At 48.0% G+C, this 71,874-nt stretch overlaps 1 protein-coding gene and 3 long non-coding RNA genes across 6 annotated transcripts; 1 reads left to right on the top strand and 3 right to left on the bottom strand.

Annotated features, from left to right (window-relative positions):
* Positions 1–11,711: 11,711 nt before the first annotated feature.
* Positions 11,712–35,854, bottom strand: LOC140421584 (uncharacterized). The gene is made up of 3 exons (XR_011946920.1): positions 35,806–35,854; positions 27,176–27,831; positions 11,712–13,932 (listed from the first exon to the last, which is right to left on the bottom strand). It is a non-coding gene; the product is annotated as an uncharacterized lncRNA (long non-coding RNA).
* Positions 35,855–42,148: 6,294 nt separating this feature from the next.
* LOC140421581 (uncharacterized) lies at positions 42,149–44,243 on the bottom strand. The gene is made up of 2 exons (XR_011946918.1): positions 43,889–44,243; positions 42,149–43,587 (listed from the first exon to the last, which is right to left on the bottom strand). It is a non-coding gene; the product is annotated as an uncharacterized lncRNA (long non-coding RNA).
* Positions 44,244–44,303: 60 nt separating this feature from the next.
* LOC140421585 (uncharacterized) lies at positions 44,304–60,579 on the top strand. The gene is made up of 3 exons (XR_011946921.1): positions 44,304–44,462; positions 46,503–53,418; positions 58,455–60,579. It is a non-coding gene; the product is annotated as an uncharacterized lncRNA (long non-coding RNA).
* A 1,430-nt stretch (positions 60,580–62,009) lies between these two features.
* LOC140421567 (uncharacterized) lies at positions 62,010–67,530 on the bottom strand. 3 transcript variants are annotated; one of them, XM_072506359.1, is made up of 3 exons: positions 67,243–67,530; positions 66,681–66,795; positions 62,010–64,858 (listed from the first exon to the last, which is right to left on the bottom strand). In XM_072506359.1, the coding sequence occupies exon 3, from the start codon at positions 64,748–64,750 to the stop codon at positions 63,881–63,883; it is 870 nt and encodes a 289-aa protein (XP_072362460.1). In that variant the 5' UTR covers positions 64,751–64,858; positions 66,681–66,795; positions 67,243–67,530; the 3' UTR covers positions 62,010–63,880. The 3 variants fall into 3 exon arrangements, with proteins under 3 accessions (XP_072362460.1, XP_072362461.1, XP_072362459.1); XM_072506360.1 differs by having other exon boundaries at positions 66,674–66,795; positions 67,333–67,530; XM_072506358.1 differs by having other exon boundaries at positions 67,333–67,530.
* Between the last annotated feature and the right edge of the window lie 4,344 nt (positions 67,531–71,874).

Raw genomic sequence — 71,874 nt, 5'->3', positions numbered from 1 at the left:
CCCCCAACACCATGAGCTCCTATCTTATGCAGTAACCTTCTTTGAGATACATTACTGAAAGCCTTTGGAAATCCAAACACACATCTACTGGTTCCCTTTATCCACCCTGCTTATTATATCCTCAAAGAACTCAAGGCTCCTCTGTCTTTTTGGAGGGGAGGATAGGGAATAGAGGGGAGAGGGAGATCCCTTCAAAAGGAACTAACTTGTGTTGAAGATATTAAAAAGACCTAACACACTGTGTGCTCAGCACAAAACTGATTTGACTTTTAACCGGATTATTCATTCCTAGAACAGGGCTGGACTTTCTTAAACTCCGAAACAAACCCTGAAGGACAAATGGATAAACAGCAAAATTCAATCAAAACAGTTATTTGTGAGCTCGCTGGTGTCTCAGCGGGGTGGATGAGTGAGCAAATCCCTTCTGACATATGGAGCAGGTGAATGGCTTCTCCCCAGTGTGAACTCGCTGGTGTGTCAGCAGGGTTGATGACTGAGTGAATCTCTTCCCACACATGGAGCAGCCAAATGGTCTCTCCCCGCTGTGAATACGCTGGTGTTCCAGCAGGTCGGTGGACCCAGTAAATCCCTTCCCACAGACAGAACAGGTGAATGGCCTTTCCCCAGTGTGAACTCGCTGGTGTTTCAGCAGGGCTGAGGAATTAGTAAATCCCTTCCCACAAACAGAGCAGGAGAATGGTCTCTCTCCAGTGTGAATTCGCTGGTGTGTCATCAGGCGTGACGACCAACTGAATCCCTTCCCACACTCGTTGCAGGTAATCGGGCTCTCTCCAGTGTGAATTCGCTGGTGTACAGTGAGGTCAGATAATTACCTGAACCCAGTCCCACAGTCAGAGCACCTGAATGGTCTCTCGCCACTGTGAATACGTTGATGGCGCATCACTTCCCCAGAACTTTTGTGCCAATTGCCGCAGTCTGGGCATTTAAAAGGTGTCTCATCAGAGTGAACACGCTGGTGAGCCAACAGGTTGCAAGACAGACTGAATCCCTTCCCACACATGGAGCAGGTGGACGGTCTCTCCCCAGTGTGACTGCGCCGATGAGTTTCCAGCTCAACTGGATATTTGAATCCCTTCCCACAGTCTCCACATGTCCATGCTTTCTCCCCGTTGTGTCTGCACTTGTGGTTCAAGAGGTCAGACAATTGGCTGATGTCTCGTTCACACGCAGAGCATGTGTTCAGTTTCTCCCAACTGCAAATGGTGCTTTCTCCTTCCATATTCAAAATCCAAAGATATTCAGGTTACAATAAATTGGGCGACTCAATCAGATCCTGTTGTGATATTGGATTCGAGTTTCCAAACTGCAAATTGTCTCTTTCTAACACCCTGTGAAATTGATTAAAACCAGAAAAAGGTGTCAGTGGAAACCTACAAAGAGACAGAGACAGGTTGTAAAATTGAGCTGATGAATCTGGTCATTTGTGGGGCAGACACTAGGAAAAAGTGACCATAAAAACTGCTGTATTGTTGTAAAAACCAAACTGGTTCAGTGATGTTGTTTAGGGTAGGAAACCTGCCAAACTTGAGTTCATCCAAATCTCTGCGGCCATGCCCCCTGAACTGAGTCCCACTCACTCACTCATCACCCCTGTTCTCACTGATCTACACTGGGCCCCAGTAAAGCAACATCCTTGTTTGCAAATCTTGCTCCACCCGATTTCCAGCTACACAGATGTTTAAATCTTGAACCACAAATAAAACAGAAACACTTACATTCAGGTACTAATAAACTGAGTTACTCTCAGGTTTTGAAGTGAATCTTCGGTAAGTTTTTCAGCTTAAAATTCTGCTTTCCTAATGTCCTGTAAAAAGTCATCACTGTCAGTCCAGGATTAAAAATTCAGAAGAGAAAAACATTTCTCTTGGTTTGAGTTTGCTGTGTGTAAATCCTCCCCTTCTAACCTCCAGTAAAAGGAGTTTCCAGAATCCATCACTGTCAGTCTAGAAGAGAAATTCACAACATTTTCTTCTCCTGCTGACAGTACGCATGCGCACTCCTGCCCCCCCCCCCAAAATGTCAGTCACCCAGATGTTGCCCCCCCCCCATTAAACATTAGATTCTTAATTTTGTTCTGCCATCTCCACAGGGTGTTTATGGAGCCCCCACGTCCATTCTGCCACCTCAATTACCCTCCTATAATCAGCCGTTATTTACTCGTTGAGGCATTTCCCATCCATTAGCAGATTGAGATCAACGAGTCAGAAATTCTCTCTCCTGGGGCATCATTCTCCGACCCCCCGCCGGGTCGGAGAATCGCCTGGGGCTGGCGTGAATCCCGCCCCCGCCGATTGCTGAAGTCTCCGGCACCGGATATTCGGCGGGGGCGGGAATCGCGTCACGCCGGTTGGCGGGCCCCCCGCTGGATTCTCCGGCCCGGATGGGCCGAAGTCCCGCCGATAAATTGCCTGTCCCGCCGGCGTGGATTAAACCACCTTTTGAACGGCGGGACAAGGCGGCGCGGGCGGGCTCCGGGGTCCTGGGGGGGGCGCGGGGCGATCTGGCCCCGGGGGGTGCCCCCACGGTGGCCTGGCCCACGATCGGGGCCCACCGATCCGCGGGCCGTGGGGACACTCTTTCCCTTCCGCCTCCGCCACGGTCTCCACCATGGCGGAGGCGGAAGAGACTCTCCCCACTGCGCATGCGCGGGAAACTGTCAGCGGCCGCTGATGCTCCCGCGCATGCGCCGCCCGGAGATGTCATTTCTGCGCCAGCTGGCGGGGCAACAAAGGCCGTTTCCACCAGCTGGCGGGGCGGAAATTCCTCCGGCGCCGGCCTAGCCCCTCAATGTTGGGGCTCGGCCCCCAAAGATTTGGGGCGGCGCGATGCCCGTCTGATTGGCGCCGTTTTGGGCGCCAGTTGGCGGACACCGCGCCGTTTCGGGAGAATTTCGCCCCAGGTCACTGGGACCCTGAAGCCCCGCCCACTGCACTACGTGAACAAATAGTCCCGCATGCGCACTGCTCCTGCTGAAACAAGATGCTTTTTAAACCTGGGCCTATTCTCAGGAAAAAGCCTCCGATATACAAACTCCGGACCTGCTGGGTCATATTTGGGTTTGGGGCCTACACCCGGTGTTTATGAAGCCTCCGCTCCCTCCCCTCCCGGCTCCATTCCTCCCTCCGCCCCGCCCGCTCTCTCCCATTAACAAAAACCTCTCCCGCACTAACCGGCCTCTGAGCAAGGTGACACTGCGCATGTTTCGGAGAGTTCAGCACTGCGCCTGCGTATTGGCCTCCCTCAGTGAATAGGGCACATTCACACCCGCAGGGAATGTTGGGTAACAGCAGCGCCATTGAAGTATCCAAACAGAAGGAAACAAATTTTGTTACGCCATTCAAAGAAATTAATAAATACAACACCTACATTCTTGTGAATATCTGCGCTGTTGTATTCCATTCCTAAAAGACCTTTATTTTCTTGTCGGTACATGATTCGTTTTTTGAACTTTTTCCAACTTTTCCCTGACTCCTTCTCTCAGGGTGCTAAGTCTGTCTGCGTCAATCCGACAGTCACTGGTTCCTCTCCTCTATTTACTGATGCTGAACTCAATGGCTGAATTCAATGAGGGAAAATGTGAGTTGTTCATTTTGGAAGAATGAATGAGAAGTCGGATTCTTGTTTAAATGGTGAGACTGCAGAAAGCTGTAGCCCAAAGGGACTTGGGGTTCTTGAAGCTCAGAAATCTAGCATACAGGAGCAGAAGGAAATAGGGAAGGCAAATGTGATGCGGGTGCTTATTCAAGGGAGATTTGGTCCCCTCATTTAAGGAAAGATATATCATTGGAGGCAGTATAGAGGAGATTTACACCAATGATCCCGGGTATGGAGACATTTCCATATGAGGAAAGATTAAACAAGTTGAGTCTGTACTCCCTGGAGTGCAGAAGTGTGAGAAATGATATGACTGAAACATATAAGATTTTTAGAGGGTTAGACAGGGTAAAAATTGGGTGGATGTCCTTGAACATTTTCAGGGCTGAGATCAATAGGTTTTTCATAATTTAGGGAAATCAGGGTTATGGAGAGAAGGCAGGAAAATTGACTTCGTGTTGGATCAGTCATTTTTTTATTAAATGGAGGAGCAGGCTTGAAAGGCTGAATGGCTTACTGCTGTTCCCATTGAATATTAATTATTCTATGGAACGATACAGCACAGATGAAAACTATTTAGCCCATTATACCAGTGCTGGCTCTTTGGAAGATTCATCCAATTAATTCCACAGTCATAATAATGATAATCTTTATTATTGTCACAAGTAGGCTTACATTAACATTGCAATGAAGTTATTGTGGAAAGCCCCGTGTTGTCACATTCCGGCGCCTGTTTGGGTACACTGAGGGAGAATTCAGTATGTCCAATTCACCTAACAAGCACGTCTTTCGGGACTTGTGGGAGGAAACCGGAGCACCTGGAGCAAACCCACAAAGGCACGGGTAGATCGTGCAGACGCCGCACAGTGACCCAAGCCAGGAATTAAACCCGAATCCCTGGCGCTGTGAAGCCACAGTGCTAACTCTGTGTTAATGTGCCGCCCATTGATTAACTATGATTAACACAAACTGATTTGACTTGATTTTTATTCAGAATTTAATTTCTTACAACAGGGTTGGAGTTTATGAACATCATAATAATAATAATCTTTATTATTGTCACAAGTTGGCTTATAGTAATATTGCAATGAAGTTACTGTGAAAATCGCCTAGTCGCCACATTCCGGCCCCTGTTCGGGTATACAGAGGGAGAATTCAGAATGTCCAATTCACCTAATAAGCACATCTTTCGGGGCTTGTGGGAGAAACAGACCCCAATGAATATGGTTCAGTCCAGGCTGTGATTCGCAAAACAATCCAATCACTGAAGTTACTTGTGAACTTGCTGGTGCATCAGTAGGTTGGAATCTGAGTGAATCCCCTCCCATACTGGGAGCAGGTGAATGGCCTCTCCCCTGTGTGAAGACGCTGCTGTACAGTGAGGTGAGACGATTGTCTGAACCCAGACCTTTGAGTGGTAAGCTGCTGATTGGGCAGCACAGTAGCACAGTGGTTAGCACTGTTGCTTCACAGCTCCAGGGTCCCAGGTTCGATTTCTGGCTTGGGTCACTGTCTGTACGGAGTCTGCACATTCTCCCCGTATTTCTGTGTGTTTCCTCCAGGTGCTCCGGTTTCCTCCCATAGTCCAAAGATGTGCAGGTTAGATGGATTGGCCATTTTGAATTGCCCTTATTGTCCAAAAGGTTTAGGTGGGGTTACTGGTTTACGGGGTTAGGGTGGAGGTATAGGCTTAAGTCAGGTGCACCTTCCAAGGGCCAGTGCAGACTCGATGGGCCAAATGACCTCTTTCTGAACTGTAAATTCTATGATACAGTGAGAGCATCTGAATGGTCTCTCTTAAGTGTGAACATGATAATGGGACATCAGTTCCCCAGAATCTTTATAACACTCTTCACAGTCTGGGCATTTAAATGGTCTCTCCCAGTGTGAACTCACTGGTCTCTCAACAGATTGGAGGAATGAGCAAATCCCTTGCTACATTGGGAGAAGGTGAACAGCCTCTCCCCAGCGTGAATATGTTGGTGTGTCTGCAAGTGGTATGAGTGTGTGAATCCCTTTCCATAATCAGAGCACATGAAAAGCGTCTGCCCAGTGTGAGTGCACTGATGAACTACTGGCTGGGATGGCTAATCAAATCCCTTCCCATAGTCCCCACATTCCCACAGTTTCTCCCTGGAGGCTCCCCCCCCCCCAGGGTCAGAGCCCCCTACCCCTCCCCCACAGGCCGCACCCCTGATCCTGAGCGCAGAGTTCCCGTCGACTGCGAGCAGGTGTGGACGGCGCCAGCGGGACTACCTTTTCAGAGCGGCCACTTGGCCCATGCGGGCCAGAGAATCATTGGCCCGGCCGCATGCAGCGGCCTTAGCCGGCGCCATGCCAAACGCGCCGGCGTCAATTCTCCGCAGAGTGGAGAATCTCATGCCGGCGTCGGGGCGCGATTGCGGAGATTCTCCGGCCCGGGGCTGGGAGAATCCCACCCAAAGTATAATTTGGGGAAAAAGTGAAGTTGTCCTATAATAAAGTTAAGTTGGGAATAATAATAATTTAAATAGAGAGACTGCAGAATAAATACCACAGTAGAGAAGGATCTGTGTGTCCTTGTACACGAACCACAAGTGTATTTATAACCTCACACTCCTCCAGATTGATCTCCATTTGCTTCTTTGCTGTCCAGCTGATCAGTCTACCGATAGCTTCCTGTAGTCTACAACTTTATTCCTCACTGTCAACCACAGCACTGCAAATGTCTCAACCATGACCCTTTGTTGAAGTCTAAATCATTCCTATATAACACACAAAGTTTGGAATCTTGTCCTGAACAATCCAGAACTCCGCTGGAAACAGTCTTCTGGTCACAAAAATACCCCTGAACCAATCCCCTTTGCTTCCTGCTGCTCCACCTGATGACATTTCCAGCGTAATGGAAGTGCCCTGGTTTTCCCACATGGAACTGGATGTGTATTCCACTGGGCTGGGATGTCCTGCCATGTCTTTATTTATTTCATTATTAACATTAGTAACCTCTCATTATCTAAATTTCCATTTACCACTTTTCTGTCCACCTGGCCCAGTCCATGGCTTTCTCCCTCATTGTCTAAAACACATGAGCAACTTTTGTATAATCCTGGTGCATTCGTTTCAGTCTAAATCATTGATATATACCGGAAACTGTGGAGCCCCACTGGAAACAGACGTCCTGGCATCATTCAGTCCTGGATGTGACTAACAGCAGCAACAACAACTGAATCCAAACCCTGCTGTTGCCTGTGAACCTGCTGTGCAGGTTGTTTGGCTGAGTGAATCTCCTCCCACACGTGGAGCAGTTGAACAGCCTCTCCCAGTGACTCCCCAGCACCGCTCCCATGTGTGGTCAGCATGGTAGCTCAGTGGTTAGCACTGTTGCTTCACAGCTCCAGGGTCCCTGGTTCAATTCCCGGCTTTGGCCACTGTCTGCATGGAGTCTGCACGTTCTTCCCGTGCCTGTGTGGGTTTCCTCCAGGTGCTCTGGTTTCCCTCCACAGTCCAAAGATGTGCAGGTTAGGTGGATTTTCCAGGCTAAATTGCCCTTCGTGTCCAAAAAGGTTGGTGGGGTTATGGAGTTATGGTGGAGGTATGGGCTTCAGTAGGGTGCACTTTCCAAGGGCCGGTGCAGACTCAATGGGCTGAATGCCCTCCTTCTGCACTGTAAATGCTATGATTCTGTTTCAGTGTGAACTCGCTGGTATTTCAGCAGATTCGGTTTACTTTTAAATCCCTTTTCACAGTCACAACATTTAAAAGGTTTCTGAACAAGTGGGAACAAGTTGGTGTGTATTCAGGTGGGATGACTGAGTGAATTTCTTGTCACACACGGGGCAAGAGTACGGTCTCTGTCCAGTGTGAACTCGCTGATGTTGCAGAAGGTTGGATGAAACATCGAATTCCTGCCGACACATAGGGCAGCTGAATGGTCTCTCCCTAGTGTGAACTCGATGGTGTCTCAGAAGGTGGGCTGACCGAGTGAATCCCTTCCCACACTTGGAGCCGGTGAATGGCCTGTCCCCAGTGTGAATGCGTTGGTGTTTCACAAGATCCCTTTTGCTTTTAAATGTTTTCTCACAGTCAGAACAATTAAAAGGTCTCTGGTCAGTGTGAACAGATTGATGAATCAGAAGCCGGGATGAACAAGTGAATCCCTTCCCGCACACAGAGCAGGTGAACGGCCTCTCCCCAGTGTGAGTGCGTTGATGTATCATTAAACACCTTTTACTTTTAAAGCTCTTCTCACAGTCAGAACATTTGAAAGATTTCTTATCAGTGTGAACACGTTGGTGTGTCCGGAGGTTCGATGACTGAGTGAATCCCTTCCCACACACGGAGTAGGTGAACGGCCTTTCCCCAGTATGACTGCGTTGGTGGAACAATAAATCCTTTCTGCTTTTAAAGCTCTTCTCACAGTCAGCACATTTAAACGGTCTCTGGTCAGTATGAACATGCTGGTGTGTGATGAGGTTGGATAACATAGTGAATCCCTTCCCACACACAGAGCAGGTGAATGGCCTTTCCCCAGTGTGAACACGTCGATGAGTTTCCAATTCAGACGGGGAATTGAATCCTTTCCCACAGTCCCCACATTTCCATGGTTTCTTCATAGTTATTGACAGGTTATCAGGTGTAGGTGGGATGCAGATTTGACATCACTATCAGATCAGCCGTGATGTTATTAAATGGTGGAACAGGCTCACGGGGCTGAATGTCCAATTGCTGCTTCTTGATTCCTTTGGTGCGAATGTCCTTATCTCTCTCCAGCTTGGATCATCAGTTGAAGCCTGAGTACGGTCTCTCTCTGATGTAAATGCTGCAATTTAATTTCATGCTGTGTGATTGGTTAAAGCTCAGTTCCAGCTAACTGTGGAAAATGACTTAGATGTCTGTGTCTCGGTGCTTTTCCAATCACAGTGATTTTTAACCTTTTCCCCCAAAGACGAAACAGACAAAAAAGAATAGAGGCATGGACTATTTTCTAAACAGTGACAAAATTCATAATGCTGAAGTGCAAAGGGACTTGGGAGTCCTAGTCCAGGATTCTATAAAGGTAAACTTGCAGGTTGAGTCCGTAATTAAGCAAGCAAATGCAATGTTGTCATTCATCTCAAGAGGCTTGGAATATAAAAGCAGGGATGTACTTCTGAAGCTTTATAAAGCATTAGTTAGGCCCCATTTAGAATACTGTGAGCAATTTTGGGCCCCACACCTCAGGAAGGACATACTGGCACTGGAGCGGGTCCAGCGGAGATTCACACGGATGATCCCAGGAATGGTAGGCCTAACATATGATGAACGTCTGAGGATCCTGGGATTATATTCATTGGAGTTTAGGAGGTTGAGGGGAGATCTAATAGAAACTTACAAGATAATGAATGGCTTAGATAGGGTGGATGGAGGGATGTTGATTCCATTAGCAGGGGAGACTAGGACCCGGGGGCACCACCTTAGAATAAAAAGGAATCACTTTAGAACAGAGATGGGGAGAAATTTCTTCAGCCAGCGAGTGGTGGGTCTGTGGAATTCATTGCCACAGAGGGCGGTGGAGGCCGGGACGTTGAGTGTCTTTAAGACAGAAGTTGATAAATTCTTGATTTCTCGAGGAATTAAGGGCTATGGAGAGAGAGCGGGTAAATGGAGTTGAAATCAGCCATGATTGAATGGTGGAGTGGACTCGATGGGCCGAATGGCCTTACTTCCGCTCATATGTCTTATGGTCCTTCCACGTTGAAAGGCCGATCCTGATGAATCAAGTGTCTCTGTCAGATCTCGACATGATGTTTGCATCTGCAAATATTCTATAAAAGGTGATTGCATTGAATTACTGTGAATATATAAGACACAAACAGGCCATTCTGGCACAGATTCTGCTGCTGTCCTCACTTGGCACAAATATCCTACTGTCCCACCTATCTCATCTTTCCATGGTAATGAATTGCACATTCCAAACCTGTAAGTAAATACATTTGTCCATATTGCCCCCTTTGATTTATTCATAACTTCTTGAATTTATGACTCATTGTTTATTGATGATCCCTGTTATTGGACTCTCCCACATCATCCCATAGTGGGCAGCATGGTAGCATAGTGGTTAGCACAATTGCTTCACAGCTCCAGGGTCCCAGGTTTGATTCCCGGCTGGGTCACTGTCTGTGCGGAGTCTGCACGTTCTCCCCATGTGTGCGTGGATTTCCTCCGGGCGCTCCGGTTTCCTCCCACAGTCCAACGATGTGCAGCTTAGGTGGATTGGCCATGCTAAATTGCCCTTACTGTCCAAAATTGCCCTTAGTGTTGGTTGAGTGGGGTTAGTGGGTTATGGGGATAGGGTGGTGTGGGCTTGGGCAGGGTGCTCTTTCCAAGAGATGGTGCAGACTCGATGGGCCGAATGGCCTCCTTTTGCACTGTAAATTCTATCTATCTATCCCTTTCCAAACTACTGATAATTTTAAAGATTTGTATCAGGCCACTGCTTAATTCCTTGTTTTCAATCGAAAAAAGGCCCCACTCCATTTAATATTTCCTGACCGCTGTAATCTATCATTTTACAAAAGTCAATGCAGGATAGAATTTGCAAAGAGACAAACCTTTCTGTTGGGTTCAGTTTGTTGTGTGCAAATTCTCCAATTCTAACCCCCTGTAAAAGGAGTTTACAAAAGCCATCACTTTCAGTCCAGGATAGAAATTCTGAACAGGCAATTCTAATTTCTCTGGCAATTTTGGACAAGGGGGCAGCACAAGTGGATAGCACTGTGGCTTCACAGCACCAGGGTCCCAAGTTCGATTCTCGACTTGAGTCACTGTCTGTGCGGGGTCTGCACGTTCTCCCTGTGTCTGTGTGGGTTTACTCCGGGTGCTCCGGTTTCCTCCCACAGTCCAAAGACATGCAGGTTAGGTGTATTGGCCATGATAAATTGCCCTTAGTGATCAAAAAGGTTAGGAGGGATTATTGGGTTACGGGGATAGGGTGGAAGTGAGGGCTTAAGTGTGTCGGTGCAGACTCGATGGGCCAAATGGCCTCCTTCTGTACTGTATGTTCTCTGTTCTAAACCCACGCAGACACAGGGAGAACATGCAGACTCCGCACAGTGAGCCAAGCCAGGAATTCAACCTGGAGTTGTGAAGCAATTGTGCTAACCACTATGCCGCCGTGCTGTCCTCATTGATTTGAGTAAAAAGTGTACGGTCTTATTTATTGTCCCCCGCCCCCATCCTCTGATGTGAACCATCCTCCAGTGTCTGAAGCAGGATGGTGCCCGTTAACCTGGGCCTGTTCCCGGGAGGGAGAAGCTCCGCAGCTGCCAACCAGGGAGCTGACAATGATTGTGAAGGGTTTGATCCAGCTCACAATGCCCGGGGACTGATTGACGGCGGGTTCGGACCAATGGGAAGAGGGGGCGGGGCTGGCGGATGGAACGAGAGCAGCCCGTCCTTCAGCCAATCAGAGTGAATGGGAGGCGGAGCAAAGCCGGGGCTTTCGCTCCCTCGGCATGCGCCAGGCGACCCGGGCCTGTCTCGGGAAAAGCCCGAGTAGCTTTCGCCGGTTCAACTGATGTATCCGAGTTTCGTATTCGGAGTTTCGGGCTACACGGAGTGTTTATGAAGCCTCCCGACGCACCCGCCGGCTCCATCCCTCCCTCAGGACTCACCGGGCGGGATCTGACCGGCTCACGATTTCCACCCGATCGCCTGAATCCTAAACTGTCAACCAACCAACGTGTGAGACCGGGTCCCAGCCCCGCCCCTTATTCAGTCTGATTAGTTGGAGGACCAGCAGCTCCGCTTGGTCCTCCAGATCCGCCCATCTCTTGCAATTGGTCCAGAGCAGCAGTCAATCAGTCCCCGGGCATTGTGAACTGGAGCATGCGCAATGCCGATGATGCACCAGGCTGCGAGGTTTCACTGAAGCCCGGTGGAGGCTGCAAACCCCAACAAGAAGTTTCCGGGCTCGGCTTTGCATTGAGCTCCATGGAGACAGCTGCGGCCTGCCCCCGGTGACAGGCTTAAGTTAATGGCCACCGTCTTTGTTGAGGCTGCAAACCCGCAGGGGGAAAGAAATCAGAGATAGAGTTTGTTGTGAAACCAATGGGATATTGTAAAACAGGAGGTCAGGGTTACAGTCAACAACGACAACTTCTATTTATATAACACCTTTAACATCATAAATCATCCCAGTCAACTTCACAGGAACATTATAAAACAAAGTGAGGCACCCAGACACAAAAGGAGATATCAGGACAGGTGACCAAAAATTTGGTCAAAGAGGTAAGTTTTAAAGAGAGTTATAAATAAGGTATGTGAGGTGGAGACGGGGAGGTTTAGGGAGGGAATTCAGTCCTTGGGTCCGAAGGAACTTAAAACCATGGCGGAGTAATTAGAATCGGGGGTGTGCAAGAGTCCAGGATCAGAGCTGTGCAGATATCTCAGGGGTTTGTGGGGCTGGAGAAGATGACAGAGACAGGGAGAGATGAGGCCATGGAGGGGTTTGAAAACGGGTGGGAATAGACTGGGAGCGAATGCAAGTCTCGGACACAGGGGTGATAGGGGGAAGGGACTGGCTGTTAATTAAGACATGGGTAGCAGACTTTCGGATGGCTTTACTTTTACAGAGGTAGAATGTGGGAGAGCAGCCAGGTGTGAAATGGAATTGTCGAATCGGGGGGTTACGATGGCATGACCGAGGTTTCAGCCCCAGGCGCACAGACACAGGAGAGAGGCCGGATAATGTAACATAGGTGGAAACAGGAAGTCTTAGTGATAGCACAGACATGAGTCCAAAGATGTGCAGGTGAGGTGGATTGGCCATGCTAAATTGCCTTAATGTCCAAAAAGATTAGGTGGGGTTACGGGCATCGGGTGGAGATGTCAGCTTAGGTAGGATTCTCTTTCCAAGGGCCGGTGCAGACTCGATGGACTGAATGGCCTCCTTCTGCACTGTAAAGTCTATGATTCTACGAGGTCAGAAGCTCATATTGGGATCAAATGTGAAACGAAGTTTACAGAGACTGGCGAAGTCTCAGACTGTTGCCCGGGAGAGGGAGAGGGTCGGTATGTCAGGAATGAAGGTTGGAGCAGGAAACGAACAGTGGATTCAGTCTTCCCCATATATGATTGAAGTTATTTAGTCAGCAGGAAGAGAACCAGAATGGACCCTGAGTCTGATATCCGGTGTAAATTAGTTCGAGGGGGAGAGGCAGAACGAAGAAAACCCTGGAAGATTTGGAGAAACGACCTTCGTGATTGCTCATCTAATCTCCACACAGTCAGTTCTGGACACAAGGTTAACATCTGTTATTCTGTCTGCTCAGTCAGGGTGATTCAGATTAATATCTGTCACAAGTCATGAATGAAGTGACTTATAAAGCATATTCTTACCTCTAATTATAACTTTGGTAAAAGGATGCAGAAATAATGATCTAATACTTTATTTGGATTTCAGCCCCAGGTAGGAGGGAGTGTGTGGGATGGGGATTTACAGCTTTGGGGACAGAAGAGAGAGAAAAATGTTCTCCAGAAACTGGAATTATCTGTTCTGAATTTCTATCCCGTACTGATAGTGTGCCCTTTGAAAATGCCTTTTCCAGGGCATTAGGAGAGGATTTTCAGACAGGAAATACAAACCAAATATCACATTAAGATCTGACTGTGTCACTCAGTTGATCAGGACCTGAATATCCTCAGACGATGAATGTGGAATGAAAAATGTTTGTGGGAAAATATTTCAAACATCAGTGTCACTGGAAAAGCACCGAGACCCACACAACACACACCCGGGTGAGAGTGTTCCAGTGAACTGACTGTGGAAGGAGCTTTAACCAGTTGCAGCCTGAAAAAATACCACACCATTCACTAAGGGGAGAAACATACACGTGTTCTGTGTGAGGACGAAGCTTCACTTGATTGTCTAAAGAGGAAATGCACAAAGACACTGACTCCATGGAGATACCGTGGAAAGGTGGAGATTGTGGAAGTTGGATGTTCAACAGTTTAGTGAGAATCGGGTCAAAGGAGCAAAGGGTAAGTCTCACAGACAAGATGAGCTCTGAAGGAGCATGATGGGAGAGACCAGGAAAAGAGGGGAAAGATGAATTTGGACAAGAAAGGACTTTCGATGCAGTTTTACTGAGTGGTTTCGTGGAAGAGGAGCAGCAGAATCAGCTGATCGGTTTGTTTCAAATGGGTGGGGTTTTCCAGCCCTTCCTGCTGGCTGGATCTTCCAGTCCCACAGGTCTCTCGGTCTGCTGTTCCGGTTCATTGGTTGTCTCATTGGGTTCGCTGTAGGTCTCTTGGGGTCTGTGGAAGAACTTCTGGAGCTTCATTCGTCTGACGAATTCCCTGGAACGGAGAAACTAGGATATCATTTTCACAGCCTTGAACACGTCATCGAAGAAGACGAACATCTTGCCAAAGGCATCCCCACACCCCCACTACTTGCCTTCAAACAACCGGGCAACCTCAGACCATTGTTTGCAGCAAACTACCCAGCCTTCAGAACAGCGACCATGACACCACACAACCCTGCCATGGCAACCTCTACAAGATGTGCCAGATCGACATGGATACCATCATTACACGTGAGATCACCACCCACCAGGTACCCAGTATACTCGTGCGACTCGGCCAATGTTTTCTACCTCATATGCCGCAGGAAAGGATGTCCCGAGGCGTGGTACATTGGCGAGACCATGCGACAATGGATGAACTGACATTGCGCGGCAATCGCTTGGCAGGAATGTTCCCTTCCAGTCAGGGAACACTTCCGTCAGTTAAGGGCATTCAGCCTCTGATCTTCGGGAAAACGTTCTCCAAGGCGGCCTTCAGGATGCGCGACAACGTAGAATCGCCGAGCAGAAACTGATAGCCACGTTTCGCACACGAGTACGGCCTCAACTGGGATCTTGGATTCATGTTGCATTACATTCACCCCCCATCATCTGGCCTGGGCTTGCGAAATCCTACAAACTGGCTTGGCTTGAGACTATTCACACCTCTTTAACCTGTGATTATCCCTCTCTCCACCGTCTGGACCTTGAAAGACTTAATTACCTGCAAAGACTCGCATTCAAAGAACTATATCGCATCATTGAATTTTTCTATATATGTGTTTGTGGAATCCACCTCTTCATTAACCTGAGGAAGGAGCTGCACTCCGAAAGCTAGCGATTCGAAACAAACCTGTTGGACTTCAACTTGGTGTTATAAGACTTCTTACTGTGCCCACCCCAGTCCAATGCCGTCATCTCCACATCATAAATCGGAAGTATTTAATGCTTCTGCCAGTTTTGAACAAGGCACCTTTCGCACGTTAGGTGAATGTGATAACCGCTACACCACAGAAGCAGCTGGCAGCACAGTACCCAATGGCCCTGTGCAACATTCAACTGCAGTCTTGCTGCAGCTTTCAATGGTTCGGCTGGGAGGCCAGGTCACTTATTACATGAAGACAGCGGTTCCTTTAAAACAGATGTCTCAACTTGTAAGACTATGAGATTTAGAACTTATATTGAACTTTAGCATTTGTTCAGCAAATATCCAACGGAACAATGCTCTCTGGTCAATCATTAATGCACCACAGGGCAGCACAGTGGTTAGCACTGCTGTCTCACGGCGCCGAGGTCCCAGGTTCGATCACGGCTCTAGGTCATTGTCCTGTGGAGTTTGCACATTCTCCCCGTGTTTGCATGGGTTTTGCCCCCACAACCCAAAGATGTGCAGGGTAGGTGGATTGGACACGCTAAATTGCCCCTTAACTGGGAAAAAGTGAATTGGGTACTCTAAATTTTTTATTTTTTAAATCATTAATGCATCATTCTTATCTTCCAACAGAAAATTTCCACCAATTTTACTCAATATGTTTCAGTATTCAATATATTTATTTATTTATTATAGATGACTTTGTTTTGAATTCAATAGCTCTCGAATCTTCACTCTTAATAACTCTGAAATATACACCATTGAATTGCAAACACGACTGACCAAGAAAAGAAAGCTTTTCACTGGGTAATACAAATCCCATGAATCTTTGTTCAGTTTGACCACTGTCAGCATTTGAACAAAGTCAAATATAGTTAAATGGAAGAGAATTGAGAATTATGTGTTGCTTATATTTGACCCCTCTGTGTTTTGGTGTGAAACATTCTGCAGCCTATATACCGTTCATGTATAAGAAAGGAGGGGTGACAGCAAATCCACACTGAGCCTGGATTTCCTCATCTCCCTGAGTGGCTTTTCCTGTTTCCCTGTCATGAAGGCCGAATTTTTCAAAAAGGTGGTTCAGTTAAATCTCTGCCATTTCCTCGAATTCAGTTACAGTATTGTTTGTGTCTGTCTATATGAGCATACATTACCATTAGATATGTTTCAGATGCTGACTAAAATGTTAATCTGCGTCTACAAAGCCATTAAATTCTTTTGTGAACTGAGCAAACTGCCAAGATCCGCTCTTTGTTTTTTCATGTCTGGACTTATCTGTCTGGACTGTAGAACAATACTTTTCACTGTACCTCATTAATAAATCAAATCCAATCAAAGAGACATTTTCTTACTCATCTTCAAATTGAAAAGAGTCTTCTTAAAACTTATTTATTCATGGGAGGTGGGGGTCACTGGCTGGACCAGCATTTACTGGCATTCCAATTGTACTTGAACTGCGTGTCTTGTGAGGCTATTTCAGAGGGCACGTTCAAGTCAATCACAACATTGCTGTGGATCTGGAGTCACGTGTAGGCCAGGACACGTACGGGGAGCAGATTTCCTAAAGGAATTTGTGACCCAGACAGGTTTTTCCAACAATCATGAGACGTTTAATTTGAGACTTTTATTCAATTTCAATATCTTTCATAGGCAGATTCAATCCCAGATCCCCAGAGCATTAACTTGGGTCTCCGGATTACTAGCCCAGTAACAATACCATTACACCACTGCCTAGCCCACATAGTCTTGGCAGAATATGATGTTTTGTAACTTCCCAAAGTTATAAAGGAATTGATTTTTTCAAACAAATTCTGATAGTTCTGCAGTTTCTGGAAACATTTTGGTTGATCTTGTTTATTTTTTAAAATAAAGATCGAGTCTTTGCAATATAACCTAATATACCAAGTCACTAATGATAATCAATGTTCGCTACTGAATAATCATTAATTTATTTATTGTTTTTTCCTATGAAATCAATACATAGTTAATCTCGGAAAGGGACAGAAGGTGAAATGGCTGCAGGAAGCCACATGTTTGAGGTATAAAAGGGCTTCCTTGACCTTGTTACTAATGACAGTGAATACACGATGAAAAAAACAATTTTTAAACGAAATGTGATTACACATGTGTACTTACAGCTTCCTACATTACAACAGTGAATATGTTTCAAAAGTACTCCATTGGCTTTAAAACAGTTTAGGAGGTCCAGTGGTCATGAGAGGTTTTATAGAAAAGTACATTTGTACTAATTGTCTTCAAACTAGGATACATTACACTCAGTGTCCTCACCAAAATCATTGATAAAGATTGAGTCATAATTTTGTGTAATAACCACGTCATTGATACCATTTTGCGTACTCTGTGAATCTCCAGATACACCATATCCACAATTATTTGTTCTAAAACACATCAAGTGTGGAATGCACGGTCTATAAATGGTGCTAGAATTTCAGTGGACTGTAACATCCAAAAAGGAATTTGGTGCATTCTGAAAAAAACAATAGTTGAACTGTGGGATGAAATGGGTCGTGGTGCAATACTAGCATGGAACAAATGGGCCAAATAGACTCCTCTGTGCTCCAGGAGCCTTGTGTACATGGAAAGCGAGTGGTAATGACCTGAAAGCTACTGCCTATGAGGGTAGGAGATGCAGAGATGACGGCTTTCAATAGGAAATTGGACAGGCACTGAGAGAAATAAACCACAGGGATTTATTGATAGAATAGGCAATGGACAGACTGGCTTGCTCCATAGAGCCGACACCGTCTCAAAGGGCTGAATGGCCTCATTCCCCACCCTCCAGATGCTGTGATCTCAGGAGAGAAATTCAGCTGCTCCAGTCACTCCAAGTAACTGGAGTCCCTCAACTCTGGTGCCATTCTCATTAATGTCCTTTACACCCTCTCTAAGAACTTCACATCTTTCCCAAAGTATGGGGCCCATATATAGGGTTTCATTGCAGAGGGATAGAATTGAAAAGCAGAGGAATTGTTCAACTGGGGTCAGACTACACTGGGAGCACTGTCAACATTGATGATCTCCATTTAGAAAAAGGAAACAGAGGCGCTGGATAAGGTGCAACAAAGATTCATAATATACAGAACTGAGAGCATTTAACACTCAGGAAAGGCTGGGGCTGCTTTTTTCTGGAAAAGAGAAGACTGGTGGGTGACCTGATGGAATCTTCAAGATTATGAAGGGATTCAATAATCCAATAGGGATTTCAGTAGAAACCTCTTTATCGAGCGAGTGGTGAGAATGTGAAACTCGCTACCACAGCGAGTGGTTGAGGTGAACAGCATGAATACATTGAACGTAAAGCTAGATACATGCATGAGGGAGAAAGGAATAGAAGGAGATGCTCATGGGGGGGGGGGGGGAGATATAGAGGGGTGGGTGGAGGATCATGTGGAGCATAAATACTGACACAGACCATGGCTAACCTCAGCCGGTATGGGAATTTAACCTGTGCTGGTGGTGTCACTCAGCACGAACCAGCCATCCAGCCAACTGAGCTAACCGATCCCCATGTAAATCTGTAATAATTCCTTAAATATTAGTGATTGCCTGTCTCCCACCATACTATTTTATGTACTTTTCCAGTGCACCTCAGACAACTTGCCCCTCATACCCTAATAGTTTTCTTCTGTGAGAAGCACCAAGATAAATTAAACAAAAGAACCATGTAACAACATAGCCCAATTTCATGGCAATGTCGCATGATGTTTGGAGTTTCCAAACAGAAATGGTAATGAAACATCTTCTAACCTCCAAACACCCTTTCACTCTTTGATCCTTGTGAAATGTGAAACCAGATATTCGCAAGAAGACTCAGAAAGATTCAGCCCACTGGAGACGAAGACATGGGACCGGCCAGTCCAGCAGAAAGAAACCCTCTGACCATCCCCATTGGCCAACAGAATGAACAAAATGCAGTCCTTGATGTAATTGAGAACAGAAACAATAACAGCAGAATCCAGTCCCTATAATCAGTTGTGAACTTGTTGGTGTCTCAGGAACTGCGATAAATTAATAAAATCCCTTCACACATTGAGAGCAGGTGATGGCCTCTCCCCAATATTAACTCCCTGGTGTGACTGCAGACGGCATAACCGAGTTAATCGAGCAAATAGACATAAACGGGTGTAATATAATCGGGATTATTCAGACATGGCTGCAGGATGACCAGGGATGGGAACTGAATATATTCAGTGTTTAGGAAGGACAGACAAAAAGGAAAAGGCAGTGAAGTGGCAGTGCTGGTTAAAGAGGAAATTAATCCCACCCTGGAGAATGGACATGGGACTAATGGCGGATGAGGGGGTGTGTCTAAGGGTGAGGGGATGTATTGAAAAGTACTTGGAACTCAATGACAATGGGGAGGTCCAGGTGGGAGTGGTCTGGGAGGCGTTGAAGGCGGTGGTTAGGGGGGAGCTGATATCAATAAGGGCACATAAAGGGAAGCAGGAGAGTAAGGAACGGGAGCGGTTGCTGCAAGAACTTTTGAGGGTGGACAGACAATATGCGGAAGCACCGGAGGAGGGATTTACAGGGAAAGGCAAAGGCTGCATGTGGAATTTGACTTGCTGACTACAAGCACTGCGGAGGCACAATGGAGGAAGGCACAGGGTGTACAGTATGAATATGGGGAGAAGGCGATTGCTGGCACACCAATTGAGGAAAAGGGGGGCAGCGAGGGAAATAGGGGGAGTGAGGGACGAGGAAGGAGAGATGGAGCGGGGAGCGGAGAGAGTGAATGAAGTGTTCAAGACATTTTATAAAAAATTATATGAAGCTCAACCCCCGGATGGGAGGGAGAGAATGATGGACTTTTTGGATCGGCTGGAAATTCCCAAGGTGAAAGAGCAGGAAAGGGTGGGACTGGGAGCACAGATCGAGGTAGAAGAAGTGGTGAAAGGAATTAGGAGCATGCAGACGGGAAAGGCCCCGGGACCGGACGGATTCCCAGTCGAATTCTATAGAAAATATTTGGACTTGCTCGCCCCGGTACTGACGAGGACCTTTAATGAGGCAAAGGAAAGGGGACAACTGCCCCCGACTATGTCTGAAGCAACGATATCGCTTCTCTTAAAGAAGGAAAAGGACCCGCATACAGACCAATTTCCCTCCTAAATGTGGATGCCAAGGTCCTGGCCAAGGTAATGGCAATGAGAATAGAGGAATGTGTCCCGGGGGTGGTTCACGAGGACCAAACTGGGTTTGTGAAGGGGAGACAGCTGAACACGAATATACGGAGGCTGTTAGGGGTAATGATGATGGCCCCACCAGAGGGTGAAACAGAGATAGTAGTGGCGATGGATGCCGAGAAAGCATTTGATAGAGTGGAATGGGATTATTTGTGGGAGGTGTTGAGGAGATTTGGTTTTGGAGAGGGGTATGTTAGATGGGTGCAGCTACTGTATAGGGCCCCAGTGGCGAGTGTGGTCACGAATGGACGGGGATCGGCATATTTTCGGCTCCATAGAGGGACAAGGCAGGGATGCCCTCTGTCCCCATTACTGTTTGCACTGGCGATTGAGCCCCTGGCGATAGCGCTGAGGGGTTCCAAGAAGTGGAGGGGAGTACTTAGGGGAGGAGAAGAACACCGGGTATCTTTGTATGCGGACGATTTGCTACTATATGTGGCGGATCCGGCGGAGGGGATGCCAGAAATAATGCGGATACTTGGGGAGTTTGGGGATTTTTCAGGGTATAAATTGAACATGGGGAAGAGTGAGCTGTTTGTGGTGCATCCAGGGGAGCAGAGTAGAGAAATAGAGGACCTACCGTTGAGGAAGGTAACAAGAGACTTTCGTTACCTGGGGATCCAGATAGCTAAGAATTGGGGCACATTGCACAGGTTAAATTTAACGCGGTTGGTGGAACAGATGGAGGAAGATTTCAAGAGATGGGATATGGTAGCCCTGTCAATGGCAGGGAGGGTGCAGGCGGTTAAGATGGTGGTCCTCCCGAGATTCCTCTTTGTGTTTCAGTGCCTCCCGGTGGTGATCACGAAGGCTTTTTTTAAAAGGATTGAAAAGAGCATCATGGGTTTTGTTTGGGCCGGGAAGACCCCGAGAGTGAGGAAGGGATTCTTACAGCGTAGTAGGGATAGGGGGGGGCTGGCACTACCGAGCCTAAGTGAGTACTATTGGGCCGCTAATATTTCAATGGTGAGTAAGTGGATGGGAGAGATGAGGGAGCGGCGTGGAAGAGATTAGAGAGGGCGTCCTGTAGGGGGACTAGCCTGCAGGCTATGGTGACAGCCCCATTGCCGTTCTCACCGAGGAACTACACCACAAGCCCGGTGGTGGTAGCTACACTGAAGATTTGGGGACAGTGGAGACGGCACAGGGGAAAGACTGGAGCCTTGGGGGGGGTCCCCGATAAGAAACAACCACAGGTTTGCCCCGGGGGGAATGGATGGGGGATATGGAATGTGGCAAAGAGCAGGAATAACGCAACTGAAAGATCTATTTGTGGATGGGAAGTTGGCGAGTCTGGGAGCGCTGACCGAAAAATATGGGTTGCCCCAAGGGAATGCATTCAGGTATATGCAACTGAGGGCTTTTGCGAGGCAACAGGTGAGGGAATTTCCGCAGCTCCCGACACAAGAGGTGCAGGACAGAGTGATCTCAAAGACATGGGTGGGGGATGGTAAGGTGTCAGATATATATAGGGAAATGAGGGACGAAGGGGAGACTATGGTAGATGAACTAAAAGGGAAATGGGAAGAAGAGCTGGGGGAAGAGATCGAGGAGGGGCTGTGGGCGGATGCCCTAAGTAGGGTAAACTCGTCGTCCTCGTGTGCCAGGCTAAGCCTGATTCAGTTTAAGGTATTACACAGGGCGCATATGACTGGAGCGCGGCTCAGTAAATTTTTTGGGGTGGAGGATAGGTGTGCGAGGTGCTCGAGAAGCCCAGCGAATCATACCCATATGTTTTGGGCATGCCCGGCACTACGGGGGTTTTGGATGGAGGTGACAAAGGTGCTTTCAAAAGTAGTGGGGGTCCGGGTCGAACCAAGCTGGGGGTTGGCTATATTTGGGGTTGCACAAGAGCCGGGAGTGCAGGAGGCGAGAGAGGCCGATGTTTTGGCCTTTGCGTCCCTAGTAGCCCGGCGCAGGATATTGCTAATGTGGAAAGAAGCCAAGCCCCCGGGGGTGGAGACCTGGATAAATGACATGGCGGGGTTTATAAAGCTAGAGCGGATTAAGTTCGTCCTAAGGGGGTCGGCTCAAGGGTTCACCAGGCGGTGGCAACCGTTCGTCGAATACCTTGCGGATAGATAGATGGAAGGGGAAAAAGAAGGCAGCAGCAGCAGCCCAGGATTTGGGGGGGGGGGGGGGGGTGGGCGGGGGGGGGTGTAACTTGTGACAAGGCAGTTGCCAATTAGGGCTAGTTTTCATTTTTGTTATTTAATATTTATTCATTTTTTGTTTATATAAAATAGGTCATTGTTATTTGTGCTGTTATAATATTGTGTAAAGGATGCACAATGTACTGTGTTGGTTGACCAAAAATTTTCAATAAAATATTTATTAAAAAAAAAAGAGGAAATTAATGCAATAGTGAGGAAGGGTATTAGCTCCGACAATGTGGAATCTGTATGGGTCGAACTGAGAAACAGCAAGGGACAAAAAAAATAATGGACATCGTACAGGGGCAGCACGGTAGCACAAGTGATTAGCACTGTGGCTTCACAGCGCCAGGGTCCCAGGTTCGATTCCCCGCTGGGTCACTGTCTGTGCGGAGTTTGCACGTTCTCCCCGTGTCCGCGTGGGTTTCCTCCGGGTGCTCCGGTTTCCTCCCACAGTCCAAAGACGTGCAGGTTAGGTGGATTGGCCATGCTAAATTACCCGTAGTGTCCATAAGGGTTGGGAGGGGTTATTGGGTTGCGGGGATAAGGTGGAAGTGAGGGATTAATGTGGGTCGGTGCAGACTCGATGGGCCGAATGGCCTCCTTCTGCACTGTATGTTCTATGTAATCTATGTAATCTATAGCCCCCAAACTGCAGTGGTGATGTTGGGATTGGCACAAACAGGAAATTAGGCTGATTGTAAAAGTTTCTATAGGTATGTGAAGAGAAAATGATTGATGAAAATAAATGCATCTTCCTTACATTCAGAAACAGGGGAATGTATAATAGGGGACAAAGAAACTGCTGGGCAAATAAATACATAATTTGGTTCTGTCTTCACAAATGAGGGCACAAATCAGATACCAGAAATGTTGGGGACGCAGGATTTAGTGAGAGGGAGGAACTGAAGGAGATCAATATTAGTAGAGAAATGGTGTTGGGGAAATTGATGGGATTGAAGGCTGATAAATCCCCAGGGCCTGATAATCTGCATTCACAAGTAGTTAAGGAAGTGGCTCCAGAAATAGTGGATGCATTGGTGGTCATCTTCCAGGATTCTATAGACTCTGGAACAGTTCCTGCAGATTGGAGGGTGGAGTATGTAATTCCACTATTTAAAAAGGGATCTAGAGAGAAAACAGGGAATTTTAGACCAGTAAGCCTGACATCGGCAGTGGGGAAATATCAAGAATTCATTATCAAAGATTTTATAGCAAAGCACTTACAAATCAGTGGCAGGATCGGACAGAGTCAGCATGGATTTATGAAGGGAAATAATGCTTGACAAATCTACTGGAATTCTTTGAGGGTGTAACTGGTAGAGTTAACGAGGGAGAGCCAATGGATGTGGTATATTTGGACTTTCAGATGACTTTTGACCAAAGTCCCGCACAATATATTAGTGTGTAAAATTGAAGCACAGGGGATTAGCGGTAGTATATTGAGATGGATAGAAAACTGTTTGTCAGGTAGGAAACAAAGAGGAATTAATGCTCTATTTCAAATTGGCAGGCAGTGACTAGTGGGGCACCGCAGGGATCCCTGCTGGGACCCCAGTATTCACAAGATATATTGATGATTTAAAAAAAAAAAAATTTCAGTACCCAATTCCTATTTTCCAATTAAGGGGCAATTTAGTGTGGCCAATTGACCTATCCTGCACATCTCTGGGTTGCGAGGGTGAGACCCCTGGAGACAGGGGGAGAACTTGGCTCCACACAGACAGTGACCCGGGGCAGGATTGAACCCTGGTCCTCAGCACCGCGAGGCAGCTGTGCTAACCACTGTGTCACCCTATATATTAATGATTTAGATGAGGGAACAAAATGCAATATCTCCAAATTTGCAGATGACACAAAGCTAGGTGGAGGGTGAGCTGCGAGGAGGATGCAGAGATCCTTCAGTGTGATTTGGTCAAGTTGAGTGAGTGGGCAAATGAATGGCAGATGCAATATAATTTGTAGAAATGCGAGGTTATCCACTTTGTGATCAAAAGCGAGAAGGCAGGCTATTATCTGAACGGCCATAGATTAGGAGAGGGGTCTATGCAATGAGACCTGGGTATCCTCGGATACCAGCCATTGAAGGTAAGCATGCAGCTACAGCAGGCGGTAAAGAAAGTAAATGGTATGCTAGCGGATTTGAGTACAGGAGCAGGGTTATCTTGCTGCAATTGTACTCATTATACTCAAAGAATTATTCTAAGATAGGATCTATGCACATTTGGAAATGAATGGTCTTATTAGTGACAGACAGCATGGTTTTGTACGAGAGACGTCATGTCTCACTAATTTGATTGAATTATTTGAAGAGGTGACAAAAATGATTGATGAGGGAAGGCCTGTGTATGTAGTCTACATGGACTTCAGTAAAGCATTTGATAAGGTCCCTCATGGCAGGCTGGTGCAAAAGATTAGATCACATGGGGTCAGGGGTGAACTAGCTGGATGGATCCAGAACTCGTTTCCCCACAGTAGACAGAGGATAGCAGTGGAAGGGTGTTTTTCCAAATGGAGGTCTGTAACTAGTGGATTCCTCAGGGATCAGTTCAGGGACCTCTGCTCTTTGTAATATATATAAATGACTTGGAAGAAAACGTAGCGGGTCTGATTAGCAGGTTTGCGGGTGATACTAAGATTGCAGGAGTTGCGGACAGTGGTGAAGATTGTCAGAGAATACAACAGGATATAGATAGGCTGCAAAATTGGGCAGAGAAATGGCAGATGGAATTTAACCCGGACAAATGCGAGGTGATGCATTTTGGTAGATCCAGTGCAGGTGGGAGATATAAAATAAATGGCAGAACAATCAGAAGCATAGACAAGCGGAGAGATCTGGGCGTGCAGGTCCACAGATACTTAAAAGTGGCAGCACAGGTGGAAATGAAAATGAAATGAAAATCGCTTATTGTCACGAGTAGGCTTCAATGAAGTTACTGTGGAAAGCCCCTAGTCGCCACATTCCGGCGCCTGTTCGGGGAGGCTGGTACGGGAATTGAACCATGCTGCTGGCCTGCCTTGGTCTGCTTTAAAAGCCAGCGATTTAGCCCAGTGAGCTAAACCAGCCCCTTATGGTGGTGGTGAAGAAAGCAGATAGCATGCTTGCCTTCATAGGACGGGGGTATCGAGTATAAAAGCTCGAACATTGTGTTACAATTACATAGAATTGGTTTAGCACAGGGCTAAAGAGCTGGCTTTTAAAGCAGACCAAGGCAGGCCAGCAGCACGATTCAATTCCCGTACCAGCCTCCCCGAACAGGTGCCGGAATGTGGCGACTAGGGCCTTTTCACAGTAACTTTATTTGAAGCCTACTTGTGACAATAAGCGATTTTCATTTCATTTCACATGGAATGTTGGTTAGGCCACATTTGGAATACTGTGTCCAATTCTGGTCACCGCACTACCAGAAGGACGTGGAGGCTTTGGAGAGAGTACAGAAAAGGTTTACCAGGATGTTGCCTGGTATGGAGGGTATTAGCTATGAGGAGAGATTGAATAAACGGGATTGTGTTCCCCAGAGAGACGGAGGTTGAGGGGCGACCTGATAGAAGTTTATAAAATTATTAGGGGTATAGATATGGTGAACAGTTGGAGGCTTTTTTCCAGGGCGGAAATGACAATTACAAGGGGACACAAGTTCAAGGTGAGGGGGGAAAAGGTTCAGTGGAGATGTGCGGGGGAAGGTTTTTACAAGTTAGCGACTTTTAAGACTTATCTGGATAGCCATATGAACAGACGGGTTCTAGAAGGATACAGGCGGTTGGTCTAGATAGGACACGTGATCACCGCAGGTTTGGAGGGCCGAAGGGCCTGTTCCTGTGCTGTATTGTTCTTTGTTCCATACAGGGCCTTGGTGAGGCCGTACTTGGAATATTGTGTGCAATTTTGGTCTCCTTATCTGAGGAAGGATGTTCTTGCTCTAGAGGGAGTGCAGCGAAGGTTTACCAGACTGATTCCTGGGATGGTGGGACTGTGGACTGACGTATGAGAGATTGAATCTGTTCGGATTGTATTTGCTGGAGTTCAGAGAACGGGGGATCTCATAGAAACCTATAATATTCTAACAGGACTTGATAGGGTAGATGTAGGAAAGATTTTCCCGAAGGCGGGAGTATACAGAACCAGTGGTCGCAGTCTGAGGATACGAGGTAGACCATTTAGGACAGAGGTGAGGAGAAATTTCTTCAACCAGAGAGGGGTGAGCCTGTGGAATTTGTTACTGGAGGAAATAGTTGAGGTCAATACATTGTATGTTTTCAAGAAGCAGTTAGATATAGCATTGAGGGCGAAGGGGATCAAAGAATATGGAGGGGGAAACGGGATTCGGCTATGGAGTTGGATGATAAACTATGATCAAAATGAATGGCGGAGCAGGTGCAAAGGGTCAAATTATCTCTTCCTGCACCTATTTTTTATGTTTCTATGTAATCCCTTCCCACACTAAGAGCAGGTGAATGGTCTCTCCCCAGTGTGAACTCGCTGGTGTGTCTGCAGACTGGATAACTGTGTGAATCCATTCCCACAGAGAGAGCAGGTAAATGGCTTCTCCCCAGTGTGAACTCGCTGATGTCTCTGCAGGATGGATGTATCAATAAATCCCTTCCCACACTGAGAGCAGGTGAAAGGCCTCTCCCCAGTGTGAATTCGCTGGTGTGTCTGCAGGCTGGATAAATCACTGAATCTCTCCTCACACCGAGAGCACGTGAATGACGTCTCCCCAATGTGAACTCGCTGATGGCTCCGCAGACTGGCTAACCAAGTGAATCCCTTCCCACACTGAGAGCAGGTGAATGGCTTTTCCCCAGTGTGAAGTCGCTGGTGTGTCTGCAGGATGGATAACGAAGTAAATCCCTTCCCACACTGAGAGCAGGTGAATGGCTTTTCCCCAGTGTGAAGTCGCTGGTGTGTCTGCAGGATGGATAACGAAGTGAATCCCTTCCCACACTGAGAGCAGGTGAACGGCCTCTCCCCAGTGTGAATTCGCTGGTGTGTCTGCAGGATGGATAACGAAGTGAATCCCTTACCACAGATGGAGCAGGTGAATGGCCTCTCCCCAGTGTGAACTCGCTGGTGTGTCTGCAGACTGGATAACTGTGTGAATCCATTCCCACAGAGAGAGCAGGTGAACGGCTTCTCCTCAGTGTGAACTCGCTGATGTCTCTGCAGGATGGATGAATCAATAAATCCCTTCCCACACTTAGAGCAGGTGAATGGCCTCTCCCCAGTGTGCCTGCGTCGATGAATCTCTAGCCTCGATGGGAATCTGAATCCCTTCCCACAGTCCCCACATTTCCACGGTTTCTCCATGTTTTGGGTCTCCTCGTGTCTCTCCAGATTGGACAATCAGCGGAACTTTGTCTACACACAGAACATGTGCTCTGTCTCTCCTCACTGTGAATGGTGTGATGTTTTTTCAGGCTGTGTAACTGGTTGACGCTCTTTCCATAGTCAGTTCACTGGAACACTCTCACTCGGGTGTGTGTTGTGTGGGTCTCGGTGCTTTTCCAGACACGCTCACATTTAAAATCTTTTGAAGCCGACAGATTGGACAAACATTTCTCCTTCTCCCCGATGATATTCAGAGCCCAATGATATTCAGATCAGAAGGAATCGAGTGAGTTTGTCACATCGAGACGTGATGTTTGAGATTTCTGTCTGTAATTCCTCCTCTTCCAATATCCTTTCAAAACAATTTACAAAAGTCATCATTGTTAATACAGGATAGAAATTCAGAACAGACGGTTCTAGTTCCTTTGGGACATTATTTCCTCTCTCGTTCTCCAAAAGCTGTAAATCTCCGTCCCACACAATCTCCCTCCATTCTCACTCTGCTGTATCTAATATTCACCCTCCCAATTCTCCTGAAGGTGCTCATTCATCTTGATTGACAGATCCAAGCTCAGCTCACTGCTTCTTGACCAGGACACAGCTGTTAGAACAGGAGCAAGAATAGGCCATTCGGCCCATCGAGTTTGCTCAACCATTCAATGAGATCCTTGGCCGATCTACCTCAGCACCATTTTCCCACACGGTTCCCATATCCCTCAATCTCTTCAATATCTAGAAACCTATCAATATTTGTCTTGAACATACCTGATAACTGAGGCTCCACATTCCTCTGGGGGTAGAGAATGCCAAAGCTTCACCACATCTTCAAGTGAAGAGATCCCTCCTCATTTCAGCTTTCTCTCTATTTTCCTACCTGTTCCCCATAACCCTCAACTCCATTGTCAAAACATTTCTGTCAAACTTTATTTATTTAAAAAATTTTTTTTTTTTTAGAGCAGCCAATTATTTTTCTTTGAATGAAGGGGCAATTTAGCGTGGCCAATCCACCTAACCAGCACATCTTTGGGTTGTGGGGGCGAAACCCCCACAGACATGGGGAGAATGTGCAAACTCCACACAGGGCCAGGATTCGAACCCGGGTCCTCAGCGCCGCAGTCCCAGTGCTAGCCACTGCTCCACATGCTGCCCTCATATCTGTCAAACTTGTGCTTCAATATATTCAAGGACCCCCAGATACAACTGGTCCCTGTGGAAGAGAAATCCAAAGACTAACAACCCTCTGAGGGAAGAGATGACTGGAAATCTATAACGGAGCTGCAGTCTTATATTACAAGACGAGAAATAATTATACATTTACTTTATTACAGAACGGTAAATAATATATCTAATCTGTACCATGTAACAACACTAGACATATCTCTGTCCATTATTAATTTAATTGCCCTGAAATGTCTGCCATCTCCTGGGGAATCCACCCGTTTAATTGTGAACATTAGGAAAGAGACAATCCTTTTTTGAAATAAATTTAGAGTAACCAATTATTTTTTTCCAATTAAGGGGCAATTTAGCGTGGCCAATCCATCTACCCTGCACATCTTTGGGTGTTGGGGGTGAGACCCATACAGACACGGGGAGAATGTGCAAACTCCATACGGACAGTGGCCCAGGGCCAGGATCAAACCCGGGTCCTCGGCTAACCACTGAACCACTGTACCTGCCCTTATAGTGATGACTTTTGTGAACGCCTTTTACAGGATACTACAAGGGAAGGATTTACAGATGGAAACTCAAATTAAACTTCACATCAAGATTTTACAGAGTCACTCCATTCATCAGGACCTGAATATCATTGGCCCGTGAATGTGGAAGAAGAAATGTTTGTCTGTGGGAAAAGATTTTCAAGATCAGTGTGACTAAAAAAAACCAGATTCACACGTGACTCGAGTGAGAGTGTTCCAGTGAACTGACTGTGGAAAGAGCTTTAACCAGTTACACAGTCTGAAAATATATCTCACCATTCAGAGTGGGGAGAGACCGTATACGTGCTCTCTGTTGGGACAAGACTTCAACTGATCGTCAAACGTGGAAAGCGACAAGGACACCAGCAGCATGCTGAAACCATGGAAATATGGGAAGGGATTCAGGTCCCCATGTGAGCTGGAGACTGATCACCATAGTCATACCGGTGGCAGACCATTCACCTGTTCTGAATGTGGATAGGGATTCACTCAGTTATTCCAGTGAGGATTTATCCTCGAGGTGGGCAATATCATCGTTCTTTTTCTTTTTGTTCTGAGAGGGGTTGCCCCGCCAGAAGCTGGTGAATGAGAGTGAGATGGGGGCTGCAGTTGTTGAACCAGTTTTGGCTGGTCTTGTCTGGGTCGGAGCTTGGGGGCGGGGGGGGGGGGGTTGGTTTCAATTTATGTATCTGGGTGGGGCGTTGGCAGGAAATGGGGGTGGGAGAGAGGGGTTAGCTTGCTGGTGATGACTATAGAACTGTTTTTGTTTTACTCTCAGGGCGTGTGTGGCGGCCATCTTGTGTGGGCCGTTGGCCTGAACTTTTTCAAGATTTACTCAGCTTCAGGGAATTAGTTACACCAAAGATTGGAGATAAATGGGTAACTGTAAGAGGGACTGGGAAAAAACAGTCAGTGCAGGGATCCCCTGCGGTCGTTCCCCTGAGAAACAAGTATACTGCTTTGGATACTTGTGGGGGGGGGGACTTACCAGGGGTAAGCCATGGGGTACGGGCCTCTGGCACGGAGTCTGTCCCTGTTGCTCAGAAGGGAAGGGGGGAGAGGAGCAGAGCATTAGTAATTGGGGACTCGATAGTCAGGGGCACAGATAGGAGATTTTGTGGGAGCGTGAGAGACTCACGTTTGGTATGTTGCCTCCCAGGTGCAAGGGTACGTGATGTCTCGGATCATGTTTTCCGGGTCCTTAAGGGGGAGGGGGAGCAGCCCCAAGTCGTGTCCACATTGGCACTAACGACATAGGTAGGAAAGGGGATAAGGATGTCAGGCAGGCTTTCAGGGAGCTAGGATGGAAGCTCAGAACTAGAACTAGAGTTGTTATCTCTGGGTTGTTGCCCGTGCCACGTGATAGTGAGATGAGGAATAGGGAGAGAGAGCAATTAAACACGTGGCTACAGGGATGGTGCAGGCGGGAGGGAGTCAGATTTCTGGATAACTGGGGCTCTTTCTGGGGAAGGTGGGACCTCTACAGACAGGATGGTCTACATCTGAACCTGCGGGCACAAATATCCTGGGGGGGAGATTTGTTAGTGCTCTTTGGGGGGGTTTAAACTAATGCAGCAGGGGCATGGGAACCTGGATTGTAGTTTTAGGGTAAGGGAGAATGAGAGTATAGAGGTCAGGAGCTCAGATTTGACGTCGCAGGAGGGGGCCAGTGTTCAGGTAGGTGGTTTGAAGTGTGTCTACTTCAATGCCAGGACTATACAAAATAAGGTAGGGGAACTGGCAGCATGGGTTGGTACCTGGGACTTCGATGTTGTGGCCATTTCGGAGACATGGATAGAGCAGGGACAGGAATGGATGTTGCAGGTTCCGGGGTTTAGGTGTTTTAGTAAGCTCAGAGAAGCAGGCAAAAGAGGGGGAGGTGTGGCGCTGCTAGTCAAGAGCAGTATTACGGTGGCGGAGAGGATGCTAGATGGGGACTCATCTTCCGAGGTAGTATGGGCTGAGGTTAGAAACATGAAAGGAGAGGTCACACTGTTGGGAGTCTTCTATAGGCCTCCAAATAGTTCTAGGGATGTAGAGGAAAGGATGGCGAGGATGATCCTGGATAAGAGCGAAAGTAACAGGGTAGTTATTATGGGAGACTTTAACTTTCCAAATATTGAGTGGAAAAGATATAGTTCGAGTACATTAGATGGGTCGTTTTTTGTGCAGTGTATGCAGGAGGGTTTCCTGACACAGTTTCTTGACAGGCCAACAAGAGGCGAGGCCACATTGGATTTGGTTTTGGGTAATGAACCAGGCCAGGTGTTGGATTTGGAGGTAGGTGAGCACTTTGGGGACAGTGACCACAATTCGGTGACGTTTACGTTAAGGATGGAAAGGGATATGTATACACCACAGGGCAAGAGTTATAGCTGGGGGAAGGGAAATTATGATGCCATTAGACGTGACTTGGGGGGGATAAGGTGGAGAAGTAGGCTGCAAGTGTTGGACACACTGGATAAGTGGAGCTTGTTCAAGGATCAGCTACTGCGTGTTCTTGATAAGTATGTACCGGTCAGGCAGGGAGGAAGGTGCCGAGCGAGGGAACCATGGTTTACCAAAGAAGTGGAATCTCTTGTTAAGAGGAAGAAGGAGGCCTCTGTGAAGATGAGGTGTGAAGTTTCAGTTGGGGCGATGGATAGTTACAAGGTAGCGAGGAAGGATCTAAAGAGAGAGCTAAGACGAGCAAGGAGGGGACATGAGAAGTATTTGGCAGGAAGGATCAAGGAAAACCCAAAAGCTTTCTATAGGTATGTCAGGAATAAGCGAATGACTAGGGAAAGAGTAGGACCAGTCAAGGACAGGGATGGGAAGTTGTGTGTAGAATCTGAAGAGATAGGCGAGATACTAAATGAATATTTTTCGTCAGTATTCACTCAGGAAAAAGATAATGTTGTGGAGGAGAATGCTGAGCTCCAGGTAAATAGATTAGATGGCATTGAGGTACGTAGGGAAGAGGTGTTGGCAATTCTGGACAGGCTGAAAATAGATAAGTCCCCGGGACCTTATGGGATTTATCCTAGGATTCTCTGGGAGGCCAGGGAAGAGATTGCTGGACCATTGGCTTTGATTTTTATGTCATCATTGGCTACAGGAATAGTGCCAGAGGACTGGAGGATAGCAAATGTGGTCCCTTTGTTCAAAAAGGGGAGCAGAGACAACCCCGGCAACTATAGACCGGTGAGCCTCACGTCTGTAGTGGGTAAAGTCTTGGAGGGGATTATAAGAGACAAGATTTATAATCATCTAGATAGGAATAATATGATCAGGGATAGTGAGCATGGCTTTGTGAAGGGTCGGTCATGTCTCACAAACCATATCGAGTTCTTTGAGAAGGTGACTGAACAGGTAGATGAGGGTAGAGCAGTTGATGTGGTGTATATGGATTTCAGCAAAGCGTTTGATAAGGTTCCCCACGGTAGGCTATTGCAGAAAATACGGAGGCTGGGGATTGAGGGTGATTTAGAGATGTGGATCAGAAATTGGCTAGCTGAAAGAAGACAGAGGGTGGTGGTTGATGGGAAATGTTCAGAATGGAGTTCAGTCACAAGTGGAGTACCACAAGGATCTGTTCTGGGGCCGTTGCTGTTTGTCATTTTTATCAATGACCTAGAGGAAGGCGCAGAAGGGTGGGTGAGTAAATTTGCAGACGATACTAAAGTCGGTGGTGTTGTCGATAGTGTGGAAGGAAGTAGCAGGTTACAGAGGGATATAGATAAGCTGCAGAGCTGGGCTGAGAGGTGGCAAATGGAGTTTAATGTAGAGAAGTGTGAGGTGATTCACTTTGGAAGGAATAACAGGAATGTGGAATATTTGGCTAATGGAAAAGTTCTTGAAAGTGTGGATGAGCAGAGGGATCTAGGTGTCCATGTACATAGACCCCTGAAAGTTGCCACCCAGGTTGATAGGGTGGTGAAGAAGGCCTATGGAGTGTTGGCCTTTATTGGTAGAGGGATTGAGTTCCGGAGTCAGGAGGTCATGTTGCAGCTGTACAGAACTCTGGTACTGCCGCATTTGGAGTATTGCGTACAGTTCTGGTCACCGCATTATAGGAAGGACGTGGAGGCTTTGGAGCGGGTGCAGAGGAGATTTACCAGGATGTTGCCTGGTATGGAGGGAAAATCTTATGAGGAAAGGCTGATGGACTCGAGGTTGTTTTCGTTGGAGAGAAGAAGGTTAAGAGGAGACTTAATAAAGGCATACAAAATGATAAGGGGGTTGGATAGGGTGGACAGTGAGAGCCTTCTCCCGCGGATGGAAATGGCTGGCACGAGGGGACATAACTTTAAACTGAGGGGTAATAGATATAGGACAGAGGTAGGTTCTTTACGCAAAGAGTAGTGAGGCCGTGGAATGCCCTACCTGCTACAGTAGTGAACTCGCCAACATTGAGGGCATTTAAAAGTTTATTGGATAAACATATGGATGATAATGGTATAGTGTAGGTTAGATGGCTTTTGTTTCGGTGCAACATCGTGGGCCGAAGGGCCTGTACTGCGCTGTATTGTTCTATGCTCTACTCGATCGTCCCTCACGATGGAAATGGCTGACTCCATGATGGGGAAGTGGGGGTGGGAGACCCTGGATTCGGCTGGTCATCTAGAATGTTAGGGGATTGGGTGGTTCAGTGAAGAGGTCGAGTGTTTTTGCTCATTGAGAGAATCCAAATGCTGGTGTGGTGTTCTTGCAGGAGACTCACTTGCCGGTTAGAGATCAGACCAGGGTGGCACAGTGGCGCAGTGGTTAGCACTGCTCCCTCATGGCGCTGAGGTCCCAGGTTCGATCCTGGCCCCGCGTCATTGGCTGTGTGGAGTTTGCTCATTCTCCCCATGTCTGCATGGGCTTCGCCCCACAACCCAAAGCTGTGCAGGTTAGGTGTATTGGCCACGTGAAATTGCCCCTTAATTGGAAAAAAAAAAATTGGGTACTCTAAATATATAGAAGAAAAAAATAGAGATCAGACCATATGGCAGCGGGGTGAGCCAAGAGTTTCACTCAGGCTTTGACGAAGGGCTCGAGCTGCTGCAATTCTAATCAATAAACAGATTCCTCTTTCGGTCACTGGGCTTGTTGCGGACCCGAATGGGAGATACATGGTGGTCAGTGGGTCGTTGGCAGGTACATTGGTGGTGAATGTCTATGGCCCTAACTGGGACGATGGGCAGCACGGCAGCCCAGTGGTTAGCACTGTTGCTTCACAGCACCAGGGACCCAGGTTCAATTCCCGGCTTGGGTCACTGTCTGTGCGGAGTCTGCACGTTCTCCCCGTGTCTGCGTGGGTTTCCTCCGGGTGTTCCGGTTTCCTCCCACAGTTCCAAAAGATGTGCTGTTAGGTCATTTGAACATTCTGAATTCTCCCTCAGTGTACCTGAACAGGCGCTGGAATAGGTGACTAGGGGATTTTCACAGTAACTTCTCTGCAGTGTTAACAATAAAGAATGTGGCAATAATAAAGATTATTATTATGCAGCATTTGTGAAAAAATTGTTGGGATCCATCCCAGACCTGGACACAGATCAATTGGTTCTTGGAGGGGACTTCAATTGTGTTCTGGATCCTAAATGAACTGGTCCAAGCCCATTCAACCTCGACAATATCACAGAAAAAGAAAATGAAACCAGACAGACCATCCGACATCGACCCAGGCACCAGAAACGACAATGCAAACCCGGCAAAAGATTTTTTTAAACTGTTCTCATTGTAAAAGGATGACGGGACACAGATTTAAGGTTGTGAACAAGATCTACAGGGGAGATCGGAGGTAGTCATTTTATACAATCTGGAACTCAATGCTGACACACAAAGGTTGATAATCTCCAGGTCCTGATAATTCGAACGGTGGTGTCAGAATTTGATGTGAGGATTGGTTGTGAGTTTCCTGTCTGCGAATCCCTTTCTAAGCCCCTGTGAAAGAAGTTTACAAAGGCACCATTGTCAGTCCAGAAATTTAATTCAGGAAAGATAAATATTTCGCCTGGTTTGAATTTGCTGTGTGTAAATCCTCCCCTACTAATCCCCTGTAAAATGAGTTTCCAAAATTAATCACCGTCAGTCCAGGAAAGAAATCCACTACATTCTCCCCTCCTGCTCCCTGATCCAGGATGCACACTCACCCCCTTGTCATCAGCACTCCCCTGATTTGAAGGTGATGTTGACACCGGATTGCGAGTTTCTGCCCTGCATCTTCATGTGACTGAACAGAGCCACTGAGCTTTGGACACATGGGGCAGGATGTCCAATGAGACAGTGAAATCTGGAGACCAGGATTGGCTTCCTTTTCTTTTAATCTCTGCCACCACTTTGCATCATCAATAAGACATTGAGACTCAAAGACTAATCCAGTTTAATGGACAAGTTGTCTCCATTCTGAACAATGGGGAACAAGCTCCTCCCACTCATTGAAACATCGCCCCGACAAAGATGACAAACGCGCATGCGCCCTGATGCACATCCAATAAAGATGGCGGCCGTTAACCTCAGCCAAAAGGAGTTGCAGTTCTGCTCGGTACAAACTGGGTCCCGGAACTTTTTTTCCGCGGTTTGCGGCTGACAACAGCTTTACACAACGTTTCCGCCCACCCTCTCCATCTCTCGCTCCTTCCATATTGTTAAACTTCTCTTACCAATTTACAATCTGAAAAATACTTCCTTCTCCTTCGCCATTACCCACACTGCGCATGCTTCAATCACAGCGGACCCCGCCCCTCATTCACTCCGATTGGTTGGAGGACCAGCCGCCCTCACTCGGTCCTCCACTACCGCCTCCTCTTCCTATTGGTCGAGACCTGCCGTCAATCACCTGGACATTGTGACGGTGACAGACGGTGAGAACAGCCACAGGCTGACTCGCTGATTGTTTCTGTCTCTGACTCCTCCGCCTCCCCAATCCCCTCTTCTGCTGCCCCACCCTCTGTCCTCCCTCCCCTCTGAGGTGGGAATGGGACCACCTGGGACTGCAGGCCCTGCCCTCTGTCTGAGGTGGGAGTGGGACCACCTGGGACTGCAGGCCCTGTCCTCTGACCCCCCCCCCCACTCTGTCTGAGGTGGGAGTGGGGCCACCTGGGGCTGTTGTGAAGACCAAGGGCTTTGTTTTGGGTCCCACAGGGCTGAAGAGTGTCGTCCGCCCAACTATTCACCACCTGTGGTGGGTGTGGGGCAGCGTGGGACATTGTTTTAGGCCCCTCCAGGGCTGAAGAACGCTGTCCCGTTCTGCTGTTGCCCTGCAGCACCTTTCCTCGTGGCATCTGCTGTTGTGGTGCCACGTCCATTCCCCCCTTTCCCTACTACCCTGGTCACAGATACACCGCTGAGCTGTACCAGGGGTGGCCAGGGGCATCCTCCACTCTGCCGGGGCAGGGCGGCCAAAAACCTATGCGGGGGCGGCCCCCTCGCCTTTCCACCTACTAATGAGGCAGCTTGGGGTCAAATGTTATGCCCACTCCAGCATGCCCATCGAGGCGTGCAGTCATGCGATGGCCGGGGGCTTCGGCGACTCGACCATTGTAGCCGCCTCTAGGATGTACGGCAAGGGCATGATTTTCCTGAGGGCCGAGCAGGCGATCCACCATGTCTTGGAAAGGGGGCTCACGGTGGGCGGGAGACACGTGGCGGTGGATCCACTGGAGGCCATCGCTGAACGTGTGGTTCTTTGAAACGTCCCACCCTACCTCCCCACCGAGCTTCTCCTCCCCCATCTCAACCTACTGGGGGAGGTCAGGTCCGGGGTGGAGCCGCTGACACTCGGCCTGCGGGACCTCTCCCTCCACCATGTATACCACTTCCGGCGTCAGGTTTTTGTCTGCCTGACCCGGGAGGAGGTCACAGAGGGAGGTTTTGTGGTCTCCCACCAAGGGGAGGACCATAAAGTGTTCTGGTCTGTGGCTGGCATGCGGTGCCATGCCTGCAGAGGGCTGGGGCATATTCGCTGGAACTGCCCCACCCTAATGGCCACCACCAACACCACCTCCAGGGCGGCTGCGGCTGGCACTGTCCCCATCTCCTCTACCACCTCTTCGTCTTCCCAACAGCCGACCCCTGACAACACCGGAGGAGCCTCCGCTAGACCAGAAGCGTCCTAAAAAGGCCAAAGAGTCCATCTTTGCGCGGCAGAGGAAGCCTGGCCGGTGAACTGGCAGGAGTTGGAGACCGAGGTCACCGCTCGCATGGGACGCTGGACAGGACTGCTCCGAGTGCTGTCCCACAGGGGTCGAGTTCTCGTCATAAACCAGCTGGTTGCCTCCATATTGTGGTACCGGCTGGTCACTTTGACTCCTCCCCCTGACTTTGTCACACGCATCCAGAGAATTCTGATTCGGTTCTTCTGGGACAGTGGATTGCACTGGGTCGCTGCGGAGGTGTTGCATCTCCCGATTGCGGAGGGCAGTTTGGCGCTGGTGTGCCTTCGCACCCAGGGAGCGACTTTCCGCCTTCAGAGTCTGCAGCGTTACCTGTACGTTGAGCCTCCTCCACGATGGTGTGCCCTGGCGACGTATTTCTTCTGCCAGGTGTATGGCCTGAACTATGATGTGCAGCTCCTGTTCGTTGACCAGCAGGGTTTTCAGAGTTCTTTGTTGGCACTGCCCAACTTGTACCAGGACCTTCTCAAAGTCACGCGCCGCTGCTCTCCCCCGTCAGGAGTAGTGGCTGTCGTAAGGAAGCCGCTGCTCAGGAATCCTCACCTCCGCCAATATCCATTCCAGTGGCTGGCAGAGTGGAGGGCTGTGGATGCCAGGGTGACCAGGATCGGGGACGTGCGGGGTGGTGGAGGAGTGAGCTGGAGAACGCCTTACGAGCTGGCAGAGCGCGGAGCAGTGTCCCTCCAGCGCGTGGCCCAAGCGACCCGAGGCCTCAAATAAGTTGTGCTCAACCCCGTGGGCACACTTGGACTCGAGACGGCGCAGTTGTGCAGTGGCATCCCCTCTGGGCAGATGCCAGCTTGGACAGAATTGCACATTTGTCCCAAGCACCGGAACCCCCCTCCACCAGGCGCTGGTGCCCCACTACCCCAGCCGCCTTGCGAAAATACCCTCCTTTCCGCACCGCACGGAGGGGTTTCCTGTATGGCCTGTAATTGCACACTTTCCACCTCCTTGCCCTCGCCCGCCGTCCGTACACGCCTTGGCGTGCCTTGTTGTCATCCGGCGGTGGAGGTCCCTCTACAGACGCGTCCTCTCCATAAAACTGGGGTGGAGGGTGTTGCACAGAGCAGTGCCGTTCAACCGGAGTATATCCTGCATCCACCACTTAGTCTGGTGTGATACACGGTGTGAAAACTAAGTAAAGTTAGGCCACCACACGGCCTCCCCAGAGACCTCACACTTTTGCGGCCTGTGGACCGTGTATGTTGTCTGTCCTCGGCTGCACTCCCTTTTTCCTTTCCTGGCAATGTTGTTGTTGGAATTTTGTTTGCACTTCAGCCGCATGCTCCTGATCTACGGACATCCGGTGCGGAGGGGGGCGGGGAAGACGGAGGACCTTCTTATGAACCTGCTCCTTGGCCTGGCCAAACTTGCCATTAATAGGTCCAAACAGCGGGCGACCAAGGGGGTCATCCGACCTGTCTGACCCTCTTCCGCAGCCTTGTTCGCAGCCGGGTGTCCCTGGAGCATGTGGTGTCCACGGGCACACTCGAGGCCTACCCTGCTCCGTGGCCGCCGCAGGGGTTGACTGCCTTATAGACCCTGATTTCCGCACTTTGATTTGATGGGTTTTGTTAAGTTTCCGTTTCCTTTCCAGTTCTTTTTGGGCTGTGCTCCATTCGTTGTTTGGGAGCAGCCCCCTTTGTTTTGTCCATCAGTTCATTTTTGTTCCTTTACATAGTTTTCACACAGTGTATCACGCCAGACTAAGTGGCAGATGCAGGATATCCTCCTGCTGTGTGGTGATAAACGCAGCAGGTCATCACTCACAAAACTCAAAAAAGTTATAATTATCTGCCCTTCTCATAGGACAGTCGTTAAACCCTATAAAACCACAGGGTCTCAGACAATAATAGTGGAGATGGGGCCCAGAGGATAACCAGCAAAGGATTCAGTCACTTTGAGAGTCACAAACACATTGTCTGTTCCCATAATAAGTCAGGCTTCAGTGTGTGAGTGAACATATCATTGGATCTAATGTAATGATAATACAGTCAGTATCCAGAGAACCATAACTAATGTTTGGTTTTCATATAATAGTGAGTTTGTCTTGGTTTGTTGACAACATAATATAATCCATTTCTGGTGTCTGTTACTCTTTCACTGTTAGACCATAACCTTTTAAAACAATAAATTTGGAGTACCCAATTCATTTTTTTCCAATTAAGGGGCAACTTAGCGTGGTCAAACCAACAACCCTGCATATCAATGAGAATCTGAGTGAGTAGAAATGTTCAGTGAATGGGAGACAGGAGAGCAGGTTCACATACCCGAGGATCACGGAGAATGATCAGAATAAGGAGACCACCCAGAAAACAGCCAACAGGAATCTTCAGCTGAACACATCACTCATTCTTTATTTTTTTGAAATATATTTCATTGAAGTTTTTCAAACAAAAATTTTCCGTTTTTACAACTTAGTAAAGAAATATACATTAAACGTTATTTAAATAATATATTAAACTAATAACAGATGAAAAAAAGAAATAAACAAGAAGCAAATATCAACAACTAGCAAAGAAAAAACAAAAACACGGAATGGTACCCCCCCCTACCCCCCCCCCTCCCTCCTGGGTTGCTGCTGCTGTCTTTTCTGTTTTTCCATTATTGTTCCGCGAGATAGTCAAGGAACGGTTGCCACCGCCTGGTGAACCCCTGAGCCGATCCTCTAAACGCATATTTTATTCGTTCCAGTCTTATGAACCCTGCCATGCCGTTTATCCAGGCCTCCACATAAGTAGAATCCTTCGCCGGGCTACTAGGGACGCAAAGGCCAAGACATCGGCCTCTTTTGCCTCCTGCACTCCCGGTTCTTCTGCAACCCCAAATATAGCTAACCCCAAGCTTGGTTTGACCCAGACCCCCACCACCTTTGAGATCGTTCTTGCCACACCCTCCCAGAACTCATGCAGTGCCGGACACGACCAGAACACGTGAGTGTGGTTCGCCGAGCTTTCCGAGCACCTCCCACACCTGTCCTCCACCCTAAAAAACCTGCTCAGTCTTGCTCCCGTCTTATGCGCTCTGTGTAGAACCTTAAATTGAATCAGGCTAAGCCTGGCACGAGGACGAGGAATTTACCCTACTTAGGGCATCTGCCCACAGCCCCTCCTCAATCTCTTCCCCCAGCTCTTCTTCCCATTTTCCCTTCAGCTCCTCTACTATCGCCTCCCCCTCGTCTCTCATCTCCCTGTATATTTCAGACACTTTACCTTCTCCAACCCATGCCCCCGAAATCACTCTATCCTGGATCCCTTGCGTCCGGAGCTGTGGAAATTTCCTCACCTGTTGCCTCGTAAATGCCCTCACTTGCATGTATCGGAAAGCATTCCCTGGTGGCAACTTACATTTTTATTCCAATGCTCCCAAACTCGCAAACGTCCCGTCCGCAAACAGGTCCTTCAGCTTCCTAATTCCTGCTCGCTGCCAACATTGAAATCCCCCAACTATCCTCCCCGGGACGAACCTGTGGTTATTCCTTATCGGGGACCACACCGAGGCACCCGTCATTCCCCTGCGCAGTCTCCACTGCCCCCAGATCTTCAAGTCGCCATCACCACTGGGTTTGTGGTGTACCTTTTCGGGGAGAACGGTAGCGGCGCCGTCGCCAGCGCTTTTAGGCTCGTTCCCTTACAGGACGCCATCTCCAGCCTTTTCCACGCCGCACCTTCTTCTTCCCTCATCCACTTACAGACCATCGGCACATTGGCGGCCCAATAGTAGTCACTCAGACTCGGCAGTGCCAATCCCCCTCTGTCCCTACTGCGCTGCAGGAACCCCCTCTTTACCCTCGGGGTCTTTCCCGCCCACACAAAGGTCATAATGCTCCTGTCTATTTTTTGAAAAAGGCCTTTGTAATCAGGATGGGGAGGCACTGAAACACGAAAAGAAACCTCGGGAGGACCACCATTTTAACCGCCTGTACTCTGCCCGCCAATGACAGGGGCACCATATCCCACCTCTTAAAGTCCTCCTCCATCTGCTCTACCAGTCGCGTCAGGTTAAGTTTATGTAGGGTTCCCCAGTTCCTGGCCACATCACTCATTCTTAAAGGGACAGTCGGGGCTCTGACACTGCTCAGCTCCCAGTTAAAGGGGCAGACACAGCTTCGCCCTTTTCTCTGGTATGTTTCTGATTGTTAAAGGCTGGTAGGGGTGAGGTTTATTTAAAAGGACAGAATGTGGGAAGCACACATCAACAAAACTGGGAATTCTTGGACACAAGCTGCAGCTCCTTCTTTATCTGAGAATGAAACTATTGTCTAATTCTCCCTGCTGTTACCAGGTTCCTGTTATGCCTGCCTGCTGCTATTTTAATGCAAACTTCAACCAATCTATTTTAAGTAGCTTTCTATACAATGAAATAATTGCAACTGTCACACAAACACATTAAAATGTTTGAGACGGATTCCGATGCATTTTCAGCTTGGAAACTGAAACCAGCTGCTTTACATTCAATCAGGAACATCCCAGTTTTACACCAATCGCTGGTTTGACAGCACGTTTTCAGCATTGGCCATTGTTCTTCCCGACTCTGAACACAGTTGTAAAGATGCTTCTGTTCTAGGGGTTTAGGGGTTGTGAGATATGGGAGAGTGATTGGAACACATTTCTTACATGCCTCAGGATTAACCCACACGGGGACTTTGCTGTCAGTGAAGAGAGATGGGAAAGACCAACGTGTTGTTTGTCCCTCTCAGTGTGACCCTGAAGGACTGTGTCCAGGCTGAAGTTCTGTTCCTGCTGTGTGATCCTCCCCCAGATTGTCCTTTCGGAGCTCCAAACAGGTGATATTCAACACTCAGCTGGGAAAGACAAAAATCTGAAACAACGTTTCAAACACATTTATTCAGAATAATAAACCTCACCAGCAGATTAAGACTGTCAGAGTGAACATTATTCAGTCCTGTACATGATTAGCAGCATCAATAAGGGTATAATCTAAACCTTGTGGTTGCTTGTTAACAGGTGGGATGAGTGAGTAAACCCCTTTCCACAGACATTAGTTGAATGGCTGCTCCCCAGTGTGAACTCTCTGATGTGCCAGCAGGTTGGATGACTGACTGAATCCCTTCCCACACACAGAGCAGGTGAATGGCCTCTCCTCAGTGTGAACTCGCTGGTGATTCAATAGGTTGGATGAACGAGTGAATCCCTTCTCACATACTGAGCAAGTGAATGGCCTCTCCTCACTGTGAACCTGCTGATGTGTCAGAAGGTTGTATGAACATTCAGAGCAGGTGAACAGTCTATCCCCTGTATGAAGTTGCTGGTGTATCAGAAGGTTGGATGAATTAATGAATCCCTTCCCACAGTCAGAGCAGGTGAATGGCCTCTCCCCAATGTGAATTCTCTCGTAGTTCAGTAGGGCAGTTGGACGGCTGAATCCTTTCCCAGTCAGAGCAGGTGAATGGTCTCTCCCCAGTGTGAGCATATTGATGTGTTAGTAAATCCTTTTTGTTTTGAAAGCTCTTCTCACAGTCAGGACAGTTAAAATGTTTGTTATCAGAGTGAACAAGTTGATGTGTCTGCAGGTGTGATGACTGAATGAATCCTTTCCCACGCAGGGAGCAGGAAAACGGTCTCTCCCCAGTGTGAATACATTGATATGTCAGCAGATCCTTTTTACATTTAAAACTCATCTCACAGTCAAGACATATAAACGGTCTCTTCTCAGTGTGAACAAGCTGATGAGTCACAATGTGGGATGACCGAGTGAATCCCTTCCCACACACAGAGCAGGTGAATGGCCTCTCCTCAGTGTGAACTCACTGGTGTGTCAGAAGATTGTATAAATGGGTGAATCCATTCCCACAAATGGTGCAGATGAACGGCCTCTCCCCAGTGTGACTGTGCCGATGAACCTCCAGTTGTGATGGGTAACTAAATCCCTTCCCACAGTCTGCACATTTCCACGGTTTCTCCATGGTGAGGGTGTCCTTATGTCTCTCCCGGTTGAAGCCTTTTCCACACGTAAAACATGCCGATAGTTACTCACTGCAGTGAATGGTGTGATACTTTTTTTGAGGCTGGTTAAAGCTCTTCCACAGTCAGTTCATTGAAATACTCTCACCCGGGGTGGGGGGACCTTGGTGCTTTTGCAGTCACACTGCTATTTGAAATTGTTTTCCTGACACAGAACAGACAAACATTTCTCCTTCCAGATTTAAAGACCGATGACATTCAGCTCCTGATGAATTGAGTGACTGTCAGATTTCGGTGATGTTTAGTTTGTTTTTCTGTCGGCCAATCCTCCACTTCCAATATCCTGTAAAAGGAGTTTACAAAAGTCATCACTGTCAATCCAGGACAGAAATTCTGAAAAGACAATTCTAGTTTCTCTGGAACATTTTTCCCTCTCTTGTTCCCCCAAAGCTGGAAATCCCAGTCCCACGCACTCTCCCTCCTCCCTGGGCTGAAATCCAAACCCATCTCACCATCTGCATCATTTCTTTCCTCCACTTCCAGTTTTCTCCCTCCCTCTCCTCTGCCTGGGTTCAGTTCTCCAGCTCCTGTCTGCAGACTGACAATAAAATCAATGGGTCTTATTGGGGGGTTTGGGTTCTCACCATCGTCCCCGCTCGCGGCGGCTCTCATTCAGCCTCTGGGAGCCGCACTCACTCTCACTGCGGCTGTGCTCCACACAGAGAGGCGACTTCCGGGCGCGGGACATTCTGACGCCTGCGCGTTACGGTCCTGCTGATGGAGATAGGGCGTAATCATGCACGTCCGGCATTCTGGGTAGTATTATCCGTCATTATTCAGTTATTGCCCTCACTGTGATAAGTCGGTTCCGGCACTTTTGATACAGCCCAAGTGTTGCACCGTATGTGCGGCCGCATCGGTATTTTGGGCTCTGATCAGCCTGTTAACGGCTGTCATCTGTTTCGGGGGCGATATGGCGCAGGGCCCCTGCGCGGCCGCCATCTTGCTCGGCGGCCATGTGCAGCTGAGCGCATGCGCTGCCGTCCTGGAACCGGAAGCCGGAAGAGAGAATCTTGTGAATTTCTCTCCTGGACAGAGGGTGAAATTCCTTTGGAAACCCCTTAAGAGGAGGATTTACTAACGGGAACTTCAAACCAAACATCACATCATCCTCTGACAGAGTCTCTCGATTCATCAGGACCTGAATATCATTGAGAGGTAAAATGGTTTGTCTGTTCTGTCTGCACAAAGATTTCAGATATCAGAGTGACTGGGAAACTTTTAATGACCATTCCGGGTTAAATTTGAGACTAATCACACCAATCACATTGGTAGCCATGATATGGAGATTCCAGCGTTGGACTGGGGTGAGCACAGTAAGAAGTCTTACAACACCAGGTTAAAGTCCAACAGGTTTGTTTTGAATCCATAGCTTTCGGAGCTCCTTCCGAGGAAGATCGTGTTTCAAAATTCGCCTGTAGTTCCTTCCTCTTTTCCAACTTTGCTGGGCACCATCTTCTGCATAACTCCTATCCACCTCCAGCATCTCATCTACTATCCTCTGCTGCTCCAACCTCTCCTCTTTGTCCACCCTAGCCTTAAACGTGATCACCTCACACCTCATCACCGCCTTTAGAGCCTCCCAGACAACTGCCTTCGACACCTCATGAATTGGGTACTCTTAATGTATTTTTTTTAATTGAAAAAATTCAAAAGCCATCGCTGTCAGTCCAGGATAGAAATTCTGAAATGAAATGAAAATCACTTATTGTCACAAGTAGGCTTCAATGAAGTTACTGTGAACAGACAATTCTAGTTTCTCTCATACTTTTTTCCCGGTCCCACACATTCTCCCTTCTCCCTGGGCTGAAATCCAAACCCATCTCACCATCTGCACCATTTCTTTCCTCCACTCCCAGTTTTCTCCCTCCCTCTCCTCTGCTTGAGCCTCCAGCTGGTGTTTGTGAATCCTCCCTGACGACCTCCCGGGGTTTTCTTCCTTCCCAGAGATCAGAGTCCTCATTGATGATTTGAGCCCAAACTGGAACCATGCTAAATTGCCCGTTAATTGGGAGAAAGTTTTTTTGTATTAGGTTTCGCAACTCCACAAAGTGTTTCCAACACCGTGGGGCAGCACGGTAGCCTTGTGGATAGCACAATTGCTTCACAGCTCCAGGGTCGAGGTTCGATTCCGGCTTGGGTCACTGTCTGTGCGGAGTCTGCACGTGTGTGCGTGGGTTTCCTCCGGGTGCTCCGGTTTCCTCCCACAGTCCAAAGATGTGCAGGGTAGGTGGATTGGCCATGATAAATTGCCCTTAGTGTCCAGGATTGCCCTTAGTGTTGGGTGGGGTTACTGGGTTATGGGGATAGGGTGGAGGTGTTGACCTTGGGTAGGGTGCTCTTTCCAGGAGCCGGTGCAGACTCGATGGGCCGAATGGCCTCCTTCTGCACTGTAAATTCTATGATATGAAACTCCTCCCACCATCTCCTTAACAGGTTGACGCATTTATTCGTCTGACTAAAAGAATGGTCTCTGGTGGCCCAGCGGTTAGCACTGCTGCCTCACACCCTGAGGACCCGGGTTTGATCCCGGCCCCGGGTCACTGTCCGTGTGGAGTTAGCACATTCTCCCCGGGTGCGTGGGTCTCACCTCCACAACACAAAGATGTGCAGGGTAGGTGGATTGGCCACACTAAATTGCACCGTAATTGGAAAAAAAAAAATAATAATTAGTTACTCAGAATTTATTTAAATAAAGGATGGTCTCTTTCCTAATGTTCACAATTAAAGAGGTGAATTCCCCAGGAGATGGCTGACATTTCAGGGGACATTAACTTAATAATGGACAGAGATATGGCGAGTGTTGTTACATGGTACAGATTAGATATATTATTTACAGTTTGTAACAAAGTAAATTTATTATTATTTGTCGTCTTGTAATATAGGACTGTAGCTACGTTATAGATTTCCAGTCATCTCTTCCGTCAGAGGGTTGTTAGTCTTTGGATTTCTGTGTCCTGGTCAGGAAGCAATGAGCTGAGCTTGGATCTGTCAATTAACATGAATTAGCACCTTCAGGAGAATTGGGAGGGTGAATATTGGATACAGCAGAGTGAGAGTGGAGGGAGGGTGTGGGGTGGAGATTTACAGCTTTTTGAGAACAGGAGAGGAAATAATGTTCCATAAGAACTAGAATTGTCTGTTCTGAATTTCTATCCTGTACTAACAATGATGACTTTTGTAAATTGTTTTTAAAAGATATTGGAAGAGGAGGAATTACAGACAGAAATCTCAAACATCACGTCTCGATATGACAAACTCACTCGATTCCTTCTGATTTGAATATCTCTGAATATCATCGGCAAGAAGGAGAAATGTTTGTCCAATCTGTCGGCTTCAAAAGATTATAAATGTGAGCGTGACTGGAAAAGCACCGAGTTCCACACAACACACACCCGAGTGAGAGTTCCAGTGAACTGACTGGAAAGAGCTTCAACCAGATACACAGCCTGAAAAAGCATCACAGCATTCAGTGAGGAGAGACAGTGCACATGTTCTGTGTATAGACAAGGCTTCCACTGATTGTCCAATCTGGAGAGACACGAGGAGACCCAAAACATGGAGAAACCGTGGAAATGTGGGGACTGTGGGAAGGGATACAGAGCCCCATCGAAGCTGGAGATTCATCGATGCAGTCACACTGGGGAGAGGCCGATCATCTGCTCTGTGTGTGGGAAGGGATACAGATTCCCATGTGAGCTGACGATTCATCAACGCAGTCACACTGGGGAGAGGCCGTTCACCTGCTCTCAGTGTGGGGAGGGATTTACTCGGTTACCCAACCTGAGGAGACACGAGCGAGTTCACACTGGGGAGAAGCCATTTACCTGCTCTCAGTGTGGGGAGGGTTTCATTGATTTATCCACCCTGCGGAGACACCAGCGAGTTCACACTGGGGAGAGGCCGTTCACCTGCTCTGTGTGTGGCCAGGGGTTCACTCAGTCATCCAGCCTGCAGAGACACCAGCGAATTCACACTGGGGAGCGGCCTTTCACCTGCTTTCAGTGTGGGAAGGGATTCATTGATTCATCCACCCTCCAGTCACATCAGCGAATTCACACTGGGGAGAGGCCGTTCACCTGCTCTCTGTGTGGGAAGGGATTCATTAATTCATCCACCCTGCTGAAACATCAGCGAATTCACACTGGGGAGAGGCCGTTCACCTGCTCTCAGTGTGGGAAGGGATTCATTGATTTATCCGCCCTGCGGCAACATCAGCGAGTTCACACTGGGGAGAGGCCATTCACCTGCTCTCCGTGTGGGAAGGGATTCACTCAGTCATCCAGCCTGCAGACACACCAGCGGTTGCACACTGGGGAGAAGCCATTCACCTGCTCTCAGTGTGGGGAGAGATTCAGTGATTTATCCAGCCTGCAGACACACCAACAAATACACACTGTGGAGATGCCATTCACCTTCTCTCAGTCTGGGAAAGGGATTTATTAATTCATCCATCCTGAAATTAAATGAAATGAAAATCGCTTATTGTCACAAGTAGGCTTCAATGAAGTTACTGTGAAAAGCCCCTAGTTGCCACATTCCGGCGCCTGTTCGGGGAGGCTGTAACGGGAATTGAACCGTGCTGCTGGCCTGCCTTGGTCTGCTTTCAAAGCCAGCGATTTAGCCCTGTGCTAAACAGCCCCTGCAGAGACATTAGTGAATTCACACTGGAGAGAAGCCGTTCACCTGCTCTCTCTGTGGGAATGGATTCACTCAGTTATCCAGTCTGCAGACACACCAGCGAGTTCACACTGGGAGGGGCCATTCACCTGCTCTCAGTGTGGGAAGGGATTACATAGAAAATGAGAAAATAGGAGCAGTAAGAGATCATTTGGCCCTTCGCGCCTGCTCTGCCATTCATTATGATCATGGCTTATCATCCAACACAATAGCCTAATCCCGCTTTCCCCTCCATATCCTTTGATCCCCTCCGCCCAAAGTGCTATATCTAACTGCTTCTTGAAAACATTCAATGTATTGGCCTCAACTATTTCCTGTGGTAACAAATTCCACAGGCTCACCACTCTCTGGTTGAGGAAATTACTCCTCATCTCTGTCCTAAATGGTCTACCCCGTATCCTCAGACTGCGACCTCTGGTTCTGTACACTCCCACCATCGGGAAAATCTTTCCTGCATCTACCCTGTCAAGTCCTGTTAGAATATTATAGGTTTCTATGCGATCCCCCATTCTTCTGAACTCCAGCGAATACAATCCTAACTGATTCAATCTCTCATACGTCAGTCCCACCATCCCAGGAATCAGTCTGGTAAACCTGCTCTGCACGCCCTCTCGAGCAAGAACATCCTTCCTCAGCTAAGGAGAGCAAAACTGCACACAATATTCCAGGTACGGCCTCGCCAAGGCCCCGTATAGAACAAAGAACAATACAGCACAGGAACAGGCCCTTCGGCCCTCCAAGCCTGCATCAACCACATGTCATATCTAGTCCAACCACCTGTATCCTTCTATACCCCCTATCCAGATAAGTCGCAAACGTATCTGCCTCAACCACCTCACTTGTCAGTGGATTCCAGGGCACGACCACCCTTTGTGTAAAAAAAACTTCCCCCGCACATCTCCACTGAACCTTTCCTTGAAACTTGTGCCCACTTGTAATTGTCATTTCCGCCCTGGGAAAAAGCCTCCAACTGTTCACCCTATCTATACCCCTAATAATTTTATAAACTTCTATCAAGTCGTCCCTCAGCCTCCGTCTCTCTAGGGAAAACAATCCCGTTTATTCAATCTCTCCTCATAGCTAATACCCTCCATACCAGGCAACATCCTGGTAAACCTTTTCTGTACTCTCTCCAGAGCCTCCAAGTCCTTCTGGTAGTGCGGTGACCAGAACTGGACACGGTATTCCAAATGTGGCCAAACCAACATTCTATATAATTGTAAAATAATTTTCGAGCTTTTATACTCGACACCCTGTCCTATGAAAGCAAGCATGCCATGTGCTTTCTTCACCACCATTTCCACCTGTGCTGCCACTTTTAAGTATCTGTGGACCTGCACGCCCAGATCTCTCCGCTTGTCTATGCTCCTGATGGTTCTGCCATTTATTTTATAGCTCCCACCTGAATTGGATCTACCAAAATACATCACCTCGCATTTGTCTGGGTTAAATTCCATCTATCATTTCTCTGCCCAATTTTGCAGCTTATCTATATCCTGTTGTATTCTCTGACAATCTTCACAACTCCTGCAGTCTTAGTATCATCTGCAAACTTGCTAATCAGATCCGCTACATTTTCTTCCAAGTCATTAATAGATATTACAAAGAGCAGAGGTCCCAGAACTGATCCCTGAGGAATCCACTAGTTACAGACCTCCATTCGGACAAACACCCTTCCACTGCAACCCTCTGTCTTCTAGGGCTAACCGAGTTCTGGATCCATCCAGCAAGTTCACCCCTAACCCCATGTGATCTATCTTTTGCGCCAGCCTGCCGTGAGGGACCTTATCAAATGCTTTACTAAAGTCCATGTCGACAACATCCACAGCCCTTCCCTCGTCAATCATTTTTGTCACCTCTTCAAATAATTCAGTCAAATTAGTGAGACATTACCTCCCTCGTACAAAACCATGCTGCCTGTCACTAATAAGACCATTCACTTCCGAATGTGCGTAGATTCTATCCCTGAGAATAATTCTCTGAGTATAATTGCAGCAAGATAACCCTGCTCCTGTATTCTAATCTGCTCACAATGAAGGCTAGCATTTACCTTCTTTACCGCCTGCTGTAGCTGCATGCTTTCCTTCAGTGACTGGTGTCCGAGGATACCCAGGTCTCGTTGCACATTCCCCTCTCCTAATCTATGGCCGTTCAGATAATAGTCTGCCTTCTTGTTTTTAGCACCAAAGTGGATAATCTTGCATTTCTCCAAATTATACTGCATCTGCCATTCATTTGCCCACTCACTCAACTTGTCCAAATCTGCAACTGAAGGATCTCTGCATCCTCCTCACAGCTCACCCTCCCACGCAACTTGGTGTCATCTGCAAATTTGGAGATATTACATTTTGTTCCCTCATCTAAATCATTAATATATAGGGCGGCACAATGGTTAGCACTGCTGCCTCACGGTGCTGAGGACCAGTGTTCAATCCTGCCCCGGGTCACTGTATGGAGACAAGTTCTCCCCATGTCTCCATTAATATATCTTGTGAATATCTGGGGTCCAAGCACCTATCCCGGCGGTACCCTAGTCACTGCCTGCCAATTTGAAAATGACCATTAATTCCTACTCTTTGTTTCCTGCCTGCCAACTAGTTTTTTTTATCCATCTCAGTACACTACCCCTAATCCCATGTGCTTTAATTTTACACACTAATCTCTTATGCGGGACTTTGATCAAAAGGCATCTGAAAGTCCAAATATACCACATCCACTGGCTCTCCCTCATTAATACTATCAGTTACATCCTCAAAGAATTCCAGATTTGTCAAGCATGATTACCCTTCATCAATCCATGCTGATTCTGCCTGATCCTGCCACTGGTTTCTAAGTGCTTTGCTATAAAATCTTTGATAATTGATTCTCGAATTTCCCCACTGCTGATGTCAGGCTTACTGGTCTATAATTCCCTATTTTCTCTCTATATCCCTTTTCAAATAGTGGAATTACATAAGCCACCCTCCAATCTGCAGGAATTGTTCCAGAGTCTATAGAATCCTGGAAGATGACCACCACTATTTCTAGAGCCACTTCTTTAAGTACTTTGGGATGCAGATTATCAGGCCCTGAGGATTTATCAGCCTTCAATCCAACAATTTCCCCAACACCATTTCTCTCCTAATATTGACCTCTTTCAGTTCCTCCCTCTCACTAAATCCTGCATTCCCCAACATTTCTGGTGTCTGATATATGCCCTCATTTGTGAAGACAGAACCAAAATATGTATTCATCTGCCCACCATTTCTTTGGCCCCTTTTATTTCCCTATTTGAGTGTGAGGAACCTACATTTGTCTTCACTTACCTATAGAGACTTTTACAATCAGCCTAATTTCCTGTTTTATGCAATTCCCAACATCACCACTGCAGTTTGGGGTCTATTTTCGATGCCCACTAATTATTTGCCCCTGGGTGTGTCTCAGCTCTACCCATACAGATTGCACATTGTCGGAGCTAATATGCTTCCTCACTATTGTATTATTTTCCTCTTTAACCATGGACGTCATGGGAAGCACAGTGGTTAAAACTGTTGCTTCACATCGCCAGGGCCCCAGGTTCGATTCCCGGCTTGGGTCACTGTCTGCAGAGTTTGCACGTTCTCACCGTGTCTGCTGGTTTTCCCCCGGGTGCTCCGGTTTTCTCCCAAGTCCCGAAAGACATGCTCTTAGGTGAATTGGACATTCCGAATTCTCCCTTAATATACCTGAACAGGTGCTTTTCACAGTAACTTTATTGAAGCCTACTTGCGACAATAAGCGATTTTTATTTTCATTTCAGGCGCCGGAATGTGGCGACTAGGGGCTTTTCGCAGTAACTTCATTGCAGTGTTGTCAGCCTACTTGTGACAAGAATAAAGATTAATATTAACCAGCACTGCCACTCCATTGCCTTTTCCTGTTAGTCTGTCCTTCCTAAATACTGAATATATTCAGTTCCCATCCCTGGTCATCCTGCAGCCATGTCTCCATAATCCCCATTATCTCACACCCGTTTACGTCTATTTGTGTGATTCACTCGGTTATGCCGTCTGCAGTCACACCAGGGAGTTCATACTGGGGAGAGGCCGTTCACCTGCCCGCAATGTGCGAAAGGATTTTGTAATTCATCGCACTTTCTGAGACACCAACAAGTTCACAACTGATTACAGGGATTGGATTCTGCTGTTATTGTTTCTGTTCTCAATTACATCCAGGACTACATTTTGTTCATTCTGTTGGAGGTTATAAGATGTTTCATTCTCTTTTCTGTTTGGAAACTGCAAAAATCATGCCACATTGTCAGGAAGATGGTCTAAGGTGGTTACTCGCTTGTTTGTTTAATTTATCTTGGTGCTTCTCACAGAAGAAAACTATCAGGGTATGAGGGGCAAGCTGTCTGAGGTACACTGGGAAACTACATTAAATAGTGTGGTGGGAGACAGGCAATCACCAATATTTAAGGAATTATTACAGATTTACATGGGGATCGGTTAGCTCAGTTGGCGGGATGGCTGGTTTGTGCTGAGTGACACCAACAGTACAGGTTAAATTCCCAAACCGGCTGAGGTTAGCCATGGTCTGTGTCGGTATTTATCTTCCACATGATCCTCCACCGACCCCTCTACATCTCCCCCATCAGCATCTCCTATTCTTTCTCCCTCATGTATGTATCTAGCTTTACGTACAATGTATTCATGCTGTTCACCTCAGCCACTCATTGTGGGAGTGAGTTCCACATTCTCACCACTCGCTGGGTAAAGAGGTTTCGACTGAAATTCCTATTGGATTATTGAATTCCTTCATAATCTTAAATACTTTCATCAGGTCACCCATCAGCCTTCTCTTTTCCAGAAAAAAACAGCCCCAGCCTTTCCTGAGTGTTAAATGCTCTCAGTTCTGTATATTATGAATCTTTGTTGCACCTTATCCAGTGCCTCGATTTCCTTTTTCTAAATGGAGATCATCAATGTTGACAGTGCTCCCAGTGTAGTCTAACCCTGGCTCTAAACAAGTTGAAAATGTCCTCTGTGTTTTTCAATTCTATCCCTCTGGAATGGAACCTTGTATATGGGCCTCACACTTTAAGAAAGATGTGAACTTCTTAGTTAGGGTGTAGAGGACATTTACAATAATAACGTTTATTATTGTCACAAGTAGGCTTACATTAACACTACAATGAAGTTACTGTGAAAATTTACAAGAATGGCACCAGAGATGAGTTAGTTGGAGTGACTGGAGTAGCTGAATTTCTCTCCTGAGATCACATCATCTGGAGGGTGGGGAATGGGGCCATTCAGCCCTTTGGGACCGTGTCGGCTCCCTGTGGAGGAAGCCAGTCTGTCCATTGCCCCGTTCTATCCCCGAATCCCTGTAGGTTTATTTCTCTCAGTGCCTGCCCAATTTCCTGTTGAAATCTTTCCCTCATTTCTGCATCTCCCATCCTCATAGACAGTAGGTTACATAGAACATAGAACATAGAACAATACAGCGCAGTACAGGCCCTTCGGCCCACGATGTTGCACCGAAACAAAAGCCATCTAACCTACACTATGCCATTATCATCCATATGTTTATCCAATAAACTTATAAATGCCCTCAATGTTGGCGAGTTCACTACTGTAGCAGGTAGGGCATTCCACGGCCTCACTACTCTTTGCGTAAAGAACCTACCTCTGACCTATATCTATTACCCCTCAGTTTAAAGTTATGTCCCCTCGTGCCAGCCATATCCATCCGCGGGAGAAGGCTCTCACTGTCCACCCTATCCAACCCCCTGATCATTTTGTATGCCTCTATTAAGTCTCCTCTTAACCTTCTTCTCTCCAACGAAAACAACCTCAAGTCCGTCAGCCTTTCCTCATAAGATTTTCCCTCCATACCAGGCAACATCCTGGTAAATCTCCTCTGCACCCGCTCCAAAGCCTCCACGTCCTTCCTATAATGCGGTGACCAGAACTGTACGCAATACTCCAAATGCGGCCGGACCAGAGTTCTGTACAGCTGCAACATGACCTCCCGACTCCGGAACTCAATCCCTCTACCAATAAAGGCCAACACTCCATAGGCCTTCTTCACAACCCTATCAACCTGGGTGGCAACTTTCAGGGATCTATGTACATGGACACCTAGATCCCTCTGCTCAGCCACACTTTCAAGAACTTTACCATTAGCCAAATATTCCGCATTCCTGTTATTCCTTCCAAAGTGAATCACCTCACACTTCTCTACATTAAACTCCATTTGCCACCTCTCAGCCCAGCTCTGCAGCTTATCTATATCCCTCTGTAACCTGCTACATCCTTCCACACTATCGACAACACCACCGACTTTAGTATCATCTGCAAATTTACTCACCCACCCTTCTGTGCCTTCCTCTAGGTCATTGATAAAAATGACAAACAGCAACGGCCCCAGAACAGATCCTTGTGGTACTCCACTTGTGACTGTACTCCATTCTGAACATTTCCCATCAACCACCACCCTCTGTCTTCTTTCAGCTAGCCAATTTCTGATCCACATCTCTAAATCACCCTTAATCCCCAGCCTCCGTATTTTTGCAATAGCCTACCGTGGGGAACCTTATCAAACGCTTTGCTGAAATCCATATACACCACATCAACTGCTCTACCCTCGTCTACCTGTTCAGTCACCTTCTCAAAGAACTCAATAAGGTTTGTGAGGCATGACCTACCCTTCACAAAGCCATGCTGACTATCCCTGATCATATCATTCCTATCTAGATGATTATAAATCTTGTCCCTTATAATCCCCTCCAAGACTTTACCCACTACAGACGTGAGGCTCACCGGTCTATAGTTGCCGGGGTTGTCTCTGCTCCCCTTTTTGAACAAAGGGACCACATTTGCTGTCCTCCAGTCCTCTGGCACTATTCCTGTAGCCAATGATGACATAAAAATCAAAGCCAAAGGTCCAGCAATCTCTTCCCTGGCCTCCCATAGAATCCTAGGATAAATCCCATCAGGTCCCGGGGACTTATCTATTTTCAGCCTGTCCAGAATTGCCAACACCTCTTCCCTACGTACCTCAATGCCATCTATTCTATTAGCCTGGGGCTCAGCATTCTCCTCCACAACATTATCTTTTTCCTGAGTGAATACTGACGAAAAATATTCATTTAGTATCTCGCCTATCTCTTCAGACTCCACACACAATGTCCCATCCCTGTCCTTGACTGGTCCTACTCTTTCCCTAGTCATTCGCTTATTCCTGACATACCTATAGAAAGCTTTTGGGTTTTCCTTGATCCTTCCTGCCAAATACTTCTCATGTCCCCTCCTTGCTCGTCTTAGCTCTCTCTTTAGATCCTTCCTCGCTACCTTGTAACTATCCATCGCCCCAACCGAAACTTCACACTTCATCTTCAAATAGGCCTCCTTCTTCCTCTTAACAAGAGATTCCACTTCCCTGGTAAACCACGGTTCCCTCGCTTGACGCCTTCCTCCCTGTCTGACCGGTACATACTTATCAAGAACACGCAGTAGCTGATCCTTGAACAAGCCCCACTTATCCAGTGTGCCCAACACTTGCAGCCTACTTCTCCACCTTATCCCCCCCCAAGTCACATCTAATGGCATCATAATTGCCCTTCCCCCAGCTATAACTCTTGCCCTGCGGTGTATACTTATCCCTTTCCATCATTAACGTAAACGTCACCGAATTGTGGTCACTGTCCCCAAAGTGCTCTCCTACCTCCAAATCCAACACCTGGCCTGGTTCATTACCCAAAACCAAATCCAACGTGGCCTCGCCTCTTGTTGGCCTGTCAACATATTGTTTCAGGAAACCCTCCTGCACACACTGTACAAAAAACGACCCATCTATTGTACTCGAACTATATCTTTTCCAGTCAATATTTGGAAAGTTAAAGTCTCCCATAATAACTACCCTGTTACTTTCGCTCATATCCAGAATCATCTTCGCCATCCTTTCCTCTACTTCCCTAGAACTATTAGGAGGCCTATAAAAAACTCCCAACAGGGTGACCTCTCCTTTCCTGTTTCTAACTTCAGCCCATACTACCTCGGAAGAAGAGTCCCCATCTAGCATCCTCTCCGCCACCGTAATACTGCTCTTGACTAGCAGCGCCACACCTCCCCCTCTTTTGCCTCCTTCTCTGAGCTTACTAAAACACCTAAACCCCGGAACCTGCAACATCCATTCCTGTCCCTGCTCTATCCATGTCTCCGAAATGGCCACAACATCGAAGTCCCAGGTACCAACCCACGCTGCCAGTTCCCCTACCTTGTTTCGTATACTCCTGGCATTGAAGTAGACACACTTCAAACCACCTACCTGAACGCTGGCCCCCTCCTGCGACGTCAAATCTGTGCTCCTGACCTCTATACTCTCATTCTCCCTTACCCTAAAACTACAATCCAGGTTCCCATGCCCCTGCTGCATTAGTTTAAACCCCCCCAAAGAGCACTAACAAATCTCCCCCCCAGGATATTTGTGCCCCTCAGGTTCAGATGTAGACCATCCTGTCTGTAGAGGTCCCACCTTCCCCAGAAAGAGCCCCAGTTATCCAAAAATCTGAAACCCTCCCGCCTGCACCATCCCTGTAGCCACGTGTTTAAATGCTCTCTCTCCCTATTCCTCATCTCACTATCACGTGGCACGGGCAACAACCCAGAGATAACAACTCTGTTTGTTCTAGTTCTGAGCTTCCATCCTAGCTCCCTGAAAGCCTGCCTGACATCCTTGTCCCCTTTCCTACCTATGTCGTTGGTGCCAATGTGGACCACGACTTGGGGCTGCTCCCCCTCCCCCCTAAGGACCCGGAAAACACGATCCGAGACATCACGTACCCTTGCACCTGGGAGGCAACATACCAAACGTGAGTCTCTCACGCTCCCACAAAATCTCCTATCTGTGCCCCTGACTATAGAGTCCCCAATTACTAATGCTCTGCTCCTCTCCCCCCTTCCCTTCTGAGCAACAGGGACAGACTCCGTGCCAGAGGCCCGTACCCCATGGCTTACCCCTGGTAAGTCGTCCCCCCCACAAGTATCCAAAGCGGTATACTTGTTTCTCAGGGGAACGACCGCAGGGGATCCCTGCACTGACTGTTTTTTCCCAGTCCCTCTTACAGTTACCCACCTATCTCCAATCTTTGGTGTAACTAATTCCCTGAAGCTGCTATCTATGACCCCTTCTGCCTCCCGAATGATCCGAAGTTCTTCCAACTCCAGCTCCAGTTCCCTAACTCGGTCTTGGAGGAGCTGGAGATGGCAGCACTTCCTGCAGGTAAAATCAGCAGGGACACTAACTGCATCCCTCACCTCAAACATCCTGCAGGAGGAACATTGTACTCCCTTCCCTGCCATTCCTCTAACTTTCTACCAAGATCTAGCTAACAACTAAATTAAATTTTTATAAAAAATAATAATAATATAATAAAAATATGGTACTTACCTCAGACCAATGGGTTTTATTATTAGGTTAGAGGAGGAGGGCGGGTGGGAGACACTACACGTGTAGTGTCTCGGGTTTCCTCTCCACCAGAATTTATTGGTGAGGGTCTTCCCAGACGTCCGCGGGTCGACTTCCTGATCCCGCCTAAAAAACTAATTTAAAGAAAAGAGAAAAAGTCTCAGCTCCTGCTGAAACTGACTCACCACTCACCAGCTGCTCTCACGCCGCCGAAATCGACTGGCCTGCCCCTGCAAAGAGAAGTGCTTTTAAAGGTTGACTTACCTCCCAGCACCCTCCTTCCGCAATGCTCCCGCTGAAACTGACTAACCAGCTGCTCTCACGCCACCGAAATCGACTGGCCTGCCCCTGCAAAGAGAAGTGCTTTTAAAGGTTGACTTACCTCCCAGCACCCTCCTTCCGCAATGCTCCCGCTGAAACTGACTAACCAGCTGCTCTCACGCCGCCGAAATCGACTGGCCTGCCCCTGCAAAGAGAAGTGCTTTTCAAGGTTGACTTACCTCCCAGCACCCTCCTTCCGCAATGCTCCCGCTGAAACTGACTAACCAGCTGCTCTCACGCCGCCGAAATCGACTGGCCTGCCCCTGCAAAGAGAAGTGCTTTTAAAGGTTGACTTACCTCCCAGCACCCTCCTTCCGCAATGCTCCCGCTGAAACTGACTAACCAGCTGCTCTCACGCCGCCGAAATCGACTGGCCTGCCCCTGCAAAGAGAAGTGCTTTTAAAGGTTGACTTACCTCCCAGCACCCTCCTTCCGCAATGCTCCCGCTGAAACTGACTAACCAGCTGCTCTCACGCCGCCGAAATCGACTGGCCTGCCCCTGCAAAGAGAAGTGCTTTTAAAGGTTGACTTACCTCCCAGCACCCTCCTTCCGCAATGCTCCCGCTGAAACTGACTAACCAGCTGCTCTCACGCCGCCGAAATCGACTGGCCTGCCCCTGCAAAGAGAAGTGCTTTTAAAGGTTGACTTACCTCCCAGCACCCTCCTTCCGCAATGCTCCCGCTGAAACTGACTAACCAGCTGCTCTCACGCCACAGGTTCTGTCGTTACCACTCCCTTTACAGGTACACAAGCCTCTAAGAGCACAGAGGAGTCTATTTGGCCCATTTTTCCCATGCCAGCTCTTTGTACAGCGATCCACTTAATCTCATTGTTCGACTTTCTTTTTCAGAATGCATCAAATTCCCTTTTGGACGTTACAGTCCAATAAGATTCCAGCACTATTTATCGACAGTGCATTCCAAATCACAACAACTCAACTGTTTTACAGCAGATAATTGTGCATGTGTGTCTGGAGTTTCACAGAGTATTCAAAATGGTGTCAACGACATTATTACACAAAATTAAGACTCAATTTTTATCAATGATTTTGGTGAGGACACAGAGTGTAATATATCCTAGTTTACGGACAATTAGAACAAATGTCCATTTCTATAAAACTTCTCACAACCACTGAACCTCCTAAAGTGTTTTGAAGCCATTGGAGTACTTTTGAAACATATTCACTGTTGTAATGTTGGAAGCTGTAAGTGCGCATGTGTAATCACATTGTTTTAAAATTGTTATTTTCACAGTGTATTCACTGTCATTAGTAACAAGGTCAAGGAAGCCCTTATATACCTCAAACATGTGGCTTCCTGCAGCCATTTCACCTTCTGTACCTTTTCTATATTAACTATGTATTGATTTCATGGCAAAAAAACTAACTAAATTAATGATTATTCAGTAGTGGACATTGATTATCATTAGTGAATTGGTGTATTAGGTAATTATATTATAAAGACGAGAATCTTAATTTATAAAAATAACACCATCGCCAATCTGTTTCCAGAAACTGCAGAGCTATCCGAATTTGTTTGAAAAAATAAATTACTTTATAATTTTGAGAATTTACAAGACATCTTAATCTGCCAAGACTATGTGGGCTGGGCAGCGACGTAATGGTATTGTTACTAGGCTAGTAATCCGGAGACCCAGGTTAATGCTCTGGGAGTCTGGGATCGAATCTGGCTATGACAGATATTGAAATTGAATAAAATCTCAAATTAAAAGTCTAATGATGACATTGTGGATTGTTGTAAAAACCCATCTAGTTAATTAATGTTCTTTAGGAAATCTGCTCTCCTTCCATGGCCTGGCCTACACGTGACTCCAGATCCACAGCAATGTTGCGCCCTCTGAAATAGCCTCACAAGACACGCAGTTCAAGGGCAATTGGAATGAGCAGTAAATGCTGGCCCAGCCAGTGACCCCCACCTCCCATGAATGAATAATTTTTAAGGCAGCTCATTGTTCAATCTGAAAACTAGTAAGAAACTGTCTCTTTGATTGGGTTTGATTTATGGTCACGTGTACCGAGGTACAGTGAAAAGTATTGTTCTGCATACAGTCCAGACAGATCATTCCATACATGAAAAAACCTTGGACATACAATAAATAAATACAGAGACACAGACACCGGGTGAAGCATACGGAGTATAGTACTACTCAGTAGAGAACCAGTGTATCTTGTATCAATCAAATGTATTAATTAAAAACTACTGTATTAATTAGCTACCAATCTGTAACAGTGGTTAAATAAGCAGTGATCCGTAACTGAGTTACAATTAATGAAACAATAATGAATCAGTAGTTCTAGTAAAAGTCGGAGTTATATTTGTTGTAAAAATGTAAAAGCTTCATTGCTGTGTATATAAGGAATGTGCAATGAGGATAAATGTATCGGCAAGAGAGACCTTCCAGCCCTGATTAGCCTCAACATTTGAAACTGTATGAATAAGAAATTGTACAGAATCCGGTAAAGGGATAGTATGAAACTGTTCAATTGTATTCCTGTCTAAGGTAATGAGAGAAGGTGGTGTCAGTAATTGGAGATCCAATTAAATTAAACTGGTGCTCAATTGACCAATGGTTATGTTACAACAGGCCCAACTCAGACATGAGGTAATGGTCACTTTGGGGATAAAAGTCGAGGTTCCGAAGGTTTTCCTTGCTGGCCAAGTACTGAAGACTCTCGGGGCAGAGTTCCAAGGAAATTACTGTCAAAGAAGGAGCCAGGGAGGGTTACGCTTCCACAGACTGATCACCTGCGTGAAGTTGTAAACGTCAATGTCTTCCAGTTGTTCAGTAAACCTTTTTCTTTTAATAAACATTTTAAATTTACTATCCAGAGAATTCTGCCTTTTCTTTAATTGGTTAAAATTCTTGTCCGAACCAAAGCACATTTATTAAATGGTAAGTTGGGGATGGCTGAAATCAATTAAGGATCAGATAGCATCAATCTTCAATTTAAAACTTTCACTTCTGTAGCGCCTTTCATAACCACAGCATGTCCCAAAGAGCTTCTGAAGTCTTGTCACTGTTGCAGAAAATGCAGCAGATGATCGGATTATTTTTTTTAAAAAACCATTTTATTATGGTGTTTGTAATTTTATAATAAGTGACAACAGTAAACAATGCAAATCCAAACATAAAACATCGTGCATGAATAATCTCCATCCCTGAAAAGTCCCCCCTACCCTCAAACAGAAAATAGCCTAACTACCCCCCCTCCCCAACCAGAGGTTTTTTGCCTCTGTTGACAGTTAATTTTCTCTGAAGTCTTCGACAAACGGCTGCCACCTCCTGACAAACCCCAGCGTTGACCCACTTAGGGCGAACTTGATTTTTTTCAAGACTGAGAAACTCAGCCATGTCGCTAACCCAGATCTCTGATTTCGGGGGCTTCGAGTCCCTCCACGCTAGCAATATCAGTCTCCGGGCTACCAGGGAGGCAAAGGCCAAGACATCAGCCTCTCTCATCCACTGGACTCCCGACACTCCAAAATTCGCCACCTCTGGTCTCGGCCCCACCCATCGAAAAATCCCTTCACCTACTGAAACAAAGTTAATGTAGAAATCTGAGCAACGGCCCAAAAAACTGTTGCAGAGAGCACTGCATATACAGATCAAAACTAAGACAACCTTAACAGAATCGATACCACAATACCCTCTCCCAAGGTTCAATGTCCTCAAACCCCTGCCAGCCTTTTGTCTTTGATAAAGTCCATCGCTTCGTCCGGCGATTCAAAGTAAAGTTCCTGGCCCTCATAAGTGACCCACAGGCGCGCTGGGTATAACATCCCAAACTTCACCCCCTTCTTGAATAGGGACGATTTTTTTTTTTGTTTATGAAAATTTTTGTTCTCCATTTTCACATTTTCTTCAGAATTTACACCCCACCAACAAGCAGTAAATGGTAGCAAATACAAAATCAATCCCCTTATCAACATCAACAATCCCATCCACCCACCACCCCAACCAACGGCCCACCTGACAATATAAACATCAAATAAAACAAACCCTCCCAAGGTGAGGAAAACAAAGAAAAAAAGAAAAAGGAATCAGGAATCACCTATGGTCACCACTGACATCTCGAGTCCACCGTACCCCCCCCCCCCCCCCCCCAACCCAACACCAAATGCCATCCAATCTCCAAAAGAGTACCGTAAATGACACCCCTGAATTGTAAACAACCTCCCCAACTCCTCCCCTCCCTCATAAAACTCCTCCCCCCCAACCTCGGTTCCTTCCCCCCAACATTCCACCCCGGCTAGACTCAACAGAACCTGTTCTGCCAGGCTCCAATGGCCGCAGCCCCTCCCCCACCTCACTCCCGTTCACTGGCCGGCTTAAACCGGCCAGCGTGGAGGACCCCGCCTGGGTCCCTTTCCCCCTTGCCCGGTCCCAGGAAAACCAAGAAATCCTCTTTCGTACACAAACCCCACACACACCCACACCCCAAAGAACCATCACTGCAAGTGAAAGTCCCATCTCCTCCCTTGTCCAAATATATACGTTGACTCATTTAGTACATACACCAACACGCAGTGAAAAAATACAGTTACATGAGGCTACATCGGTACATGACCATTTCTCAATTCTGCCACAGTCCTTCCGCCGTCCCAAAATAAAATTCCTTGGATTTGTAGGTCACCCTCAACTTAGCTGGATATACTATGCCGCACTGCACCTTGATGTACAGTGCCTTCTTCACCCGGCTGAAGGCAGCCAGCCTCCTCGCCAGCTCCACCGTAAAGTCCTGGTATATGCCTCAATCAGCTCCAGCCCACTGCACCACCCGCTTCTGCTTTGCCCAGCACAGGACCTTCTCCTTCACACTGTACCTACAGAAACCCAGAGTCACTACTCTTGGCGGCTCACTCGCCTTTGGTATAGGCCTCCTCGACCGATGAGCCTGATCCAGTTCATATCGGGAGGAATCACCTCCCTCCCCCAATAGCTTCGCCAACAAGAAGAGGGACGATTTTACTCTATTAAATCTGACTCGTCTTTTGGCCAGTTCCGCGCCCAGGTCCTGGTAAATGCGTAACTCACAGTTCTCCCACTTGCAAAATCCACTCCTTGTCCAGGAACCCGTGCGTTCGCACCCGGATCTCCCTTGGTGGTTCATTCGCTCGCGGCTTCCTCGCAAACGCTCTATGCGCTCTGTCCACTTTCAAGGGTTGGGAAAACGCCCCATCTCCCATCAGCTTTTCCAGCAAACGTGTCACACATGCCCCTGCGTCTGACCCCTCACTGCTCTCCGGGAGGCCGACGATCCTCAAGTTCTGTCTCCAGGTCCTCCACTTTCTCCTGCAACCTTTTCTGCTGGTCTCTCAACAGCCCCACCTCCAACGCGGTTAAATGGCCCTCGTGCTCGGCCACCTTCTGGATCGCCAGTCCGTGGGCTTCGAGCCCCTGTTCCACCCGATCAATCGTTGCCTTAATCAGGTCTAACCCTTCCTTCATGTGCTTGGCGAAGCTCTCCTGAATGAACTCCACCCGCTGTACCATTGACCACTGTGCCACCAAACTGGGATCCTGCGCCTCCGCCATGCTTTCCCGTGCTGCAGGTTCTACAGTCACCTTCGCTGCTCAACTAATTATTCTTATACGACCACTTCTGGTCCACGGCTCCATATACCAGTGGGGGATTTCTCCTCACTGTCTCACTCTCCACCGATGTTTTTAATAGAATTCCGAAGAAATCGGGAGAAAAGGTCCAAAAGGTCCGATACGAGCGAGAGTTACCAAATGCACGACCTCCTACACCATGGCCATCAGAAGTCAAAAGGATGAAATTTAGAGACAGTTTGGTCCGGTGGGCTCGTGGAAGCAGCAGGGGCAGCTGATCGGATTTACTCAATCTCAGTCACAATGAAGCTCCACAAGCTCCTCACATGTCTTGTTGGAGGTGAGGATGGAAAAGACAGGGCAGAGCGAGAGTACTTCAAAAGGAACTAACTTGTGTCAGAGATATTTAAAAGTTTCAGCACTCTGCGTATTTAACACAAATCTAATTTATTTGACTTTTAGCCAGAATATTAGCCCCTGTAAATGGGCTGGAATTGTTCTCAGCAGAGGCCCAAATGAACATGGTTCAGTCCTGAATGCGAGAAATAGCAAAATCCAATCGCAGTCGTCACTTGTGGCCTTGTTGGTGTCTCAGCAGGTTGGATGAATCACTGAATCCTTTCCCACACTCTGAGCAGATGAATGGCCTTTCCCCAGTGTGAATTCGCTGATGTATGGACAGAGCAGATGATTGAGCGAATCCTTTCCCGCACTTGGCGCAGATGAACGGTCTCTCCCCAGTGTGAATTCGCTGGTGCTTACACAGTGCGGATAACTCAGTAAATCCCTTCCCACACTTGGCGCAGACGAATGGCCTCTCCCCAGTGTGAATTCGATGGTGCCTCTGCAGATCAGATGATCGAGTGAATCCCTTCCCACACTTGGAGCAGACAAATGGTCTCTCCCCAGTGTGAATTCGCTGATGTTCAGTGAGGTAATATGCTCGTCTGAACCCAGTCCCACAGTGAGAGCACCTGAACGGTCTCTCGTCAGTGTGAACACGTTGATGGCGAATCAGATCCCCTGAAATTGTATAGCACTTCCCGCAGTCTGGACATTGAAACGGTCTCTCCCCAGTGTGAACTCGCCGGTGTCTCAGCAGGGTACATGATTCAGCGAACCCCTTCCCACACTTGGAGCAAGTGAACGGCCTCTCCCCAGTGTGAATTCGCTGGTGTCTCAGCAGGGCGGGTGACTGAATAAATCCCTTCCCACACTTGGAGCAGATGAAAGGTCTCTCTCCAGTGTGACTGTGTCGGTGAGTTTCCAGCTTGGATGGGGAAGTGAATCCTTTCCCACAGTCCCCACATTTCCACAGTTCCTCCTCAGTTTGACTGCATTTGTGTTTTGTGAGGCCTGATGATCGAGTGAATCCTCGTCCACACACACAACATGTGTACGGTTTTCCCCCACTGTGAACGATGCTTTTTCCTTCCATGTTCAAAATCCGCAGATATTCAGGATATGATCAATTGACGACTCTGTCAGATCCTGATGTGATGCTTGGTTTGAGTTTCCGGACTTTGAAGCCTCCCCTTCGAACACCCTGTGAAACAGATTCAAGACAGAAAATAGGGCTTGAGAGAGAACACACAAAAACACAAAGGCAGGTTGTGAAATTGAGCTGAATGAATCTGGTCATTTGTGTGGCCGGCTCTGGGAAAAAGTGACCATGAAAACTGCTGGATTGTCACAAAAACCCAACTGGCCACTTTGGGAGGAGAGAGAAAGAGGTGAAGAGGGATTTTGTATATCTACAAGACATATTTGGCAAAGCAAATTCGATCTTGAGCTTCATAAACAGTAATATTGATACCGCAAAAGGGAAGCTAGGCTTCTGGTGGCACGGTGGTTAGCACTGCGTCCTCACATCGCCAGGGACCTGTATTCGATTCCGGCCTTGGGTGAATCTGTGTGTGGAGTTTGCATTTTCTCCCTGTGTCTGCGTGGGTTTCCTCCGGGTGCTCCGGTTTCCTCCAACAGTCTAAAGATGTGCAGGTTAGGTGGATTGGCCATGCTAAATTGCCCCTAAATGTCCAAAGGTTAATTGGGGTTACTGGATTACGGGGACAGGGTGGAGGCGTGGGCTTAAGCTTAAGTAGGGCGCTGTTTCCAAGGACCGGTGCAGATTCGATAGGCAGAATGGCCTCCCTCTGCACTATGAATTCTATAATACTGCACGGTAGGAATTCTATGAATCTTTATAAAGCTCTGGTCACCACGCTTCAGGAAGGATGTGAAGGTTCTTGGAGAAGGTGCAGAGGAGATTTACCAGAATGGTTCCAGCAAAGGAGGTTGAGGGGAGATTTGATTCAGGTCCACAAGATTATGCCAGGTTTCCATCAGGTGGACAAATAAACTCTGTTTCCATTCACTGATCGTACAAGCAGTCGGGACACAGATTTAAAGTTTTGGTAAAACCTGCAATGAACAATACAAGATCCTGAGGGGTCTTGGCAGGGTGGATGTGGAGAGGAGGTTTCCTCTTGTGGGAGAATCTGGAACAAGGGCGTCACTGTTGCAAAATAAGGGGACACCCATTTAAGATGGAGATGAGGATTTTTTATTCTCGAGGGTTGTAAGACTTTGGAACTCGCGTCTTTAAAAGGCAGTGGAAGCAATACTCGAGGGGCCGAGTGGCCTGTTCCTAGTTTGTTTGCAAAAGGTACAGGAGATATGAGATGTATGTTTTTATACAGCGAGTGGCAATGACCTGAAACTCGCTGCCTATGAGGGAGTTTGAAAATTGACAATGAATAATTTGATTTCAAAAGGAAATTGGATAGACATTTTTTAAAAATAAATTTAAAGTACCCAATTCTTTTTTTCCCTAATTAAGGGGCAATTTAGAGTGGCCAATCCACATCTTTGGGTTGTGGGGGCGAGACCCTCACAGACACGGGGACAATGTGCAAACTCCACACGGACGGTGACCCAGGGCTGCGATGGAACCCGTGATGCAGCAGTGTTAACTACTGTACCACCCTGCAGCCCATGGAAATTGGATAGACATTTGAGGGAAATAATCCTGCGAGGAAACAGGGAGAGATGAGAATGGGACCGACTGGATTGCTCCAGAGAGCTAGCATGGACTCAAGGGGCCAAATGCCCTTCTCTGTGCCATCATGTCTCTGACTCCTTTGTGTAATCTAGTTTTGTAATTTAACCCCGGAGGGGTTCAGATATCACTCAGGTAAATCTGTGCTACATTCCCTCCGAGGCCATTCTATCCTTCCTCAGGTTTGTTGCCCAGAACTGAACACAGTTCTCCAGGTTTGGTCTAACCAGGGTTTGTGAATCTCGGGGCTTTTCCAGTCACACTGAGACCTGAAATCTCCCCTCACAGACAGAACAGACAAACCTTTTACCTTCCACACCCAGATGCTGCTGATATTCAGGTTCAGATGAACCGAGTGACTCTGTCAGATCGCGATGTGACGTTTGGTTGCATTTCCCGTCTGTTCAACCTCCACTTCCAGTATCCTGTAAATTTACAGAAACCTCACTGTCAGTTTAGGATCGAAATTCACAACATTCTCTCCTCACCAACTTAGATTAAATGTATTCCTGGAGGTTTGATCACATGACCTGCCCCCATCCTCCAGCCATTAATCGGTCAACACATCCATCCTTGTGACACTCTGCCTTCCTCGGCCAATTGGGAAGCAAAAGGACTCATTCCCTTACAGGACAGTGTTTGACTGTCAGACAATCAAACTTTATCCCATTTTCAATATTTTGATATCTGCTGTAGAGAAATGTTCAAAACAATCTTTTTGACTGTCCCAATGATTTTCCAGAGACCCAGGTGTGAATCTCATCAACGCAGAAGGTAAAATTTGAATTCACTGAAAGTCTGGTCGGCAGGGAGCGGGGTTGGTGCGAATCCGGGGAGGAGCAGCTTCGGAACAGTAAGTCTAAATAACTTACCTCGGGGATTCACGGCCTAGTCGGCAGGGAGCGGAGTTGGTGCGAATCCGGGGAGGAGCAGCTCCGGGACAGTCAGTATAAATAACTTACCTCGGGGATTCACGGCCTAGTCGGCAGCAAGCGGAGTTGGTGCGAATCCGGGGAGGAGCAGCTTCGGGACAGAGTGCAGAATGTTCAATGTTTCACATTCGGCACTTGGGATTCTAAACCCCGACACTGACCTCTCGCCAGACACCTCACAATGTCCGGGCAATGATTGACGGCAGCACCGGACCATCAGGAGGAGAGGGGGCGGGTCAGGAGGAGAGGGGGCGGGTCAGGAGGAGAGGGGCGGGTCAGGAGGAGGGGGGGCGGGTCAGGAGGAGGGGGGGCGGGCCAGGAGGAGAGGGGGCGGGTCAGGATGACCGGTCGGGAGCGACTGGTCCTCCAACGAATCAGCCTGAATGAGGAGGCGTGGCTGGGCTGAGTGAAGCATGCGCAGTGTGATTAATGGCGACGCAGAAAAACGTTCGTTCTCGGATCCATAATCCGTGAAGGTGGGAATGGCAGGACGGAGGGAGACATGAATCAGGCGGGTCATTAGAAACGCTTCGTGTACATGTTATATAGACGAGAAATCTGGAAAATAACCTACCTTTTCCTGGGGATCTGAGCGGAGGCTGCAGCTTTGTTACAGACGAGACTATGCGGTCGCCATCTTTATTTGGTACTGGCAGCGGGAAGTCTGCGCACCCACCATCTTTATTGGGGCACGAGCAGCAGAGCGCAGGCTCAGTGGCCATCATTGTTGGGGGCAACATTTTTGAAACGTTTCTTCATGACAGAATGTCCAGCAAACTGCTTCACTCTGAGTTACAAATTCCTATTTATGGGGCAGAATATATGTCCAGGGCTGTGACAATAATTCGAATTTATATTGTGACTTGAACAGAATAAAACTTTGAAGACTTTCAGAGAAACGTTACAAAGTAACAATTGACACTGAGCCACATGTGGAGATAGTAGATTTTTAAAAAAATAAATATATTTATTAAAGTTTTTAACACAATTTTTCTCCCTTACAAACAATAACCCACCACCCCCGTAACAAAAAAATCAAAATGAGAAATCGCGCGGAGCAAGATATATACATGGCAAAATAGTATATTTACATAGCTTTGTACACTGGCTCTCTCCCGTAGGTGCCAGTTTCCCCGACTCTTCATGTTATCGCTTGCTCATCCACCCCCCGAGGCAGCTCCCCCTCCCCCCCCCCCCCCCCCTCCCCGGACGTTCTCCCACCCCCAGGTTGCTGCTGCTGCTGTTGACCGACCTTCCTCTAACGCTCCGCGAGATAGTCTAGGAACGGTTGCCACCGCCTGTAGAACCCCTGCGCAGACCCTCTCAAGGCGAACTTAATCCTCCAACTATATGAACCCAGACATATCGTTTATCCAGGCCTCCACGCTGGGGGGCTTCGCCTCCTTCCACATTAGCAAGATCCTTCGCCGGGCTACTAGGGACGCAAAGGCCAGAATACCGGCCTCTTTCGCCTCCTGCACTCCCGGTTCGTCCACTACTCCGAATATTGCTAGCCCCCAGCTTGGCTTGACCCGGACTTTCACCACCTGAAATATTGCTCCCGCCACTCCTCTCCAGAACCCCTCCAGTGCCGGGCATGACCAAAACATATGGACATGGTTCACCGGGCTTCCTGAGCACCTTCCACATCTGTCCTCTACCCCAAAGAACCTGCTCAACCTCGCCCCCGTCAAGTGAGCTCTGTGAACCACCTTAAATTGTATCAGGCTGAGCCTGGCACATGAGGAGGAGGAATTAGCCCTACCCAGGGCATCAGCCCACAGACCTTCCTCGATCTCCTTCCCCAGCTCCTCCTCCCATTTACCCTTCAACTCTTCTGCCAGCGCTTCCCTCTCTTCTTTCATCTCCTGGTGTATTGCCGACATCTTGCCCTCCCCGACCCATGCACCCGAGATCACCCTGTCTTGAATTTCTTGTGCCGGGAGCAACGGGAATTCCCTCACCTGTCTGCTCACAAAAGCCCTCACCTGCATTTATCTAAAGGCATTTCCCGGGGGTAACTCGAACTTCTCCTCCAGTGCCCCTAAGCTCGCAAACGTCCCGTCAATGAACAGGTCCCCCATTCTTCTAATCCCCGCCCGATGCCAGCTCTGGAACCCCCCCGTCCATCTTCCCCGGAACAAACCGGTGGTTGCCTCTGATTGGGGACCATACCGATGCTCCCATTGCACCCCGGTGCCGTCTCCACTGGCCCCAGATCCTTAACGTCGCCGCCACCTCCGGGCTCGTGGTATACTTTGTCGGCGAGAGCGGCAGCGGTGCCAACACCAATGCCCCCAGGCTCGTTCCTTTACAGGCTGCCATCTCCATCCTCTTCCATGCCTCCCCCTCTCCCTCCATAACTCACTTGCGGATCATCGCCACATTTGCTGCCCAGTAGTAGCTCCCTAGATTTGGCAGCGCCAACCCTCCTCGGTCCCTACTGCGTTCCAGGAACCCTCTCCTTACCCTCGGGGTCTTATTCGCCCACACGAACCCCATAATACTCCTACCTACTCTCTTAAAAAAGGGTTGGTGATCACGATGGGGAGGCACTGAAACACAAACAGAAACCTCGGGTGGACCACCATTTTGACCGACTGCACTCTACCCGCCAGCAAGAGCGGTAACATGTCCCATCTTTTGAAGTCCCCCTCCATTTGCTCCACCAATCTCGTCAGGTTCAGTTTATGTAGGGCCCCCCAACTCCTGGCTATCTGGATACCCAGATACCGAAAGCTCCCCTCCGCCCTCCTCAGCGGTAGGTCCCCTATCCCTCTTTCCTGGTCCTCTGCCTGTAATACGAAGAGCTCACTCTTCCCTACATTGAGCTGAAAGCCCGAAAACTCCCCAAACTCCCTCAGAGTCTGCTTGACCTCCACCATCCCCTTCATTGGGTCCGCCACGTACTGCAACAGGTCATCCGCATATAGCGACACCCGATGCTCTTCTCTCCCTCGGACTACCCCCCTCCATTTATTAGACTCCCTCAATGACATGGCCAAGGGTTCGATCGCCAATGCGAACAGCAGGGGGGACCGGGGGCACCCCTGTCTCGTCCCTCGGTACAGTCGAAAGTACTCCGACCTCCGCCGGTTCGTCACTACACTCGCCACCGGGGCTCTGTAAAGGAGCTTAACCCAACTAATAAACCCTCCCCCAAACCCAAACCTACGCAGCGCATCCCAGAGGTATTCCCATTCTACTCGGTCAAAGGCCTTCTCCGCGTCCATAGCTGCCACTATCTCCGCCTCTCCCTCCTCCGATGGCATCATCATCACGTTTAAAAGCCGCCGCACGTTTGTGTTTAATTACCTGCCCTTTACAAATCCCGTCTGGTCTTCATGGATCACCCCCGGGACACAGTCCTCGATCCTCGTGGCCAGCACTTTTGCCAGCAACTTTGTATCCACATTGAGGAGCGAGATCGGCCTGTACGATCCACATTGCAGTGGGTCCTTGTCCCGCTTCAAGATCAAAGAAATTGTCGCTTCCGACATTGTCGGGGGCAGGGTCCCCTCCTCTCTTGCCTCGTTAAAGGTCCTCACTCGTAACGGGGCCAACAGGTCTACATACTTCCTGTAGAACCCCTCCGGGAACCCATCCGGTCCCGGTGCCTTCCCCGCATGCCTACTCGCCAAACCCTTGCTCAGCTCCTCCAACCCAATTGGTGCCCTCAAGCCAGCCACCTCCTGCTCTTCCACCCTCGGGAATCTCAGTTGGTCTAGGAATCGTCTCATCCCCCGCTGGGGGCTGGGATCTGTACAGCTCTTCATAGTAGGCCTTAAATACCTCGTTTATTTTCATCGCACTCCGAACCGTGGCTCCCCTTCCATCCTTGACTCCCCCTATTTCCCTCGCTGCCATCCTCTTACGGAGCTGGTGTGCCAGCATCCGACTAGCCTTTTCCCCATGCTCGTAGTTCGCCCCCTGCGCTTTCCTCCACTGTGCCTCCGCCTTCCCTGTGGTCAACAGGTCAAACTCCGTCTAGAGCCGTCGTCTTTCCCCAAGTAATCTTTCCTCTGGGGCCTCTGCGTATCTCCTGTCCACTCTCAAAATCTCCCCCACTAACCTCTCCCTTTCCATACCCTCTGTCTTCTCCCTATGAGCCCTAATGGAGATTAGCTCTCCCCTGATCACCGCCTTCAACGCCTCCCATACCACCCCCACCCCCCATTGTCATTGGCCTCCAAGTACCTTTCGATACACCCCCTCACCTTCCCACACACCACCTTGTCTCTCAGCAGTCCCATATCCAGCCGCCACAGCGGGCGTTGGTCCCTCTCCTCTCCCAGCGCCAGTTCCACCCAGTGCGGGGCATGGTCCGAAACGGCTATGGCCGAATACTCCGTCCCCTCCACCCTCGGGATGAGCGCCCTGCCCAGAACAAAAAAATCTATCCGGGAGTAGGCTTTGTGTACATGGGAGAAGAAAGAAAATTCCCTGGCCTGCGGCCTTGCAAACCGCCATGGGTCCACTCCCCCCACCTGATCCATAAACCCCCTGAGCACCTTGGCCGCCGCTGGCCTCTTTCCAGTCCTTGATTTAGAGCGGTCCAGTGCTGGATCCAAC

The sequence above is a fragment of the Scyliorhinus torazame genome, chromosome 5, assembly GCF_047496885.1.
Source record: "Scyliorhinus torazame isolate Kashiwa2021f chromosome 5, sScyTor2.1, whole genome shotgun sequence".
NCBI classification, from domain to species: Eukaryota; Metazoa; Chordata; class Chondrichthyes; order Carcharhiniformes; family Scyliorhinidae; genus Scyliorhinus; species Scyliorhinus torazame.
Note: the sequence above shows the minus strand (reverse complement) of the source record. Positions and strands in the feature narration are given on the sequence as shown.

Bases quoted from the DNA above. Each gene is read 5' to 3' on its own strand.
- LOC140421567 (XM_072506359.1), bottom strand. From the start codon at position 64,750: ATGGAAGGAAAAAGCATCGTTCACAGTGGGGGAAAACCGTACACATGT.